General features: G+C 43.1%; 2 long non-coding RNA genes and 1 other non-coding gene across 3 annotated transcripts; 1 reads left to right on the top strand and 2 right to left on the bottom strand.

Moving 5' to 3' along the window:
- Positions 1-21,286: 21,286 nt before the first annotated feature.
- LOC140706359 (uncharacterized) lies at positions 21,287-27,703 on the bottom strand. The gene is made up of 3 exons (XR_013544684.1): positions 27,612-27,703; positions 26,169-26,320; positions 21,287-25,187 (listed from the first exon to the last, which is right to left on the bottom strand). It is a non-coding gene; the product is annotated as an uncharacterized LOC140706359 (long non-coding RNA).
- Positions 27,704-31,617: 3,914 nt separating this feature from the next.
- Positions 31,618-31,785, bottom strand: LOC140707097 (U1 spliceosomal RNA). The gene has a single exon (XR_012087089.2). It is a non-coding gene; the product is annotated as a U1 spliceosomal RNA (small nuclear RNA).
- An 18,752-nt stretch (positions 31,786-50,537) lies between these two features.
- Positions 50,538-52,930, top strand: LOC144589132 (uncharacterized). The gene is made up of 2 exons (XR_013545037.1): positions 50,538-50,734; positions 51,722-52,930. It is a non-coding gene; the product is annotated as an uncharacterized LOC144589132 (long non-coding RNA).
- Positions 52,931-67,431: the final 14,501 nt, after the last annotated feature.

Genomic DNA, 67,431 nt, shown 5'->3' with positions numbered 1-67,431 from the left:
TGGTGTCTGCTTGGCTCTGATCCTTCTTGGAGAACCATCCCCAGAGAGTACAGTCTGGGAGAGGGTTTCGGCCCCGTGGAGCCTCAATTGTGGGGTTCCGCAGGGCTTGATTATCTCACCAATGCTGTTTAATATCTATATGAGGCTGCTGGGTGGGGTCATCAGGGGGTGTGAGGCATCGTGCCACCAGTATGCTGATGACAGCTCTACATCTCCTTTTCTCCAACCACAGTGGATGCCATTCTGTCCCTTCAGTGCTGTTTGGAGACTGTACTGCAATGGATGCAGGAAAATGGGCTGAGGCTAAACCCGGACAAGATGGAGGTCCTGATGATGGGTGGCCCCACCATCAGTGGGTTGGGAAACTCCCTCTCATTTTTGGGGGGTGACTCTCACCATGAAGAGTGAGTTTCGCAGCTTGGGGTTCCATCTGGATCTGGTGCTCACCATGGAAACCCACGTGACATCAGTGATCCATTCCACCTATTACCATCTATGGTGGATTGCCCAGCTGCGTCCCTATCTTGATGTTGGGGTGATCACCACTTTGGTACATGTGCTTGTAATCTTAAGATTAGACCACTGTAATGAACTCTACATGGAGCTACCTTTGAGATTGATGTGGAAGCTTCAAATAGTGCAGAACGCAGCAGCCAGACTTCTTAGTGGGGTGAGAAAACATCATCATATCTCTCCCACCCTGGCCACATTGCATTGGCTGCCAGTTCATTTCTGCGTTGATTTCAAAGTCTTAATGATTACATATAAAGCCCTAAAAGGTTAGAAGACTCCCTGGAAAAGACCCTGATGTTGGGAAAGTGTAAAGGCAAGAGGAGAAGGGGACAACAGAGGACAAGATGGTTGAACAGTGTCATCAAAGTGACCAACATGAATTTGACCCAACTCCGGGAGGCAGTCAAAGACAGGAGGGCCTGGCGTGCTGTGGTCCATGAGGTCACAAAGAGTCGGACATGACTTAACAACTGAACAACAGGACCTCTATATCCTCAGGGGATCTGTTCCATGATCTACCGTGCATGCCTGAAACTGCAGATATAAGGGAACCCTACATGCAACATACAAGGTGGCAAGACAAAGGCCACAAGGGGGCACCCTTTTATGTTTCATACAGAGCTGTGGCAAACTGTGAATAAGTGAAACTGTGGATATCGATCCCATAGATACGAGGCTCCTACTTTGCATATGCCTCTGCTCAGTAATCAGATGGTAATATAAAATACAGTGGTGCCTCGCTTAACGAGTGCCTCATTTAGCGATGAATTCGCATAACGATGTGGTTTTTTAGAAAATAATATACACCGTATAACGATGTTTCCTATGGGCGATTTTCGCTTAGCGAAGTTTGGGACCATGCTTCACATAACGAATGCAATTTTAGGTCCCCTGCTTCACTTAACGATGTTTCTTTTTTCAATTTAAAAAGTGTCTTAGAAGGGTCAAAAACGGTTCTAAATGCTTGGATTCGTTAGAGGACCCCCTAAGTCGTGTGCAAACCTGATTTGGCTTTGATCTGACTTTTCGTTAATTTATGGTGAATTTTTTTTTCGGCCCATAGGAACCAATGGAGCTGTCAAAATCTGACAGCTCCATTGGTTCCTATGGGCTGAAAAAAAATTCACCATAAATTAACGAAAAGTTGGATCAAAGCCAAATCAGGTTTGCACACGACCTAGGGGGTCCTCTAACAAATCCAAGCATTTAGAACAGTTGCTGAGTCTTCGTTAATTTTTTGTGAATTTTTTCTTCCCCCATAGGAAACAATGGAGCTGTCAGATTTTGACAGCTGTCAAAAGTTGGGGGGAAAAAATTCACCATAAATTAACGAAAAGTCAGATCAAAGCCAAATTAACTTTTGCATCGGTTTTAGAGGGTGCAGAAGCTAATCCAAGCATTTAAAACCATTTTTGACCCTTTTATGACACACTTAATTTTGCAAAAATTGACTTCGCAAAGCCATTGAAATGCATTGAGTCAGCTTCAATACATTCCAATGGAGGAAACATTGTATCGTTTAACGATGTTTCCTATGGGTTTTTTTGCTTAAGGACGGCAATCCGTGCCTATTGGAACAGATTAACCGGTTTCCAATGCATTCCTATGGGAAATGGTGTTTCACATAACAATGTTTCACATAACTTTTTTTTTTTTTTGGAACCAATTAAAATCGTTATGTGAGGCACCATTGTAATAGGATGGCCTCCAAGACAGTCTAACCCAATAACTGATTTATAAATGTCTTGAGTTATTCTTGTTTGCAGTATTTCTAGAGTTATTTGAATCATACAGTGAATTAAAATTTGAATGTGTGTGTGTTTAGTGGTTGAATTCCTTGCTATACTATACAAGGACATGAGTGCTCCTATTTTAATTAATTAGTTCACTAATTTCTATTCACCTTTCTCCCTTAGAGTGGACTCAAGGCAACTTACAAATTTTTTAAAAAATCTACGAAGCATTAAAACATACTACAGTGGTACCTCGCAAGACAAATGCCTCACAGGACAAAAAACTCGCAAGACAGATGGTTTTGGCAATGAGGTTGATGACTTGCAAGACAAATGTTCCTATGGCCGTGCTTCGCAAGACGAATGTTTTCCATTTTGTGTTCCTGCCTCATGTTTGCTGGTTTTTAAATGTTTTTTTATGATGTTTAAAAAGTTAAAGTTTTTTGATAGAATTTTTAAAAATCATTTGCACAATACGTATGGCTTTAAAGAGCACTTAATAAACCCTTTGTAAACCAAATTTTACTTTGTTCTAACTTTTTTTGCCCATAGGAACATATTAAGTAGATTTCAATGCATTCCTATGGGAAAACGTGTTTCACAAGATGAATTTTTCGCAAGACATTAGCCAGGGAATGAATTAAAGTTGTCTTGTGAGGCACCAGTGTAATTTAAAATTTGAAAATATATTTTTAAAAAAACATTGTAAGCAAACTACAGAACAGATTTTAAAAGACATCCACATCTCAATTGCCTTCTGACTCCCCAAATGTCTCTTGAAAGAGGCAGGTTTTCAATTGCCCGTAATCCATTCTGGGGGGGGGGGTGTGAGAGGAAGTAGCAAACATATGGAAGGCAATCTTCCTTTACCAAAGGCAACTTTTAGACTTAGTGTGCAACTACATTGGAAAATACCTTGCCATTTCCTCTAGAATTGGCACGGGTGAATTCAAAGTATTTTTCAATGATCACATGTCATAAAGGTCAATACAAATCAATCCATCCTTTTTTCTTTCCAATCCAGACATTCCCCCACTCCTGCTGGGGGTTTCTACTTTTTTTCCCTGACATAGTATGTTGGGTCATTATGTTTTGAAACAGCAGAACAGCCCCCCTCAATGAGGTGCTGCTAGCCACCTCAAAGTATTCTTGTTGATTTATTAAAATTATTGAATCTAGCACAAGATCACTACATTTTTGCATTGCTGCATTAGTTCAGTGCTATATCACCTCTGCACAGACAAGAGAGAGAGAGAGAGAGAGAGAGAGAGAGAGAGAGAGAGAAATCAATGTAAAACAGGCCTGGTGTCTTCACAGTAAATCATAAAAGGAGAGCCAGGGATTGTCAGGAGGGTGATATCAAAGGAAGCAGGGCTGTGGGAGCAGATTGAATCATATTGGATTGAGGTGCCCATATGGACACTGGCATTGAAACAACCCAGGGTCTTAATGTTGTCTCCTAAACCAACGTTGTCACAAAAGAGACTGTGAATCAAACCCATGCAGAGTTGAACTGCTTCGATTTGGCTTATCAATCTGGTAATAAAATGAGTAGACAAGTCACCTCACCCCCAGCTTTTTTGGGTGAGTACTGCTGCTCCGATTGTGAGCTTTCTATGTCCTATACATGGCTTGCTACCATTTATGTTTTTTGAAATTTTATTTGAAGACCATGCATTTCCACTGCTTTGATGACAGAGCACGAACCCACTCAGAGCAGAGAGCAAAGTCCAGCTTCAAAGGGTGGGGCACGCTGTAGATGCACCAACCTTCCCTCTGTCTTCACACCACTAGAACTGAGCCAGGGCCGGGGAAAGGCAGATGCATTGTGGAGGTGGCACACTTAAATGCCCTTCCATTGCAACCAACAGAAGGAATATTAAACAATTAAAATTAAGAACCCATACACGCAAAAGTCCAGAAAGAGAGATACATTGCTCCTTCTTCCCTTTTACCTTGTCACTGGGACTCCAGTGTGGCTTCGAATGAGGTCGATTATGGCAAAGAAAATTAAAGTAGTGCATTTTTCAGTTATAATAAAATATTCCACCTGAAATGACATCTTGTCTTTTTTTTTCTTCTGATTTCTGCCGTTTGTCACCACTTTCCCCTGCAAATCAGATGACAGGGTGTCACTTGTGGGGGGGGGGGAGGTTGTCCCCTTGGAATTCTCATGGATTTACAGTATGTGTTTCAGACGTTTGTCATCAATAAAATCTGATGGGTAAAAAATGACAGCCCCTATGCATGCCAAAATGCCATTATTTCTTTAATTACCTGTGCCACTGAGGAACTTGACTACTTGACATGGTTCCTCTGCCCTCATTTCATCCCCAAGACAGCCCTATGATTTAGATGAGGCAGAGAGGGGCTGATTGACCCAAGGACAGAAAATAAGCCTTGTGGCTAAGCAGAGAGGTGACCTCAGGTGTCCTGCTTCCAAGTCAAACACTCTACCATCACACTGTACTGTCTGTATTAGATCAGTGGTTACAACAACTGATACCAGGGCTGAAACATCTGGGTAGGAAAAAAATACAACAGTTAGTATGCATAGAGTTCAAATTAGGCTACTCAGATTTGGAGAACTGGAATGTGGCAGCCCTACATTATAATTGTTTCAACACATCAGATCGAAGCAAAGGCAATACATCTAGGCTACTCTGTGCTCCTTTGTTAGGCCAAAAAGGTGGTGGGGGAATGGGTGCTTTGGAGATTGCTAAGGATAGTGAATTGAATGGTTAAACTGGGAGCTAGGAGGACTTCCAAGACATTCCCTGGCATTACTTTGTTTAGTTCTGGCAGGCACCTGATAATCTGTGCAGTCACACAGGGCAACTTAAGCATTCAGATCATGCTCAATGCGCTTGTGAGTTAGCAGCGTCGTAGTGCTTGGTCAGCTGATACCATCAGGGAAGGTGTTGCTGAGGAACACCCCTCTTCAAAATGGGAAAAACGGAGACTGTCATCCACAGGCTGCAGACAATTTCTTGTCTCAGCTAGACCAAGCAGAATACCACTGATGGAGACCATTTGTCTTGTGGGTAATTAGGTGGGCTACACGGTATCACAGCCTTCATGAAGCCCTGCCTTGCACAATGTTACACACCATTTCCGCACGATAACAGCTTGTCTGTCTGCCGTGCACACTGTGTGACAGACCCAGGCCTCCTGGAAGCATATGCTGTGTCAGCAGGAGGTCACGTGCACATCTATGGGAACCTGAATGGGATGTGCTTGAGGGGAATCAGGTGTGAGTCCTGTGCCCTTCAAAGAGGCTGCAGAGGGCGCAAATTTGCCTTCTTTTTTTCTGTGAAGCTGGCATTTAGACGTAGCAGTAGTGCTCACAAAATGGCAAAGACTGAGCACAGAACGGATACGTTCAGTTGCAGAAATGTCTGCTAACGGGCAACAGGGAACAAACCATTAGATGTGATAGACTGGAAAGGTGTGTGTGAGATACAGAGTATAGTAAAAGGAGCTGTAGTGAATTTGTACACTTCGCGGATAATCCAAGTGTTTCTCCATCTGTGTTGGTGCCCCTTCACCCTGCCAGCCTGTCCCTGGTACACCCCTCCAAAATTTTCTCGGGGGGGGGCCAGGAAAGGTTGCACTGATGATCCAGCAAGTTGTCAGGAAGTGGGATCCAGCTTTGAAGCAGGTCATAGTAGCCCACTGCACTGTTTATCACCCAACAAATATCAATTTTTCTAAGCAAGAAATGGACTGAAGTTCATGCCTCACTTCTTTTTCCAGGCTTTTTGGGCATTTGGGGGTGCTCTGGGCAGTCCCTGGAGGATTCTGGGCATAACATCATCCCTGGCACATCACCAAGACTCTGTCGAGGAGGTTGTGGGTGAAACAAGGCTGTCTGAGCTTGAAAGACAAAGTATTTGGTAAAGGGGCAGAGCATTGACCCCTGAAGAACTGAAAAATGAAGGGGGAGAAATAGGGTGATGCCACTGCTGACTGCCCCCTTCCCCTTTCGAGGACTCTTCCTCACAGTTTTTGGGGTGGTGGCGAATAACTGAAAATTCTCAATAAACCTAGAAAACTTTTTGTCCTTGTTTTCTTTCATGCAGTGACAAATGAAATCCATTCATAAAAGAGGCGTATTTCAATAACATTGTAAACAGCCATTTGCACTGCTGGAAGATTGCTAGATCTAAGATGTTTTCTGTGAATACTGGGGAGGGATGCTTCTTACATTCCCATTCCAGCACCAAGGACAATTTACCACCTAAGCCTTCTACCACTTATCCCATCAAACATTGCTAAGCTGGCTGGATAGCTCAGCAAGCTAGTGTCCGGCTGCAGAGCCAGAGGAGGTGTTCAATTCCCTCCTCAGTTTCTGTGCAGAACAGCCAGCCGGTGTAGCCTTGAGCAAGTTGCACAGCCCAAGTACACCCCAGAAGAAGGAAAGAGTAAACTGCTTCTAAACATTGTATACTCAGAAAACCCTGGCAAGAATCAGAATCAACTTGATGGCACATAAAAGTTAACTAAAGGCTGATGTAGCTGCTTGATCTGCAAGAGATCTTTCTGGCCTGGGGTGACTGTCAATCTATGCAAACAGTAACCAATCATTCTCTCCAGCCTTTTAGAATCAAGGGCCTATTGCTCTTTTGGCTAGGTGTATCTCAACAATGTAGTTCTCCCGCCATATTGTCTCAGTTAGCTTTGGCTGGCATGTACAATGATACACTGCCTACTGTCTTTGGGTCCACATATAAGCAACCAGGTGGGCATTCTCTCTAGGGGGCCTAGAGGCCACACCTGCGCACCTCTGGAATTTTAAGGGCCACGCCATAGTCCTGTGAACCCTGACTCCAATTTGTTTTCTTTAAACAATGCAGGTATTTTTAAACTGAAATTAAGTCCCCTTGTAACTTCTAATGGTTAAATGCAGAGAACAAGAAGGAAAGGGAAAACCAGAGACAAATGAATTGATATCTTATATATGATCAGAAGGCTATATGTATAGCCATGAATTCATTTAGGAAGATGTCTACCACCAAATATCCTTACCAAAAATCAATAACAATAAACTCCTGAAATTTTTTTGGAAATAATCGCAATTACTAATGTTCACCTAAAGTTTTATGTCCAAATCAATGGACAGTGAGGCAAAATGTTTAAAGATCAATCAAAATGTTTTCCAAAAGGGAAACAGATAAGAGAATTAATTCAAGTTAATAAATTGATGGTAATTTTGATCAGCATCTCTGTTACAGAAATAAGATGAAAAATGACCATTGCTAATGCATTAGAAAAACAATAAAGGAAACAGAAATATAATATAAACAAATGACATTCCCATACTAATACCGGCGTAAATCCAGCTAAACTCAACGGGATTGGCTTCTGAGCAGACATGTACAAGATTATGCTGGGAATCAGAACTATCTTTTTTCTCTCTCTGGACACCTGCCTTTCCTACTGGAACAATTTTTTATTATCTACTGGCCTAATCTTTTTTTTTTTTTTTTTTTTTTTTTTTTTGGTCTCCTTTGCTAGCAGCAGCTAAGGCTGAAGTCAGTGATGGACAGACAAATCCAGAGCCAAAACCAAGTAACCCCTCCTCCTCCTCCTGTTTCTCTCCATGTTTCTTACTCTGACTCTCTCTTTCTCTTGTTTTCTTCCATGTCCTTTTCCTCCCTCCTTCTCTTCCTCTCCACCCATTATGATGGGACATGAATGGATTGCTTAGAGAAAGTCTTTGATCAGAGTCAGTTTGGGCACCCAGGTCAAGCAGCACCAACTCCCATCCACTTTGCCCTGAGACATGGGCATGAACATGCCCACCAAGAAAAAGACGGAAGAACATGTGCCTCCCACCAAAGAAAAGAAAAGTCCTTGGTTTCCCCCAAAATGAAAGGGTACTCTGGTACTGGGTACATCCTTTGCACTGTCAAACAATTATAAGGAGTGGTGTGGCTATGATGTGCACACATGCCCTGCATTCAAGTACAACAGGACTCCTGTATCTGCAGGATCAGTATCTGCAGATTTACTCATCCAGCGTCTAAAAATATTAACACTATTAAAAGAAAAATCCCATTTCTGTATTTCTAAAGGTGACATTACCAGAACTGGCCACTAGAGGGAGCAAGAGACCATGCTGTGCATAGCATTAGGTATAAAAATAGCATTTGCTATAACCCACATTTTTCAGCATCTGTGGGGGGCTTGGAACTGATCCCCCATGGATAGGGGGGGTCCTGCTGTACAGTGCTTGCTTCTGCACCAATAAGTTTCCTCTTTTTACATAAAGCAGCTCTACAGAGAAAGGCTTGCTCGTTCCCTCTGATTTGTATCCAGAAAAATCTTCCTCAATAAACAAGCAAGCAAGCAAGCAAGCAAGCAAGCAAGCAAGCAAGCAAGCAAGCAAGCAAGCAAGCAAGCAAGCAAGCAAGCAAGCAAGCAAGCAAGCAAGCAAGCAAGCAGTTTTTTCCCATCCATTTTCCTGCTTCCTCCTCTCCATGAGACCAGCCATCTTCTCCTACTCTCAACTTCACCCAACTGCTTATTCTGGTCTAAGTGCACCCAGTATCCTGGGCAGCTTTCTCCTACTGGCTCTTCTTTGTAGCTGGCCCTGGTTGACCATCATCAGTGGGATAGAGAAACGCAACCTCTCCCAGAGCACTGCACTGGGCAGAGAGGTCCTCTCACCATGGCTTCTACGCTCTTCCTAAAGGCACACTGAGGATCCTTAGAGCGAGGCATTGTGGGAACAGAGTTGCCAGTGGTGGTGGTGGTGGTGGTCAGCAAGCTGTTTTCCTCCTCCTTCTTGGAGAAACAGAGCTGACCCTGCTGCTTCAATCTCCTCCTCCTTCTGTGTGATGGGTAAAGGGCTTCTCCACAACAGCCAAGCTGGTCCTTACCGTTATGTAGACATGGGATGTCAAACACACACATTGCAATTTTTGACAAAGCAAGGTTTGAGCAAGCCATGTGGTTGGTATTTCAGAGGAGTGTCCAGTAGTATGATCTGCATTTAAAATAAAATAAAAATTAAATGGGGTGTGCATTCTGCACACAAGCTGTGTGTTGCCTGCCTCTGTTCTAGCAGCTTTCTGCTTGAGGAAATGTCTTCCACTCCATTTTCTGGGATCTTCTGCTCTATCTCATCCCTTCCCCCAAGTTCACCCCTTTCTGCAAGGTCCCTTGACCTATCGTGTAGCCTTTCAAAGAGATGCCACAGGAGAGAAGACACATCAAAGTGCCTTTTCTCTGCTTGGTTCTGCTATGAATCCGTCCCTGTCAATGCACAACCTAAGCTGTAGAACAGGAATAGAAACAAGGGAGTTGATAGATGCATCATGGCTACTGTTGTCCCCTTGCTCTGCTTGCTCTACTCTTGCCCTTTCCCTTCATATTATACTTGCCGTCATCACACCACTCTGCCCCTTTCCACTCCATTTCATTGTGCATCTGGAAGAAGAGGAAAGGAAGTGACCAACGGTGATGACCAAAGGTAGGCAAAGGTGGGGGCATAATGTGGCATCGTGTTTTCCTTCATCCCATCTTCCATACCCAAAATCTACTGCTGAGGGATCTAAAGCACTGATCTTGGCCCCAAATGGGAACAGGTGTTATATAATGTCCTTTTAAAAAAAAAACAAAACGGAGATGGAGTTGCTGTCTTACCTAAGCCAGGATAAGAGGTACTGCTCATATGAAAAGTTTGAGTGTCTAAAACCAGCATATATTTGAAATTTAACCATTGCCTGGCTTTGATGCTGAGTCCCAAAGCATCCAATGCCTGGACCCCACTAATACAAGGGGACCTCTTCACCATGGTTTGAAATGAGCTAGAAAGCACACCTATGCCTCGACAAAGTGGAGGTGGAGTGCAATCTGGCTCATTTTCTGCAATTATGTGTGTTACATCTAGGGCTGATGCGGAGGGGGGGGGAGGGAGGAGGGAGCCACTCTGTCTCCAGTGCAGAGATAGTTTTTGGCTCATTTTGCACAGCACAGCTTCCCTGCTGCCAGGGCTGCCAGTGTCAGGCTCTGGGAACAGATGGGCTGCGACACAGACACCCGGCTTCATTACCCACCAATATGGAAACTGTCACTTACAGGGAAAAACACAGCCAGAAACATGTGTTGGCTTCTTGGTAAACAGGTGATTTCATGCTTATGCTGAAGGCCTTGCCTGCTCAGCATGTGGGGAGGGCATGGCAGGAAAGAGCGCATTGGCTTCCTGGCGACCCCCAGACAGATATGTGCCTGCCTACATATACAAAAATGGTTTCGATGAGGTTTCTTTCTCTCTTTTTTTTAATGTTCTGGCTTTACAACGCAATCTTATACATGTTTCTGAGAAGATGCAGCAAAATATGACATCAAAGATAGCCCATAATTAGAGCTGAAAGTGTGGTAGTTGTGGAGAGCCTCTAACAATGCAAGGTAATTTGTCAATTCTGGGAGGTGAGAGAACCTCCTGCTGTGACACTAGCATCCAATTAGCCCTTAAGGATATCCCACTTCCACTCACAGACTATCTATAAGGTCTGTTTCTCCTCACAGTCTCCTTATGATGGCAATGGTTAAGTGTTTAGCTTTGCAGCCTCAGTTTTTATGCTACACCAAGGTCCCAGGAATTGACTTTCAATTCTGTACACACAGCCAACCCCTACCTTGACTGTGTAGTTTTGGAGACATCGGCAGCTTATCTACTTTTGCTGGCATGCATAAATGAAACTCTCACCATGAGGGAAGAGGCCTGTCACTTCAAGGTAAGTATGCATTGTTGAGAAGCTATAGCCTTGGCCTTATTTGCAAGCTGCTTTCTCAAAAAAGGCTTGAGTCAGGGCGGGCTGTGAAGCACAGAAAGTGTGCAGCTTGTATTCTGGGCATGGGAGGAAGGCACCCCATTTGGTCAAGTCTTCACTCATTGCCCCACCAGGCAAAGGATCTTCTCTCATTTTTACACAGTCAGTAATGGAGCACATTCATGCAAGCCTATGGGTAGCATTAGCAAATCTCCATCCATTAGCTCCACTGATTGTGCCCTGTACTCATCATGTTAAAGTCTGATCCAACCTACAAGTCAAAGTGATTTACAATATTTTCTGCATCAGGGTGAGAGGCTGGGAAGCCACATGCACATGGACATAGGTGCAGACGTGTAAGGTAGCGGGATGTTAGAATGTCATTCCATCTCTGTGTTAGTGAGCAAAACCATAGGTGGGCCAGGGGAGGAGCTGCTTTGGGATCACTGAATGAAAAGGTAGGATGTGAAGAAGTGCCACCCAGTGTCTCATTTTTGTTTGAGACAAGCTGTCCTGACATGTTGAGACAGCATGTAGAAGATTGCCTAACCACCAGAGATCTTGGCTGAATTTCATGAACAAGACAAAAAGTGGTGTTTTCTCATTTCTGCTGGGCAATTTGTGCTGTCATTTATTTTCTATGTGGATGCACAGCCAGTACAGGTTAATAGCTCAGAAAGATGCAAATAATCCATCCAATGCTTGTACTTAAACCATGCAATAAGGCAGCAGCTGTGAGAGTTTTGCAAAAATTAGGCCTGCAAATGTGCAGGTTTCTCCGAAGCGGATAACAATTTAGGAGGTGTTGGGGGTTGGATCTTATGGCAAGGATAATTTTTTTTCACCTTCTCATTCAGTGTACAGGAAGTGAAGCCCCCACCTGACCTGATGGGCTTTGCTGCTTCTGCTTTTGATGGAAGCTCTTGGATGGATGAGCTGTTGGCTGTTGGAGGCTTTTGGCATTCTCTCCATCCCAGCATCTGGCTTCATTGATTGAGACCACTATTGGCAGAACTGTCACTGAGTCTAGCCCATGTCAAAGAGGCACAGGAAGGGACTGAACTCCCAAATTCTGGTTCCACAACCATAGAACCTAAACCACTGAGCTATCCAGTGCTTTCTTTGGTCTTGAAGCAGTGATCCTGGCCAGTTCAGGGCTGCTGAAAGTAGCAGAGGTTTCAGCCCTTCTCTTCAGCCTCTGTACTGCAAACAGCTACGTTCATGCCAGCATCCAAGGTCTAAAGGCACTGCTTCTCAAAGGCATGGTGGCAATATTCTGGCAGGAGGAAGCATAAGGATGTTTTGACACAAAGCGGCTTTTATGGTGGCTCCTGGGGCAAAAGGAAAAGCATTCCATCCAAAATACAAGTACAGGCCATAGATCAAAATGTACATCATGAATTGTGTAGCAGGAGTCAACACCTCCATCATACTGTTTTGCATTGCTACTGAAAGAACAGTAACTTGCCTTTACATTTTGTTTCAGAATCTATAATAATCAAGCAATGGGAACTGCCTTTCTTTCTCTTGGCACTCAGTGACCCAAAGGAACCCCAGCATCCTCTGGCATCAGGCAAACTAAGGCTAATTCAAGCTTCCAACACCAGCCATCTGCACATTGAAAACATATTTCTGTGCCAGGGCATTCCAGTAACTAAGGAGAGAGGGAATCAAGCACCATTCCTTTTGGAGGTACAGCCTTACATTGCATTGCATCCAATCTGTTCTGTTGCCTCAACAAAATTGCAGAAAATGATAAAGACACCCAACCGGCATTTACAGGGTCCTGAAAGATCATCAGAAAGTGAGCCTCAGCTAAAGGCAATGCAGAAAAACCTGAAGCAAGTTTAATTAGGAGAAAATATTATTAATGGTTGAGCATTTCCTCCTGAGAGGGCACAGCTAGCCAGAGTATTTTTTTAAAAAAATGGGCACACTTTCCTCACAAACAGACGCGTGTCCTGGCAGCTTGCACATGTCTTCTGTATAACACGTGAACAGCCTGTGAACACCCTCTTGTCTGGCAGAGAAGAAGGGCCAGTATCGGTGGTATTATTTCCCCACCCCTATTTATACCACCATGCATATTCATAATCAGCTCCTCCTCCCATCCCATGCCCTTCTGTCATATCCACTTTCATTTGAGTTTCCTTTCATAAACCCTTGGGAACAAATGATCTCTGTGGTCTTGTGATTATCCCAATCAGCTGGTGCTTTAAACAAATTTCCTGCAGGCGACTCCTGCTAGAAACTGTAAGGCAGAGTGAAACAAATGCTGAACAAGGAAGGCTGGAGTTCATGGATGATGTTGCCAATTAAATGAGGAGGGGTCTCAGAGCTGACACAAGCTTAACCAACATTGAGACACAGCCTCAGCCCCCCCCCCCCTCCAGCCTCTTTACAGGTGCAAAAAAACCTTGCTCCTCCAAGGCTTTGCTATTGCATAGCTTCTGAAACTGATAAATGATCCTGCATTCCTGCATTCCTGTGTGGTTCTGCATTCCTTTGCAGTCTGTACACCACCACTTTCTAACCTAATGAGAATCCTATGGTTATGTTAAGAAGAGACATAAAAGAACCTTTTTTCCAAATGTTCCCCACTCTATATTCAGGTTGTTCACTGATGCCATTGACATCTAGGGTTGCCAGGTCAGCAGTATCTCAGTTCCTAATATTTCAGGGCTAAACCCTGAGGCCCAAGGCTGTGTCCGTGGGACAGGCTGGAAGGCTGGAAGAAAAAGCAAGCAATGAACGCATATCAGCAGAGTTATAACAGTGAGCCCTGCTGCCATCTGGGAGTGGGTTGAAAGGGGTGACCAGGCTTTCAAGCAACCTCACATATCAAACCTGCACCTTTTCCTTCTTCAGGGTTGCTTGCCTTGATGTCTCCCCATTTAGAGGCTCAGAGAAACATAGAGATTTTTTCAGACTTTAACCAGCGCCCTGAGACCTGGCACCTCCTCTGTTCCCTCAAGGGCAGGAATGTCAGCTTTGTAGATAAAGCACAGCAAGCTTTTTACTGTGGGTTATCTGCAGTGGATGCTTTTGAAACACATGCCCTGTTTTAATTTGTCGGTTTCACGTAACTGGATGGCAGTGGTGGAATTGAGGAGCAGATGGGAGGCAACTGCAGTGATGGAGGTCTCCCAGGCCACCAAAAATGCCACCACCACTGCTGCTGCCACTGCACTCCCAGCTGCTGTCATCCAGCCCCCACCCCCACCCCACAGAGAAGACTTCTAGCCTGACTGGCCCCAGAGGAAGCCCTAAAGGTAAAGGTAAAGGTTCCCCTTGACAATTTTTGTCCAGTTGTGTTCGACTCTAGGGGGCGGTGCTCATCCCCGTTTCCAAGCCATAGAGCCAGCGTTTTGTCCGAAGACAATCTTCCATGGTCACATGGCCAGTGCGACTTAGACACGGAACACTGTTACCTTCCCACCAAGGTGGTCCCTATTTATCTGCTTGTATTTGCATGCTTTCGAACCACTAGGATGGCGGGAGCTGGGACAAGCGACGGGAGCTCACTCCGTCGCGTGGATTCGATCTTACGACTGCTTGGTCTTCTGACCCTGAAGCACAGGCTTCTGTGGTTTAGCCCGCAGCGCCACCATGTCCCCTACAGCAGTTTAAATCAGAGCTCCTTGGGGGGCATTTTAAAGCACAAAACGGCTTGTGTCATGTGAAGTGATGAAAGTCACTTCACATTCCAACTGGTTTTTGCCAGGCTTGTAGTAGTGGCTACAATCGGACAGATTAAAAAACCCTACCTTGTTTCTTCAGCAGGGAGTGGGGGTGTCTTAGAAGTCTTGGACTCCTTTCCTTTCTGTCTTCTTTACACAACAGCCCCAGAGTTTACTGGCAGTTCTTGGCTACTTTGACCCTGTACTGTATACCCATGATTTGGGAGGATATTTGAAATGGTTAACTCAGTTGAAAACAAAAGAGAGAGAAAGAAATCAAGGGTAGCCAACTCTGGCAGAGCTGGGGTCTGCGTTCTCACCCCCAATAACCAGCAATGGCCAGACCAAGCTGGGAAATGACCCAAGATGAGCCCAGTTGGCAAGGATGAGGAAGTGACTTGAAACTTCACTTCTGGTTTTCATTTGTTGGGTATTTTGCCTGAGCTTTTCTTGTGACTTCCCAATATACCTGTTGCTCCTGGATTCTTCTAGGAAGAATAAAACTCATTCTTCCATTTTGTTTTGTCAGTGGGTTCGTGGGGTGCCCGTGTGAGTTTGGGGCCCCTTAAAAACTACCTTGGGGGTTGCATGTAGCCCAAAGGCTGAATGTTCTCTATCCATAGATTAGATATTTATTCTAGAGCAGAATTAAGCTGCATGTATTTCTGGGAGAGACTGACCCACACTGGCCTGGGTGCTCCCCTTTCCCCAGTGCAGACATGTTCTTTGCTGAAGCAGCTGTATTTCCTTTTACATGCTAAGCCGATAAACATAATTATATTGACCAGCAAAAGATAGCGGACACCAGCTCAGGTGGCAAATGGACTGAGGATGGGATTTGCCAGTCACTGGCAAACTCATATGTAACACACATTTCTCATACTACATAAAATTTTCCAGTTTTGCCACTTGGCCCCTTTATTGCTGGTTTATCAGTGCTCGCTATTACTTGAAATGGCCTTGACATTCCAGGTAATCACAAAGCTAACATTGTTGTAGCAGCTACCACTTAAAATTTGAAATATATTCACGGCATTAAACTGTCTTCGACATGTGCTGTAAATGTTACAGAAATCCCTAGCATCTTCAAAATTTTATTACCTGTACTTGCATTGGGAGCCACTGGTCTGGCAGTCCCAGGACTCCCATATGAGTGTGATAGCTCTAATGTATTGATATACTGAGAGTGTCTGATTGGAAATGCACTGGGGGGGAATGTTAGATGTGGCATGGAAAATCCATGATTCAGTTTCTTGCCTTTCCTTAAATTAAAACAAGAGGGGAGGGGAGGGGAAGGCTCTGTCAAGTTGCAGAGGGAAATTAGAAACTACCAGTTTTCTTCCTCTCTCCCTCCCCATTTCAGCACCTAAATAGCAGCAGTGTGTATATAATTCAGACCAATCTCAATTTGTCAATGTCAATTTTATTTAGATACCAACTCTCCGTATCTAATGCCAAAGGCAGCTGTGAATCAGGGAAATGGCATTGTGTGTGTACGTAGATGGGGATCACAGGTCTCTCTTGTGAAAGACACTTTATTCCTAACTAGGAAAAGGCTCTTGGGGTCATAGTGGATCAGTAAGTTAAAATGAAAGTGGAGTGCAGGAGAAGTAGAGAGAGAGAGATAAACAGAAAGACTAATTTCATGCTAGTATTTAGCAGAAAAAATGATTTGAAAGTAAATGGCTATGATTGTAACGCTTTTGTATGGATGTGTAGCATGACCAAATTTTGATTAACTGTGTATAGTTTGTTGCAGAGCTGAGCTTTGAATTTTTGTTTAAATTCTTGTAGCTGTGCAGCAGAAGTGCAGGGATTCACAGAGCAGAATACCTTCAAATCCCCCAAAGTAGCCCAGCCCTTTTTTCATCAACTGGCACTTATATAAATAATAATGCACTCTGAGACATTAGTTGAAAAAGGTATATATTTTTTCTTTACTTACAGTTGTGAATAGAGATGGAGACAAATAAAAAAAATGGCAATTCATTTTGATGCGTGATTCGTGATTGTTTTAATACAAAGAAAAAAATAAAAATGAGCAAGTATTCATCCCTTCATATTCAAAGGGTCTCTGGAACCCCCGAATATGAAGGGATTCATATTTAATGATTAATTTTTAATATTTATTTTTATACTTGTCCCCTTCTCTAGTTGTGAACAGATCAAACAGCAAACTGATAAATATGACTGCTTGCAACAACAGACTTCAACAGATTCAAGAGGGGGAAAGAGACAGAGAGCAGAGAAGTGGAGGTCTCTTTGAATTCAGAAGCAGGAGGGAACAATTGGTTAGTGCTGGATAGATTAACAGTCACACCAGTCCAGAAAGGTCTCTTCCAGCCAAACCTACTAAAAACAGCATGTGAGGCTGCAAAAAACTCCAACATAGTCTCAGTCTAAATCCCAAATACATAGTATGGTTTACCCACATACTAAAGGGCAGTCTGTGTAGCCTGAAAGCTCTGAAACAGGCCCATCCATTTCCACATACAGGCCAGTTAATCAATCCTCAGCTGGGCAGGGGAGAAAATATCACTGTTCTGGCACTGCTACTAGTAGTATTGGAACAATGATCTTCAGTGAGATTGCTGTGGGTGGGTGGGGAGGGCACAGACTATAGTTTTACCCATCTCCACTTCATGAGGCAGACCAGATTACTAGAGGCCAGGAGAAGATGGGGGGGGCACTAGGTGGCCAAATTATCCCCACCTTGATTGTGGTGGACTGCACTAAGCAGGGTCACTTTGCGTTACAATATGTCATTTAGGATGATCTTTGCATCCTCATGCAAGAATTGACCATACCATACCTCAAGTTGACCCTGTTTGGTCCTTCTTTCTTTTTAAACAGCCATGTGGTTAGTTTTGGGATTACTGTTTGCAAAGAAGATTTAAAGGCCCTCTTACTTACAAGTGATGTAGTCCAATATTACAAGTGGCTGGAAAGCAGTAATTTCCATAGTGTTGGAACTGCTAGGCAGCAGTTAGAGGTGTAATTACATGGATATTTGTCCTGCAGTTTAGTTTGTTCTGGGGATAGGCTGGTCTTCTCCTTTTCATGGCAATTACGGTACATGACAGGCCATCACAAACCAGCCCACCCCTGATCAATGCCTACTCATTTTGTTTTTGTTAAAATGACAACAAGAACAATTGTCCCTCCTTGTTCTCTCCTATCTCCTCCTCCATGCTTTATTTAAGTGTTCCTGGTTTGGCTTCACATAAGGTCTCTCCGGCATGATATAGTAAGCAGAAACTTGCAACAGCACATTGCAGTGTAACATGTCCTCTCCAACATGAGACCTTACAGCCAACCTGGAAAAGAAAGCTTAGGGTGATATAGTACAACAGTCATGGAGAAAAGCGTGGCAAGATGTGCCCAGCCTCAACCCCTCCCTTGGAAAAGGACAAATGATTCATCTAGGTTCATCTTGGTTAAAGGAAATGAAACTTTTATATACTGTAGATGCAAAAAACAAACAAAAAAAACCAGCCATGTTAGTCTGTCTCGGCAAGTCGGCGAAGGGCAAGGAAAGGAAAAAGGGAAAATCCTGTAGAAATTTGAAGACCAACAGTTTTATTTCAGTGTGAGCTTTGATAGGTCAAAATCCACTTCTTCAGATAGAGGAGTGCAAATATGTGTCCTCTATATTTATTTTATGGTGGTGGTCTAGCAGAAGATAAAGGTAAAGCAGCAATGGTCTGTTAACACAGGAATAGGATTACTAAACTGTTAATTACCAGATTTTAGCCTGGGTGATATGCTAGGTAGACTTGGCTGTTACAGGAATGAACTTGTTTATGGGACAGAGGTCAACGTCAATCAAAGGAGTGCTAATTTACACTCATAAGATATATAAAACTGGGTTGTCAATATGCTAATTGTCAAACATGCTAAGAAGACTTGATCTCTACTGAAGCTTTTAAAGATGCTCTGGAATTTATTTATGCAGCCAATATCTGCTGACTCCCTCTTGAGTCTCCCTTTGTAGTTTCTTTTTTTCTACGAAAGCTACTTAGAGATTCATAACAGCCTGTCCCCAAAGGCGGAAGTGTTCTGAAACTGGTTTCTCTGTGTTGCTGGGCCTGATACCAGATTTGTGCCCATTCGTCCTTTTGTGCAGAGATTGTCTTGTTTGTCCGATGCAGAAAGAAGAGGGCACTGCTGGCAGAAGATGGCATAACCACATGAGAAGAGGAACAAAATGAGTCCCTAATGTAATGGCTGACATTATTGGGACCCTCAGTGGTGCTGCTAGTATAGACATGGGGGCATAAGTGCCGCCTGTGTTTGTGACAGAGTCTTATTCCGGTCCCTGTCTTTATGTTGTGTTGCCTTACGGTAACTGTGTGTGTGTCCTTCCCTTTTCTATAGAGTGAAGCTACATCTTTACATGTCTATCTTTGGAGACAAAAAAGGTGGTTAATAAAGGAATATGAGGGGAAAAAAAATCCTGTGACTGTGAGGCAGGAGAAAAATGGTATAAAGCGATTCACATATAGTACTGTACCTGGGAACTAGAAACAAAGAGGGCATGCTCCCCATTGACCACCATTACCCAAAGGAGAAGCATCCAATATTTTGTTATTTTTCTAACGAAAGTATTGCCCCCCCCTCTTTCTTCCTCTCAAGATGTTTCCTAGCCATACTGCTTAGTATGAATTTTTTTACTGTTTGGCAATGGATGCCACAGTAACAATTCTGGATAGTAAACTATTGAATATCAAGCGTTGCAGCAGAAACGATTAAGGAGTGGGGGATTGGCCTTTCCCCTTCCCTCAGGCATCACAAAGAGGGTGCATAGCAGGAAAAAAGGCAAAAGGGTGGCCTGACCTTCTTTTGGTTCTCACCCACTCACAGGTGGCATTAGCTCTGCCCACTGCTGCCATGCAGCTTCTGCCCTACAGATCACCCCTGGAAGGGAAAGAACTGTCAGTAGAAAGAACGCCCTTCACCCCAGTGTTAAAATTATTACTTTAATTTTGGGTGGCTGCATTTGCTTCCAATGTGAGCAGCATTTGACTATATTAAAAGGAACAATATATATTGTATTTTTTTTTAAAAAGCAATGAAAATTGTAACAGGAGCAAATATGAAAAAGAAAAGAAAAAATTATATTAGCAGTATCAGCATGAAGAGCCCTGAAAAACATGTGCACATAAAAATGGCTTTTGGAAGGGGGAAAAAACCCAGAGAAATGACTTAGATTTTTTTTTTCTAGGAATGAGAAACTAAATAATAATCTTAGAAATGCAGAGCCGGAAGGGCCCCTATGAATTATCAATTCCAGCCCCTGTAAGGAGGCACAGTGGGGAATCAAACTCCCAACCCCTGGCTCTGCAGCCAGAAATCTAAACCCTCTGGGTTATCCAGCAGTTGAATGCTGGTAAAATCAGAATGGCCCTGCCCTGTCTCCCAATCAATCTTACACGACAGAGGGGAGGTTTCTGTTTTGACAGGAAGAATATCAAAGATATGGGTATTTCCTAAAGTATTAAAAGTCCAGGCCAAGCACTGCTTTAAAAGCTGTGGCTGCTTGTCAAAATGGAAAAAAAAAAAAGAAAAAAAAGAAAAAGGAAAAGCCTTCTTTTCCTGGAGGATGTGGGAATGGGGAAGCAAAGAAAGGTGGCCAAGCCAGTCACCATCACTCCCAATCCTCAACTCCAGAGCCCCACCAAAAGTGAGTTCAAGGGTCAAGCTTAGGGCTTTCTGGTCTTAGGGTGCCAGCTAAAGTCTCAAAGGTTAGTTACACTTCCTAGGGTTTCCAAAACTCAGAGAAACTAGCGCTGCAAGAAGGAAACATTTACATTTTATGCAGCCAACCCTGTATGGTGCCAGGAATCACTGGCTCAACAGAAAGATGTCTGTATGCGTCTTATGCTTGGGAGATTTTGATTGTCAAAAATCACCACCCAATCGCCACAGCCATGATTGGGATGACCATCAGTAATCTGGCAATTTTTGGTGATTAAAGGCTTCCTCCATTATGGAGGAGAGCCCTGGGAAGCTTCGACACCTAAAATAGGGCGATGGGAGAGAGACAGACAGGAAGCATTTAATTAATTTAAAATAAATGTTAGTGGAAAAAGTTCAGGAACCTACAGAGTAGAATTTGCTTTAAGCCTCCCCACAGTAGACCAGCCCTTATTGGTAAGTTCTCCTCAACTGGCACTTACTGTCTCAATAATTCATTCAGAGACACTGGTAAGAGAAAAAAATAAAAAGTTCCATTTACTCACAGTTCTGAATAGATTAAAAAACAAACAGCATTCTGTAGAAAAATAATAATTGGTTACGTGAATAAAGCTTAACTGACTAACTAGCTTCAGGACTTGACTCACTACATGGCTGACTGACTAAAAAGCACAGGAAAATAATTCTTCAGTAAAGAGGTGTGAAACTTTTCAAAATCTGAGGCAAAGTGAGAAGAACTGGTTGCTGCTGGATTGATTGACAGTCATCTCAGTCCAAAAAAGTCTCTCTCAGCCAAAACCTCTTAAAGGGCATCATACAAAAGTTTTAAATTCCAACAATGACATCATCAGCATTTTCTGCATACAGTTACATATACAGAATTTGGGCCAGTGTGTACAAATGACACTAGTATACCACAATGTATTTTTGCTGCTATGTCCAAAAAGTTCCTGCAGACACCCTTGTGTGGTGCAACACATATTCTACAGCATAAAAATAGGGAAGGTTTTTCCTCTAGAAAAAGCTGGCAAAGCATTCTTTTCTTCCAGAGTAAAAGAAAGAAGGCCAGGATATAATGTCCTGGTACTATATCTCCTTCACCACAGGTAGCCTTTGACTGCCAGATGAACCCATTTAGCTTGGAATTCGGTTAATACACAAAACTGCTTAATTGGAATGTGATTATTCCTCTCTCCCTCCTCCATTTTTGATTTTATTCCAACTCTCAGGAAAATCAGCTAATAGAAAAAAAAAGTCCAAAGCAGACCAGAACCACCTGGTGGAAAGGGGGAGGGCAACTGAATTTATTTAAATTTACATAGAACTAAGCCAACTGGCACAATTGAGTGATGGTAGCTGGTAAGAAGACGGCTTCCTCTTCTGCCTGCAGAAATTTTCTGTGGGGGCCCAGATGGTGGTGTGTCTGCCAGATTGCCGGTTTCAGGGACTGGCCAGCTGCCAGCCCTGACGCCTCCAGTCTAAAACTGCAAGGCAGAACTCCATCCTCAGCATGACCAAATGCTTCGGTACAACTCTTTTACCAGTGACTGACTTCTTGCCAGCTCTGAAGGTATATGCTTTAATTTGGATGTGAGAAATGTCATGATCTTGACAAAGTTTCAATGTCCTGAAGCTAGGGATATAGGCAAAGGTTTTGTTTCTGTTGACATCTCTTTTTATAAATGTGAGGACTAGTTAGCGAATGGAATACGTGATTATCAAAAGAGATACAGTGTTTTACACTAATACTTAAACAAATAAACTGGGCTTCTGCTGAGTGGATAATCCCCCCAGTGTTACAGTTGCATACATTTGCTCTTAAGGATGATGCCCATCCTGTTTCTACACGCAGAGATTTGCACATTGGTGGAATGATTAAAAATATACTGTGTTTGTTGTTATGTGCCAGAAGGATGTTATGTCATTGTTAATATGGTACTGCGTAACTTTTTATTTAGGTTGATCCTATAAATTAAAGGCTTTCACACAATGCTGTCATTAAGAGCCCTGTTTCGGACTTAGAGACTAAAGACCGTGGCTTCTGTTATTGAGTGAACTCATCTCCTGTTAGGTCTTCCTCTTTTCCTCTTCTCACAGCATGCCTAATAACCTGAGTTTTTTTGTCCTTCTAGTGAGAGTCAGGCTTGATTTGTTGTAACAGACATATATTTGTGTCTGTGGTGATCCATGGTATCCATAAAGCTCTCTTCCAGCACCACATTTCAAATGAATCAATGCTGAAATCCAGTAGTAAGTCCCAACTAGTAGGCCCTTTGAATCAATGGAACTTACGCAGGTGTTGACTCACCAAATCCCCAGTGATTCATTTCAATAGACCTAATCTAGTTGTGTTAGAAGGAAGCTCTTTTCCCTCTCGTGCAATACCAGAATCAGGGAATATCCACTCCAATTGAGTGTTGTGAGAGTGAAAACAGACAAAAGAAAATATTTCTTTACCCAGCATGTTGTTAGTGTATGGAACTCCTTGCCACAGGATGTGGTGATGGCATCTGGCCTAGATGCTTTTAAAAGTGGGTTGGACAGATTCCTGGAGCAAAGTTCTGCAGGTAACAAGCCATGAGGGGGTGTCTAATCTCCAGGCTTAAAAGGAAGCTGCTTCAAAATACCAGATGCCAGGGGAGTGTTACCAGGAGATAGGTATCTAATTGTCTCGTGTGCTCCCTGAGGCATCTGGTAGGGCCACTGTAGGATACAGGAAGCTGGACTAGATGGGCCCTTGGCCTGATCCAGCAGGGCTCTTCTTATGTTCTTCTGTTAACATTGACAATGAAGACAATGAAGGTGTATATTTTATGTATATATTTTTAAACATTTAAACTTCAGTTAAAATGGAATGTATGAAAGCTATGCATGAATTAGAAAAACACCCTTAAGTATAAGGATGTGTTACTGGAGTTAAGGCCATGAATTTTCATTCTGTGTTTTTTCTGATTTCTGTGTAATGGATGTGTAAACTGGACAAAGGTAGAAAGCTGACAGGGAAAACATTGGCCAAAATCCAGTAGTAAACATTATCCCTGCCCTGCATGATTTTATATGTCTCAATCATGTCCCCCTTCAGGCACATTTTCTCTAGACTAAAGAGCCCCAGACATTGTAGCCTTTCCTTATAAGGGAGATGTCCCAGCCTCGTCATCATTTTAGTCTCTCTCTTCTACACCGTTTCCAGTTCCACTGAGGTGCGATTACCAGAATTGTGCGCAGTACTCCAGATGTGGTCTTACCAGCATTTTGCACAATGGCATTATAATGTTGACTGTTTTATTTTCAATCCCCTTTTTAATAAGACCTAGCATGGAATTGGCCTTCTTCACTGTCGCTGCACACTGGGCTGACACGTTCATCGAGCTGTCCACCAGGATACCAAGATCTCTTTCCTGATCCATCACGGACAGCTCAGAACCCATCAGCTGATAAATAAAGGTTGAATTTTTTTGCCCCAGTGTGCATTACGGTATACATTTTCTTTATTGAAACACTTTTGCATTTTGCTGCCCATTCTCCGTTCTGGTCTTCACCACCTGGAAATGTTTTGTGTCACCTGCAAACTTGGCCACCTCACTGCTTATCCCTGTCTCCAGGTCATATATGAACAGATTGAAAAGCACCGGTCGCAGGACAGATCCCTAGGGCACACTGCTCTTCACCTCTCTCCAATTGCCCATTGACATCTACTCTCTGTTTCCTGGTTCTCAACCAATTCTCAGTTCATAAGAGGACCTGCCCTCTTATTGCCTGACTGGAGTTTTTTCAGCAGCCTTTGGTGAGGGACCACATCAAACACCTTCTGAAAACCCAGATAGAAAATATCCACTGGTTCACCTGCATCCACATGCCTGTTGAACTTTTCAAACAATTCTAAAAGGTTTGTGAGGCAAGACTTACTGTTACCTAAGCCATGCTGATTTTCCCTCAGCAAAGCTTGATATTCTATGTGTTTTAAGATTTTATCTTGGATTAGGCTTTCCACCAACTTCCCATCGGCGTGATATGTGCTATCCTCCAGTCCTCTGGCACTGTGGCTGTTTTAATGGACAAGTTGTATATTTTAGTTCTTTTATCTAAAGAACTAAAACATACAACTTTTATCAGAGATCTTTTATCAGCAACTTCATTCCTCAGTTCCTTGATAACTCTTGGGTGGATGCCTTCTTAAAGTCATGTACCATATTTTTCAGTGTATAAGACGCCCCCATTTTTCTAATCCAAGATTAAGAAATCTAAGTGGGGAAAGCAAGTGCTGGGGTAAAGGGCTCAAAGTGCTGCAGGATCGCTTTGATCCCTGCTTTCCCCTCCACTTGTCTTTGTTCTCTCCACAGCTTATTTCTGTGTATAAGACGACCCTCAATTTTTAGTCTAAAGATTTTAGACAAAAGTATAGTCTTATACATGAAAAAATATGGTAATTCTTTTGTTGCACAACCAGCGTGGTGTAGTGGATAGAGTGACGGACTAGAACTCTGGAAGCCTAGGTTTGAATCCCTACTGAGCCATGGAAATTCACTGGGCTTGTATAATGTCACTTCTGGCTTGATGGCACATAACGATTATTCTGTGGTAATTATTTTTTATTTCATTCAGCTACAACCCTGTTTTTGTACTTTCTTATTTCTCCTTCTTCAGTGGTCATTTCAAGCCATTCCTGTCTTCTGCCAGCGATATAGTGCTGCATAGTGCTGCCTGCATATCTTATATGTTATATTTCCCCCCCCTTTTCTTCACTCCTCCTCCACTTGACTGCAAGCCATCTTTCTGTATATGTTCTGCATACAAATTGAACAGATGGGGAGTCAAAATACACAATTGTCTTGAGCCTTTGCCAGTTGAAAACCATTCTATTTCTCCACATTTTGTCCTAACAGGAGCCTCCTGCGCCCACACATTTCACATGTAGTGGGACACCCACTTATTGTAGCATTAACCATAGATTTTCATAATTCACACTTTACTACACTTTATTAAGTACAAACTGATTTTCTTCTGAAATTCTTTGGTACACTCTGGTAGCTAGACTTAATCTAGGGTAGAGTAGTATAAGAGTTATTCTGTGCCTGTTCATCTTGCTCTTATCATCTGCACTCTCCAGTAGCTAGACTTAATCTAGGGTAGAGTAGTATAAGAGTTATTCTGTGCCTGTTCATCTTGCTCTTATCATCTGCACTCTTGCCAATAGTGCACAATGTTTAATTTTAGGCCCTGTATTTAATAACAGTCTTACAAATACATCCATTTAGATTGTCACATATTTAACTTTCATGTGGAGGCACCCAGTTAGAACTCCCATGTTTTACAACTGTTTGTATATTCCTGATAATTAAAAGCAACAGACACACCCTGTTTGTCAACTCATTGAAAGGAAAAGAAAGATTCTGAGCACACACAGTTTACATTTTAAACTCAGTTAAATAATTGAGAAATGATTATTAGAGAAATAAAATGAACTTTGCATCTCTTGTCCTGATGTTAAACACATTTACTTGAGAATTAATGCCACTTTGTTGCAGGAAAAATAATAAATGTTTTAGAAAAGTAAATATCTTAAAATGAATATCTATAAAGTAACTACTTACATGCCAAGCCATCTAACTATAAAATACATTATTGGCTTGCTTTTTTTTTGGCAATAAGAAGAAATAAAGAATGCAGTGGTGATCAGCACGTTTTTTGGCAGGACCTGGAACCCCCCCCCCGATGTTCTAGCTTTAGATGCAGCAATGCCTCTTTTGCCACATAAGAGGACTTACCTTGCTTTTCTAGGCATACATTTAAAGGACTGAATTTGAACAACTCCTTCCTCTAGCTTTTCACTTGCGCAGTTTCTTCTCTTCACCTCTGTAGCTATGATTCATCCATCCCACACTACCAGAAGCACCGTTTGCTTTGTGTGTGTCTCATCCTGGGGGGCAATCATCAAAGCCTCATCAGATTTTCTAGCTGAAAGCTAAGGTGGATGCCTCCCTGAGCACACTTAGATGCACATTTCAGACCAGGTTTTCCTATTGCACTGCTATACTGACCTGAATCAGTCAGCACAAACAGATCACAAATCAGACAATAATACTGTAAAAAGGTCAGTGTCCTCTTTTTACAAATCAGCACAATATCTAAACTTTGTTGTACGGAACTGTAATTAAATAAGCAAGGAGCGAAAATATTTGGCCTGTACCTTTGGGATTATTTTGGTGGTGGGCATAGGACAAAAAGTTTACTCATTATTCTACATCTCTGTGTGTAGAAATCCATCAATTTTCAAGCTGCCAGCAGGCTTGCCATTTTGATTTATGCGAGAAAAGCATAAGAATATTCCAGTTTCTTTCTGTTATTTAACAATTAAAAGGTTTTTTTCAGCAAGAGCAAGCAGCAGTGGTGCTTCTGCATTTAGCATATTATTAGCACTCCAATAATTTGGAGCAAGAGTAAGCAACTCCAGTGGTGGGGGACACTGTTCTCTCTCCCCCCCCCCACAATTTTGGCAATACAGCAGTGCTGGCCAGCCCACACAAATTCACTTTAATACAAGATGTACAAAAAGCACAGTTCTTGTTTCAAGCCAGATCAGACATCTGGAAGACTACCAAGAACTTGATCTGTCTTAAAAACAAAATATATACAGTACTCTACCACATCTTGTGTCACAGTGAAATAGCAGAAATAGTGGTGCCACAGCATGTGAAATTCAGCAGCATGGTGGCAATAGAGGGCAGTCAGCTGTGTGTTGCCACTCTTTGCTTAGAGAATGTCCCAATAGGATACCATCTCTTGTGGCATAGCAGCATTTATTTCTAGGGGCAGTGCTGTGAAAAAAAGATCACTAGCCAGTCCCCAGTCTGGATGATGTCTTGCTGGAACCTGGTATTGAGCAGAATCACTCTACAATTCCTTGAATCATCTCTCTGCTATCTAGGGATGCTTATGAAATTCTTCCCAACCAAATCTCTCCCCTGGTGATCAGATTGTTTTTTAAGTGATTTTAGCAGTAGTGAATTAGTTTTGTACATACACAGATCTTGTTCAGGCCATGGTGCATTAAATACAGCAACACAAGTTAAACTGCAAGATCTACAAAGACCCACAAAATGCAACAAAAGAGAGCTACAGCACCTTGAGCTCTTTAGAGGGAAGACGGGACATAAATTTAACAAATGAACACATAAATATAAATATTCTCAGCCTTGGTTATTTCTTACCTATTTCTGTAAGATGGCAGCTTTGCGGTGGCTCACTCTCCATGGCTATAAATTACTACAATTCTCTCTCTTTCTCTCTCTCTCTCTAGAATGTACAGAAAGAGGTATCAGATGAGAAATCCAAACACAATTTTGCAAATCCTAAACAAATGATATAACATTCTAAAACAGAACACGGTGACATTGCATTTCTGTACTGGCACAAACTATTTCCTCGACAGGGAAAACTACTTTTTTGGATGATAACACCCAGAATGCTGGGTGTGGTATGGGAATTGTAGTTTAAAACAGCAATGCTTCCCATTTCCTAGAAGTTAAATTTCACCGTCCAGTTCTATATTATTACTCCTAGAGTGCAGGTACATGGTCAAATACCACAAGATTTGCTCTGCTTATAATGCGGGTGAATTCAAAGTCATTCTTACTGACCGCATGATGCACAGGCTGATTAGAATTGGTCCAGCCCTTTTTCGCCCCCAAAGTGATTTTTTTCCCTCTGACACTGGGGGACTTCTACTTTTGCAAGCTGGAATGGTTTTAACGGCTTTCCCCTCTGTGGGTAATTGTTATCTTCTAAAGATGGAGACATGCCTGTAGGTGGTGTTTTGGTGATATAAGCAGTTTGGGGCATGATGTTTAGGCCTGGTGGAATATGCAAAAGCAAAGCACCATGACTTTAATGTGGAATATCAGATGCTAGCTTTGAAGCCTGTCAAATACAGTAAGTTTTAGAGCATGTGTGAAGGTCCTTTTGTTGTGAAGGAAAAGCTTAGTGCTCTAAATTACTTAGTTGACAGGTCCGAAAGTGGACTTTAAAAGTTTTATCATGGCAATAGTTTAAAACCATATGTGACCAGAGATGAGATAATTCCTGCATGTGTTATTTGAAAGTAAGGGAAAAGAGTTTCCAGAAGTCATTTGATGTGGTCCCTCACCAAAGGCTGCTGAGAAAACTCCACAGTCAGGGGATAAAATGGCAGGTACCTTATGAGGACAGGCTACAGTGTTCGGGGCTCTTTAGTCTAGAGAAAGGTTCCTGAGAGGCGACATGATTGAGACATATGAAATTATGCAGGGGATGGATAAAGTGGATAGAGGGAAGCCCTTTTCCCTCTCACGCAATACCAGAACCAGTGGACATCCACTCCAATGGAGGGTTGGGTGAGTGGGAACAGACAAAAATAATTCTTTACCCAGCATGTTGTTAGTGTGTGGGACTCCTTGTCACAGGATGGCATTTGGCCTAGACGCCTTTAAAAGGAGCTTGGACAGATTCCTGGAGCAAAGTCCATCACAGGTTACAAGCCATGATGGGGATGTCTAATCTCCAAGCTTAAAAATAAGTTACTTCAAAATACCAGATGCCAGGGGAGTGGTATCAGGAGACAAGTATCTAGTCTCTTGTGCTCCCAGAGGCATCTGGTGGGGCCGCTGTGATATACATGAAGCTGGACTAGATGGGCCCTTGGCCTGATCCTGCAGGGCTCTTCTTAGAGTCTTATGAGTAACTAATTGAAATGAGGAAGATGATGATCCCTATTATGGAATCATTCTGAAGTGTGAATTATGATGTATTTTGAAAAATTACTGTTGAAACGTTTAATGTACTGTATTCTTACAAACTGTTAAGTATCTTTCTATGTTATTTAGCTATAGAAAAGATTTGGAGAAATTAGAGTCCGAAGTTTTGAATGAGAAATTGGCTTCACAACAACCATAAAAGGATCAGCAGAAGTGGGACCAGAGGAAGGAAGAAAAGAAACAGGGACATGAGTTGGGATGTGAATATCACGTCCAGTATGAAGGGTGAACTCCTGAATCAATCTGCAGCCCATATATGAACATTGATTGTGCTTTCAAATATAATACAGGTTGAGAATTAATTCCAGTGTGGTTGCACACAAAGTTAGATTTCTTCATACTACATTCCTTATGCATTCTGATTTAACTAGGAAAGTTTCTAAAATGAATCCCAACATCAGAATATGCAGTTTCTGCAGATTTCATTTCCTATATTTCATTTGTATTGCCCCCACCCTGTGTGTAGGTTGTGAACACATGTGTGCATGGATAGAACACTGCAGAAAAACAATCTGGATGTGGTCTGGTGTATGATCACTTCCAGCTTCTTCTTGAGCTATGTGTCATGGAACTATAGAGTTCTGCAGACATCAAATCCAGCCCCGTGCCAGTGCTGGAAATTCACAGCATGACAGATGGACATCCACTTTCTGTTTAAAAACTTCCACAGGTGCCTGCACAGAGGCCTGATGCAAACAGTCCTATATAAATGCTTAGTTATGTTCATCAGTAAAGGCTGCTGTAGTGGATAGCCCAGTCATCACCTGTCCATCACGGCAGAACCTTGACAGGGGAGCCAATGAAGAGACCGGAAGGTGGGGCCAGAGGAGAGTTGGGAGTCAGGAGAGAGTTTTGGAGAGAGTGCTGGAAAGAGGGTTAGAGAGCTGGAGGCTTGGGAATTGGACCAGGAGCCTTTGTGAGGATGAAATAAAACACAGGCCACAAGGGCGAGCGCTACAGCTGCATTGTAGACTTTAACTTTCTGGATTCTTATTATTTATCACTTCATGCTAACAAGATAAATAATTGGGGAGAGTGGATGCTCATCTATTGCCACAATGGGACTTTGCTGTTCTGTGCCATGAAGTCACATCCAACTTATCACCGCCCTAATCGAGTTCTCAAGTTATGCGAAAAATTTAAGGAGTGCTTTCAGCAGTGCCACACCCCAGTGAGTTTCTATGTGATCAGGGTTTTGAACCCTGGTTTTTTGAGTCCATCACTCTGTCTACTATACCACTATGGCTAAAAAATAAACACAGGGGCTTTGGGCACTTTGGTCTAACAAATGAATATTTAGTAAAAAATTTCATGGACTACAATCCAATTTGTCAGATGTACCTTGAAGTTTAACTACATGTCAAATAATGAGTTCCTACATGTTAGTCACTAGTACAGAGGACAATATAGACAATCAATGCCAGCAAGAAACATCTGAAGATCCATGACAGCAAATGGAAATGGCATAACCTTCCCCACTGATTATTACCAGGGAAATTGTTAATCTTATTCAAGACTTAGTGAAAGGAATTGGAGCTGGAAAGATTTAGTAGCCCCCAATGGCTCAGACTTGTCTATCTTTCATTTTTCTGCTCTTAATAGTATCCCAAAACTACTGCTTGAGGCTGCCAACTTGCATTGCCCCACAGCAGTGCTGCTGCAAATCCATGCCTCTCACACAGAAGGAAAATGACCTAAGAAAAAGAATCTATTACCATAAATCACCACATTCTGCTAGGGCTTCTAATACAAAGAGTTCATTACAAAACATATAGGAACTATGTAATCATCTAGAAAGATTTCTCTTCTTTAATCACAGTAATAGCACACCCTGAAAGAAAGAAATTAAAAGTGGAAGAACTATTTTCAAAAGACAAAAAGTGTAACTTGCAAAATAGCAGTAATGCTGTATATGAAAACTGCTTAAACCTAGAACACATACAGTATTTAGTATGTTGAACATCCAAAGTTATTGCTGCTGCTGTTGGTGCTACATGATGCCTGGCGCTCCCTGGTATCAGTGTTGCTAGTATCCAATGTGTGTATGGCATGATGTGTTGCATTGCGTAGTATGTACCATATTTTTCTCTCCATAAGACACACTTTTCCTCCCCCAAATAGTGGGGGAGAAAGTATGTGCGTCTTATGGAGCGAATACAGTAAAAAAGGGTTCAGCCACCACCACCCAGAAGTCTCCCACTGCCATGCTGGGAGGCCTCTGAACTGGCACCAGAGGCTGCTTGCTCTGGCAGCCACACTGGACCTCACCATTCTGCCATCTGCACTGCTGGCTTTCCAGGATCTGCTTCCTGGAGCCCAGCTGGAAAACCAGCAGGGCCAACAGGCCTATAGCAGCAAATTTAAACAGCAGAATGCAATGAAAATAGCCAAGGAACAAAGGGAAAATAATGATTCGAAAAAGATCCGGGGAAACCATAAACACAGCCCCACCCCCCATTACCACAAACTAGGCAGTTAATTTTCCCACATTTGGGGAAATCACAGGCATCAGCACATCCAAAGTGCAATAGATGAGCCTTACCCTGGGAAAACCACTTTTATGATCATGTTATCTGCCCTGCCAGGTATGAGTTGGAATGGCCCCTGCAACTCCTGCCCCTTTCTGTGCCCTGTCCCCCAAAAGGCATGGTGACCCCCCCTGGCTGCACCTCCTGATCAGAACAGGGCTGCACAGCCCCAGTCCCGCCAGAGGCTAAGAGAGCTCCTTAGTGTTTTGGGCTGCCCCACAGGACCCCCATCAGGGGCTGGAATGTTCCTCCCACAATCCTCCAGTGCACAGATATTAGCATACCTAATATGCGGGGAAGGCAGGGAAAGCGGGAAATTCAAACTTTCAGTTAGTAAAGAGGCTGCTTGTCTGCTTCCTTGCTAATCCAAGCAGTTAGAGAGCTGGGAGAGATACCTGGGACTGCCTGGTATTGTCATTTTAAAATGTAAAATTTAGTTTAAAAGCTGTTTGTTTGGGGTTAGTGCTTGGGTGAAAAGGTGCTCTGTTGAGTTGAAACCTGCTTGTGTAGAAAATGTGCTAGTTTTGCTTTAAAAGCTGCTTGTTTTGGGTTAAACCGTGCTTGGGTGAAAAGGTGCTCCGTTTGAGTTGAAACCTGCTTGCGTAGAAACGTGCATACTTGCTTTAAAATGTGCTAGTTTTGCTTTAAAACCTGCTTGTTTTGGGTTAAACTGTGCTTGGGTGAAAAGGTGCTCCGTTTGAGTTGAAACCTGCTTTCCTGGGAAGCCTTTTACACCAGTGCTGATCAGCTGTTAGGTAGGGAGAGGGGGGGGCAGGAGCAGAGAAGAGCACAAAATGGCTGCTGTCTGCCAGCTTTTAGCTGTTTGGTGCTGTTTTCGGCTGTTTGGGGGGCTACCAAGGCACTGTGAAGAGCCAGACTCAGTCTACAATACCTGGTAAGTGACTTTCTTTTAATTTGTTAAAAGTTTCTGACCTCCCCCCCCCATAAAAATGCATTAATTAATTTTCAATGCATTTATATAGGAAATTTGGATTCGACTTGCAAACTTTTCAACTAGTTCTGGGCATCTAATAGAGAATGTATTTTCAAAGGGTGTTGCAGCAAGGAAACTAACTGTGTTAACAGCTGTTAAATAGTTTAATTCCATTATTTATCCTCCACACAACTAAAAGGGACCTCTCAATGCAGTGCCAAATCAGACAAACCATTTCGAACTTAATATAGGCTTGAGCTGTAGATGGGCAGATTTGCACAACAATCTCATCTGTCATTGAGACATTTCTGTAAACATGGGGAGGAGGTGGATGAAAGGAAATGTAAAATATAGGTAGAGTGGTATAGGTCTTATCACTGGCTGATAATGGTCTATATGTATTTGACTAAAATTTATGGTACACAAATTTATGGTACATAAACTAGAGTACACAAACCTTTAAGTCTCTCCATTTGTTAATGACAGTGGTAATGGTTCTTAATGCCACTGTTGACTGCTGCTCACTTTACATGGTTCAAATGTTATTCTGTTATAGTTTATTAAATATTTTATTACACTATTTGGTTCAGAAAATATATTCCCTGTTTTCCTCCTCTAAAAATTAGGTGTGTCTTAAGGTCAGGTGCATCTTATGGAGCAAAAAATACGGTAAATGTCTCTTGCGTCCCTATATTTATATTTCTCTCAGACATTTACATTTCCCTTCAAGTGTAAACAACTGACGTTTGTCAGAACAGAAAGTTGCAGGGGGCTTGATCCAGATTGAAAAAAAAATTATAATAGAAAAGTCTGCCGTCTTTTTGGTCTTCTTGCCAAATGTGGACAAGGTAGTGTTATAAACAGCATTCTTGAAATGTTCCCATTGTTCAGTTCCATTTGCATCACCTGGGCCTTGAAGGTTTTTTTCAAGCGCTTGGGCAAATTCCTCCACTTTTCTTTGGTCGTGAGTCTTGCTGATGTTAATATATGGTCTTCGTTCCTTTTTTGTGATACAATCTCTTTGTTCACAGTTTTACTCTACTACACACCAGGGAATGATCAGTATCGCAATCTGCATTCTGGTAACTGCATATGATCATAATACTAGGAAGGGTAGAACGCCTAGTGAAGATCAAATCGAACTGATGCCAATTCTTGGATGTCTCCAGAAAACTCTCTGTTGAAGCTTCATAGTAAAGAACGTGTTGCTGACACAGAGACCATGATAACAGCAAAACCCCAGCAAGCGTTGGCTATTTTCATTCATCTTCCCAATGCCAAAATGGTCTAGACAAGTGGGCCAAGAACTGTGATCAGCACCAACTCTAGCCTTAAAGTCTCTGAGAATGAACAGTGGTAGTAGCTGACAGATTGACATAGAATTTGTCTTTGATGTCTGTTGTGGACAACAGTGTTGGTGCATATGCACTAATGGTGAATGGTCCCGGTGATAAGTGGAGCTATAGAGACAGGATTCTTTCACTCCCCACAGTAGGTGGAACAGTGGATCTCAGCAGAGTATTTCTGACTACAAATCCAAAACCATATTTCCTGGTCTCAGTGGTTTTCCCTGCCAGAAGAATGAGAAGTTTTTTTTCTTTGACAGATCCAGAGTCTGGAAATCGCATCTTTTGCAGGGCAACAATGTCTATCTGCAGTCTACTCAGTTCTATGCTGATGACAGCTGTCCTGTACATGTCGTTTATTTCCTGCAGGTTGTCAGAAAAGCCGTCATCAGAAAAGCTAGGGGTCATTGTCCGCACATTCCAGGTGCCCATCTTTAGGGCAGAAGTTTTCTTATGATTGTTGCATGATGCAGGTTTATCAATCTGCTTGTCGGCTTTCACCCTAAACCTCACACACCCCATGAGGTTTACAGACCGTGGTGAGGCAGCACTTTACTGGCTGGGGACTGCCCAGCTTAAGGTGGACAGTAACTACCTATTTATTTATTTATTTATTTATTTATTTATTTATTTATTTATTTATTTATTTATTTATTTATTTATTTATTTATTTATTTATTTATTTATTTATTTTATTTCTATCCCGCCTATCTGGACATATTAGCCCACTCTAGGCGGCTTACAATAAAAGAAACAATATAATTTTAAAACATTGCACCTAGACTAAGATAGAAATCAAAGAAAGATATAAGAAAGGAAAAATCGTCAGGAGTTTTCTGTTGGGAAAGCCTGCCTATACATCAATGTTTTTAGTTGTTTCTTAAAAATGTCCAGCGAGGGAGCCGCGCGAATCTCAGGAGGTAAGTTGTTCCAGAGATGAGGAGCCACCGCCGAGAAGGCCCGATTTCTGGTCTTCTCCTTCCGGGCCTCTCTCGGCGTTAGGCTCCTCAGCCTCACCTCCTGGCTCGCACGAGTGACACGGGTAGATCTTGGTGGGAGAAGGCGTTCCACCAAGTATCGAGGTCCTAAACCGTTTAGGGCTTTATAGGTAAGCATCAACACTTTGAAGTCGATGCGGAATCGGATGGGCAGCCAATGCAGTGCGGCCAGAGTGGGGGAGATATGTTGGAATCTTCTCACTCCACTAAGTAATCTGGCCGCAGCATTCTGCACCACCTGTAGTTTCCGCAGCAACCTCAAAGGTAGCCCCACGTAGAGCGCATTAATGGTCTAATCTTGAGATTACGAGCGCATGCACCAAGGTAGTAAGCGCCCCCACATCAAGGTAGGGTCACAGCTGGGCTATCCGCCTAAGATGGAAAAAAGCGGTACGGACCACAGACGCCACCTGAGATTCCATAGTGAGCGCCGGGTCCAGATGGATCCCCAAGCTGCGGACCCCATCCCTGGCGGGCAGAGTCACACCCCCAAAAGTGAGGGAGTTTCCCAAGTCCCCAACTGTGGGAGCGCCCACCCTTAGTACCTCCGTCTTGTCCGGGTTCAGCCTCAGCCCGTTCTCCTGCATCCATTCCAATACGGTCCCCAGGCAACGCTGAAGGGACAGAACGGCATCTCCTGCAGTTGGAAAAAAGGAGATGTAGAGCTGCGTGTCATCCGCATATTGATGGCACATCGCTCCACACCCCCTGATGACCCACCCCAGCGGCCTCATATAGATGTTAAACAGCATTGGGGAGATGATCGACCCCTGTGGGACCCCACAATTGAGGCTCCACGGGGCCGAGACATTCTCCCCAAGCTGTACTCTCTGGGGGCGGTCCTCCAAGAAGGAACGGAGCCAGGCAAAAGCCTGGCCACCTATTCCCAACTCGGTGAGCCTCCCCAGGAGGATACCGTGGTCAATGGTATCAAAGGCCGCTGAGATATCGAGGAGGACCAGCAGAGACATTTTGCCCCTGTCGGCCTCCCTCAATAGGTCATCACACAGGGCGACCAATGCCGTTTCTGTTCCGTGGCGCGGCCTGAAGCCCGACTGGAATGGATCCAGGGCATCTGTTTCATCCAGGAACGCCTGAAGCTGATCGGCCACCACCCTCTCGACTACCTTGCTTAAGAAAGAAACATTGGCGACGGGCCTATAATTGCCAATTTCGTCCGCCGCCAAACTAGGTTTCTTTCATTGTACCTCACCTAGTGAGGTACAATGACCTCTCCCACCATCAGAAGTAGCCCCTGGCATCATGCTCTGCGTCAATCATGCAAAGACTTTGCTCGGGCACAAAATATAGGACATAATATTGATATTGATCAATGGTTGCAAATATGGAAAAATAAGATAAAGCTCACAAAATGGATAAATTTCAAGGAGAACATATATAAGATGTTTTATAGGTGGCATATCATTCCGGAAAAATTGTCAAAGATTTATACAGATGTGTAAAATGTTTGTTGGAAGTGTGAAGCACAAGAGGGAAGCTTTTACCATATGTGGTGGACTTGTAGAGTAGAGAAACAGTATTGGATGGCAGTACATACTCTGTTACAAAAAATACTGCTTTGTAATGTTTCACTAACCCAAGACATGTTTTTACTGAGCATTATACCAGATAATATAGATAAGACAAAGAACTACCTAGTATAGTCACTTATATAGTCACTGCAGCCAGAATTCTTTATGCTAGGAACAGGAAGAAATCAGAGATACCAAAACAAGAGAACTCATTGAGAAGATATGGGAAGCGGCAGAAATGGATATTCTGTCAGAAGTGTTGAAAGACTGTCCAATACAAAAGGCAACTGAACGATGGGGTTTATTATATAAATGGCTTGAGTCACCAGATAGTGCTTGAATAACTTAGAATTAAACTAAGATGCAACTGTAAGTTGAAACCTGGAGGACAATCAAATTGTAGAAAATCAACTTGATATCACAACATGAACAAACAGATTGGATGACAGTACATTTTGTGTTCTCCTTCCCCCCTTTTTCCCACCATATCCCCCTCTACCTTTTGTACTCCTTACCTTGTCCCTAGTTTTTAAAAATAAAAAAGAAATTTAAAAAGAAAGAAATTAGAAGAAGAATGAGACTTAGAAGAGAATGAAGTTATTAGGCAAAATCATTACATATAAGGATGTGTTTTTGGATATTGAGGCTAAAATCACTTGTACTATGGTATTCCTTTTTTTTTGTTATGTACAGATGGTAAAGCTGAATAATGAAGGAACCTGACAAATATTTACGTGCAAATAATTAAAGGTTTTGTTGTTGTTGTTTGCCTGTTTGTTCAGGACACTAGCTTCATTTTTTGGCAGAACATTAAGATATTGTTTCACCCTCAGGAAGTGAAGGCTTCAACCGTTCAGGCATAGAGGATTGTACAAGGGCAGCCATTGTTTTGGATATACCATAAAGGGAATTGTTTTCTTCTATTATCCTGTAAGTACTTTTCTGTGAACCTGGGCATACATTGTACAAGTATCCACAGATGAGAAAACTACACAATTTCAGATAGATGTGGCAGGTCAGATTATTCAATCTCAGGATACCAGATGGAGTTTCAAGGAACTGGTATGCATCTCCAGATCTCTAGGCAAGGAGGCAAATCTCAGCTGTGTACATTTGATTTTTCTTTAATGTGGTAGGTTTACAATCCTAGGCTCCACCCTCTACTCATTCCCACTTGGCCCCAGAGCTCACTGGCTCTGTATAAAGGAATTTGTAAATATTCTGTGCCTGTAGTGCACGGGTACCCCACAGAGCTAAGAGCAAGGGTTGAGTGCTGGTAAGTGCACACATTTGGGCTTAGCATGCCTTTTTGAGCTAGGCTACAGGTTTCTGGCTTATTCTCTCTGTCCCCACCCCCCACCGCATGGTTAAATTGGGACTTCCCAGGAGAGCTCCCTCCATTTCCTCAGGAAGTTTTGTCTAGGAAGGAAGCAGAGGTACTGGCTTTATGGGCTTTTCTGGCTTATTCTCTCTGTCCCCACCCCCCACCGCATGGTTAAATTGGGACTTCCCAGGAGAGCTCCCTCCATTTCCTCAGGAAGTTTTGTCTAGGAAGGAAGCAGAGGTACTGGCTTTATGGGCTTTTCTGGCTTATTCTCTCTGTCCCCACCCCCCACCGCATGGTTAAATTGGGACTTCCCAGGAGAGCTCCCTCCATTTCCTCAGGAAGTTTTGTCTAGGAAGGAAGCAGAGGTACTGGCTTTATGGGCTTTTCTGGCTTATTCTCTCTGTCCCCACCCCCCACCGCATGGTTAAATTGGGACTTCCCAGGAGAGCTCCCTCCATTTCCTCAGGAAGTTTTGTCTAGGAAGGAAGCAGAGGTACTGGCTTTATGGGCTTTTCTGGCTTATTCTCTCTGTCCCCACCCCCCACCGCATGGTTAAATTGGGACTTCCCAGGAGAGCTCCCTCCATTTCCTCAGGAAGTTTTGTCTAGGAAGGAAGCAGAGGTACTGGCTTTATGGGCTTTTCTGGCTTATTCTCTCTGTCCCCACCCCCCACCGCATGGTTAAATTGGGACTTCCCAGGAGAGCTCCCTCCATTTCCTCAGGAAGTTTTGTCTAGGAAGGAAGCAGAGGTACTGGCTTTATGGGCTTTTCTGGCTTATTCTCTCTGTCCCCACCCCCCACCGCATGGTTAAATTGGGACTTCCCAGGAGAGCTCCCTCCATTTCCTCAGGAAGTTTTGTCTAGGAAGGAAGCAGAGGTACTGGCTTTATGGGCTTTTCTGGCTTATTCTCTCTGTCCCCACCCCCCACCGCATGGTTAAATTGGGACTTCCCAGGAGAGCTCCCTCCATTTCCTCAGGAAGTTTTGTCTAGGAAGGAAGCAGAGGTACTGGCTTTATGGGCTTTTCTGGCTTATTCTCTCTGTCCCCACCCCCCACCGCATGGTTAAATTGGGACTTCCCAGGAGAGCTCCCTCCATTTCCTCAGGAAGTTTTGTCTAGGAAGGAAGCAGAGGTACTGGCTTTATGGGCTTTTCTGGCTTATTCTCTCTGTCCCCACCCCCCACCGCATGGTTAAATTGGGACTTCCCAGGAGAGCTCCCTCCATTTCCTCAGGAAGTTTTGTCTAGGAAGGAAGCAGAGGTACTGGCTTTATGGGCTTTTCTGGCTTATTCTCTCTGTCCCCACCCCCCACCGCATGGTTAAATTGGGACTTCCCAGGAGAGCTCCCTCCATTTCCTCAGGAAGTTTTGTCTAGGAAGGAAGCAGAGGTACTGGCTTTATGGGCTTTTCTGGCTTATTCTCTCTGTCCCCACCCCCCACCGCATGGTTAAATTGGGACTTCCCAGGAGAGCTCCCTCCATTTCCTCAGGAAGTTTTGTCTAGGAAGGAAGCAGAGGTACTGGCTTTATGGGCTTTTCTGGCTTATTCTCTCTGTCCCCACCCCCCACCGCATGGTTAAATTGGGACTTCCCAGGAGAGCTCCCTCCATTTCCTCAGGAAGTTTTGTCTAGGAAGGAAGCAGAGGTACTGGCTTTATGGGCTTTTCTGGCTTATTCTCTCTGTCCCCACCCCCCACCGCATGGTTAAATTGGGACTTCCCAGGAGAGCTCCCTCCATTTCCTCAGGAAGTTTTGTCTAGGAAGGAAGCAGAGGTACTGGCTTTATGGGCTTTTCTGGCTCAAATACTCCTATTCTATCTACGATCCCATCTCCGTCCTTAACATGGTAGATATGCATGGCCTGTGGGAAGGTGGAGTTTTAGCTTTGAAGGAGGCTGAGCAGGAGAGCGTGTCAAATGGCGTGCTAAATCTTCAAATCCTATCTTTACCGAAATTTGATACATTGGAATGACAACAAACATAGAACACTTCCACACTATTAGAGAGGAGGCCGGGTAGGTGGGGCTCGTCAGCCCTGGAAGGCAGCCCATCTAGGAGAAGGAAAACTCCGACTTCAAACCTCCACTGCCTTGTGGCTATATCCACTTATGGAAAGGGCTTCAGGAGATAACCTCGAGGCAAAATCCGGAGCCGGAGTCCCGGAGGCAGTTTATATCATTCCGCCAACTCCTGCGACGTCACTGGAACCAATTGTACTGGCTCTTGCCTTTCCACTGGACAATTTCAGTGACGTGGAGAGGGGGGATTTGCTGCTTGGGTAACAGCCTATCCTCCATACTATTTTACCCAGGCTTCGTGCTCTGGAGAGGACACTCCAGCTTCGCATACAGCGTCGAAACAACACGGGAAGTAGCAGTTACCGGTTATAAGTCCTTGCTCAATTGGCGTAGAGCATGACGCGAGGGGCTACTTCTGACGGTGGGAGAGGTCATTACACCTCACCAGGTAGATACCGCCCGCCTTAAGCTGGGCAGCCCCCAGCCAGTAAGGTGCTACCTCGCCACGGTCTGTTAACTTCACGGGGTGCGTGGGGTTTAGGGTCAAACCCGACAAGCAGATCGATAACTGTGCACCATGCAACAATCGTAAGAAAACGCCTGCCCTAAAGCTGGGCACCTGGAATGTACGGACAATGACCCCTGGCTTTCCTGACTACGGCTTTCCTAATGACCTGCAAGAAATAGACGATGTGCGCAAGACAGCTGTCATTGACATGGAACTGAGTAGACTGCAGATGGACATTGTTGCCCTGCAAGAGACAAGATTGCCAGACTCGGGATCTGTCAAGGAAAAAAACTTCTCATTCTTCTGGCAGGGAAAACCATCGAATGAGACCAGGGAATATGGTGTTGGCTTTGCAGTCAGAAATACTCTCCTGAGATGCATTGTTCCACCTACTGTGGGGAGTGAAAGAATCCTGTCTCTGCAGCTCCACTCATCAGCAGGACCAGTAACCCTCATTAGTGCATATGCACCAACACTGTCATCCACTCCAGAAGTGAAAGACAAATTCTATGACGATCTGGCAGCTGCTATCAAAAAAGTCCCTGAAAGAGAGGCACTGTTCATTCTTGGAGACTTTAACGCTAGAGTTGGTGCTGATCATAATTCTTGGCCCACTTGTCTAGGCCGTTTTGGCATTGGAAAGATGAATGAAAATGGCCAGCGCTTGCTGGAGCTTTGCTGCCATTATGGTCTTTGCGTCAGCAACACATTCTTTAACACGAAGCTGCAACACAGAGTTTCCTGGAGACATCCAAGATCCAAGCATTGGCATCAGCTCGATCTAATCCTCACTAGACGTTCCAGCCTTCCTAGTATTACGATCACACGCAGTTACCAGAGTGCTGATTGTGATACTGATCACTCCCTGGTGTGTAGTAGAGTAAAACTGCGAACAAAGAGAGTATATCACACGAAAAAGGAAGGAAGACGACGTATTGACATCAGCAAGACTCGCGATCAAAGAAAAGTGAAAGAATTTGCCCAAGCACTTGAGGAAGCCCTTCCAGGTCCGGCTACTGCAAATGCACCTGAACGATGGGAACACTTCAAGAACACTGTCTATAACACCGCCTTGTCCACCTTTGGCAAGAAGACCCAAAAGGTGGCTGACTGGTTCGAAGCCCATTCAGAGGAGTTAATGCCAGCCATCGAGGTTAAGAGAAGAGCACTAGCAGCATACAAAGCCTGTCCTAGCGAGTACAACTTGCAAGCTCTTCGAGCTGCTCGCAGCCAAGTCCAACAGGCTGCCAGGAGATGCTCCAACGACTATTGGCTCCAGCTCAGCTCTCATATACAGTTAGCAGCGGACACAGGTAACATCAAAGGAATGTATGACGGTATTAAGCAGGCCTTAGGTCCAATACAGAAGAAATCTGCTCCCTTGAAGTCTGCTACAGGTGTGCTCATCCAGGACCGAGCACAGCAGATGGAACGCTGGGTACAGCACTACTCTGAGCTATATTCCAGAGAGAATGTAGTAACCGAAGAAGCATTAAATAACATTGAGTGCCTACCTGTCTTGGAAGAGCTGGACAGCGAACCAACCCTAGCAGAAATAAAAGTGGCCTTGGACTCCCTCGCCTCTGGCAAGGCACCTGGAAAGGATAACATCCCTGCTGAAGTGCTGAAATGCTGTAAGGAGATCATCACCACTGAACTGTACGAAATCTTTTGTCTCTGCTGGAGGGAAGGTGGAGTACCACAGGACATGAAGGATGCAAACATTGTCACATTGTACAAGAACAAAGGAGACAGGGGTGACTGCAATAACTACCGTGGCATCTCTCTTCTTAGCGTTGTAGGGAAGCTGCTTGCCCGTGTTGTTCTGAAGAGGCTCCAGGTGCTTGCAGACAGAGTCTATCCAGAATCACAGTGCGGATTTCGAGCTAATAGATCCACCACTGACATGGTATTCTCCCTCCGACAGCTGCAGGAGAAATGCAGGGAACAACAACAGCCGCTCTTAGTGGCCTTCATAGACCTTACAAAAGCATTTGATCTGGTTAGCAGGGATGGCCTTTTTAAAATACTTCCCAAGATTGGATGTCCACCTCGTCTCCTTAACATCATCAGATCTTTCCATGAGGGAATGAAAGGCACTGTAGTTTTTGACGGCTCAACATCAGACCCCTTTGACATCCGAAGCGGAGTGAAACAGGGCTGTGTCCTCGCACCAACACTTTTTGGGATCTTTTTTGCTGTCATGCTGAAGCATGCCTTTGGAACTGCAACCGAGGGTGTCTATCTCCGGACTAGATCAGACGGAAAGCTCTTTAATCTCTCCAGATTGAGAGCGAAGACCAAAGTCCAACTGAAATGCATGCGGGACTTCCTCTTCGCAGATGATGCAGCCATCGTTGCCCACTCTGCTGAAGACCTCCAACAACTCATGAATCGTTTCAGCAAGGCCTGCCAAGACTTTGGACTAACAATCAGCCTGAAGAAAACACAAGTCATGGGCCAGGGCATGGACTCACCTCCTTCCATTACCATCTCTACACAAGAATTGGAGGTTGTTCATGACTTTGTGTACCTTGGCTCAACCATCTCTGACACCCTCTCTCTGGATGTCGAGCTGGATAAACACATTGGCAAAGCAGCCACCATGTTCTCTAGACTCACAAAGAGAGTATGGCTCAATAAGAAGCTGACGACACATACAAAGATCCAAGTCTATAGAGCCTGTGTCCTAAGCACACTCCTGTACTGCAGCGAGTCCTGGACCCTTTGTGCACGGCAGGAGAGGAAGCTGAACACGTTCCATATGCGTTGCCTCCGACGGATTTTCGGCATCACCTGGCAGGACAAAGTCCCAAACAGAGTAGTCCTAGAACGAGCTGGAATTTTCAGCATGAATACATTGCTGAAACAGCGACGTCTACGTTGGCTTGGGCACGTCGTGAGAATGGCTGATGGTCGGATTCCAAAGGACCTCCTGTATGGAGAATTAGTGCAGGGAAATCGCCCCAGAGGGAGACCACAGCTGCGATACAAGGACGTCTGCAAGCGAGATCTGAAGGCCTTAGGAATAGACCTCAACAGATGGGAAACCCTGACATCTGAGCGTTCAGCCTGGAGGCAGGCACTGCATCGTGGCCTCTCCCAATTTGAAGCGACCCTTGCCCAGCAGGCCGAGGCAAAGAGGAAATCACAAAAGCAGCAAAACCAGGGAGCTGGACAGGGGACAGATTGGATTTGTCTTCAGTGTGGAAGGGATTGTCACTCTCGAATTGGCCTCCTCAGCCACACTAGACGCTGTTCCAAGTCCTCCACACAGAGCACGCTACCATAGTCTTTCGAGACTGAAGGATGCCTAACTAAACAGGTGAAGCAGAAGTATTGCAATTCATGATACTTTATACAAAGATCCCAAGACACTTTGACTTCAAAATTCTCTCAGATTTTGAGCCTGAAACTATGTTTCCTGAATAATTGACACCAAATGATAAATCTCTTCTAGGTCTTTACCAAAAACACTGTAGATTGGATCTACGATCTACTAATACAATGGCTCTGGTTTCAGAAGCGCCATCTGCTCAGTTTTTTTTTTTTTTTTTTTTTTTGAGGATCATCCCTTCATAGATCACACCATTTAGTTGGATCCCCTGATCTTCTCTAGCATTCTGAGGTGGCTAGAAGGGCTGTGGACTTCCAGCAGCTCAGTTTCTTGTATCTAAACCTAAGCCTAACACTATGACAGCAAATAAAAAGGATAGGCCTAGCAAATTTACTCACTGGTTGGAGCCTAAGAGCAATATTACTTTTCCCCTGGCTTTGACAATTCCCATGGAGAATTTGTATGAAAGGTGACCTTTTTGACTTGTCTTCCCAACCCTGTATTTTCATTTCTCCTAAGAACAGCCAACCTCAACTTGGACAAATCTAATTTCACTTTCGACAAATCCAGTTTAATTTTGTACAGATCCCTGGATTGCTTTGGAGCGGCTCACTCTGGTTGTGGGTTTGGCCATTTTTAAGTTGTGTTGTATCTCGGTTGAGGGGGTTGCGCTGGCTTTGTCCTGCATCTGCCTGCCCGCCCTGCCCTCATGCTGGCCACTCACTCCTGCTGCTGTGGTGAGGGAGAGGTTCTGCTGCCAAAGATGCTTGTCCTTTTAGAAAGCCTGGGTGCTTCTATCCCTTTAAGAATGTTGAAGCAGCTATCAACTGCCCAGTATCCCAAGCAGCCTTGCTGGTTTCTCCTGGGTTTTCTTTGCCTATTTTTAATTTTGTACCATGAAAGGCTGCCAGGGGAGAAAAGGTGGGGAGAAATAAGGCAAGGAAAGAAAGTTTTCATTTCCTCCCCTTCTTTCTGCCTCCCAGGGAATAGCTGGAGCATTCTAAAGAGACATAAGCAGCCAAGCTTCCTAAAGGGACAAGCAGCTTTGAGAGCAGACCCTGCCTCTTTTCTGCCCCTCTGTCCCTCCTTCTTTCCCCTGGCCTTCCACTGTCTCTACTGGTTACCCAAAGGGGCAATTTGCAGCAACAGAGGGGTGTACATATGCAGAAACAATATAAATAAATTGAGTTTCACATGGATGCTAAATTAAACGACCCTCTGGCAGAACAGTATTTTAGCTCACTTTCCAATCAGAAAACACACTTCCCTGGCAAAATAATCTATTCTTCCTTTTATGTCGGGGAGATACCTTATTTTCAACTGCTTTTTAAATAGCAGAATGCTATTCTTTTTGTCAGTAAGATCAAGCCATTGCTTCATTGCTAGTATTGTAAGGCTTCTATTATGGGCCCAGTGTTGAAAGTGAAACAGATGAATTACACTCTGACCAGAATTGGAGAGGAGGAAATACTACAGGAGTAAGTGCAATGATTTACACTCAGGCAAAGATTTAAGCATATCAGTTTGAAACTTGCTGGTTTAAAAGAGATGTGTTTGGGGGTGTTTCAACCAGTTGTGTAGTACAAAAAAGAAGGAAATGATTGATTTATAAGATTTTAAAGTTTGGAAAATGATTTTTTTTTTCAGTTTAAAAGGTATCTCTAGCCCTCTCTGCCTTGACTTTGCTGGGCTTCAGCTTTTGACCTGTCTGTTCCACCTACACTGGGAAATAGTTTCTTATGTTATTTTGTCAAAATGTCACTATCTACCATCCACTGTGCCTAACAGTAGTAGCAGCATGCTTGCAGTTGTTTTTAAATCAATTATCAAGTCGATTTTAGCCTCTGTTGGTAAAAAAAATATGCCATTGCACATGCTTAGTATGAAGCTGCATGCAGCTAACAACAGTCTACAAGCTAGCAGGGGACCAGTCACTGGTATAGTTTCTGTAAGAAACAGAAAAATGTTGTAAAATTTGTGGTACTTCCACTCTTACTGATGAAGGAGAAATATTGTGAAAATTAAGGCACTTAGAATTCATTCTTGAGAACAACTGAGCTATCAGACCCTGTGGATCTGGGGAAGTTACCTCCTTCCAGAATACATCACAATCTATTGTCTGTAGCCAAGCTCTCGGATGCAACCACAAGACAGAGGCTCAATACAATACCAACTCAATAGAAAAAAAAATGGGCTTGGCACAAACAGGCACTGAGGAACAAAAAGCTACTACATGGCAGAGGCAAAGGAGAAAATGTCCCCCATTAATTGATTGATTGATTGATTAAGCTTTTGCTAAAGAGCACTTTCCTGGGGAGACCTGCTTTGGGGAGGCTATAACTCAGAAGTCCCAAATTCAGTCTTCACAAAACTTGGAGGGGTCAAGACAAGAGTCAGCTGAAGAACCACTCCAAGTTTAGCATCCCTAACTCACATAGGGTCAATTCTACTGCTCCCAGAAGTCTCAAACTGCACAAATTACAAAATAGTTCATTTTGTGGGAAAGTTTGTGGTTCATGATTCATGAATAGCCACGAACCTAGAACAAGCATGCCCATTTTCAGACACCACACATCAGAAGTGATTTGATAGCATATAACATCTTTGGAGTTAAAAAAAAAAGCAACTGTATAGTGGTAAAACAGGTAGAATTGTTGGCACCCAACTAGCAGGATATAGCATGAAAGCTCTGCTAACATCGAGACCATGCTCAGACACAAAGCAAGAATCAGTGATTTCACAGCTTAAACAAGTGAGTTTCTGAATTTCTTCTCTATTCTTTTTATGCCTATTTCAGTATTTTTACAACCTGACACATTATCCCATTGCAAATATGTATCCCAAGCAGCCTGTTTGGCCAGGAAGGAGTTAAAAATTTCTCCTTCTGAGATTCAGCTAATTGGGTCCTGATTGACAGGTTCAAAAGTTCAGATTGCACCATATGTGAAAATTAGCTGCAATGGAGACTTTGCCAGAACCATACTTCCAGGCATGACTGTAGCTCAGTACTGCATGAAATTAGTGTTTTTCCTATTCGAAAGGTCTTTTTCAAGGACCAATATTTCAGTCCCTGCAGCCTACATACCTTCCAAATAAAGAAAAGGGAGTGGGATGAACGATTCCTTTTCAATATAAGAAAGAATAGTATTTTCAATTTATGTGAGCTATTTTAAATCTGGGGTCACTTAGAGTCTCCTATTTCTGAATTGTGGGTAAAACAGTTTTATGTTTTAAAAAATCATAACCTGAAAACCCTTTGTTCAAGTGTCCTCAAATTTGGCACAGAGCAAGTGCACACTGTCTGCTACAAGTGTGTCAGATTTGCTGATCTGAAGTCTAGTGTAATCATGTTTTATTTGAAATGCCCCCATTTTTAGAATTGCCTTGTAGAATATTTATTTGTTCTGCTACACAAAAGTGTTGCTGCACTGTTTGTGCAGGTATAATACTGTGTATGCTCAATATTGTGCTCCATGTCAATGAAGAAGTGAATTGTAATCCATGAGAACTCACACTGAAATCTTTTAAGTCTCAAAGATGAGACAAGTCTTTAAAAACATATACGTTACTGTGAGAGCCCCCTGAGCCCCCCTCCATTATGACGCAGAGAGTGTTTGCAGAAACAGGCTCTTTTTAAAAAACAACACAATGATAACCAAGCAAATTTGATTCAACCACAAAACGTAAGTATTTCTATGTGCACCAGGGAGTTAACTTCACTCCCAAACAGTTCAGGTCAACATGACCAGTCCACAACAGTCCATTATTGGGAGTAGCAGAGCCCATCTCCTCTACCAGCTCCAGCACACCCCTCAGACAGGCCAAACACAGGGTGCCACAACAAGGGTGGTGGATGCATGCATGTAACTGTCCCTGGAGTAGTGTAGGCTGGGCGCCTTCCCCAGCTACTCCTCTGTAGTCACCACTGGTGGCAGCTGCCCCCATTCTTTGGGGCACAGCCAAAGTCTATATGGCCATGGCTGGGCTTACCTTAGCAACGAGGTGTGGAAAGAGGTGGAATAGGAGGAGAACCAGCTGTCTGGTGCTGGATATGCTGCCCGTGGGAACCTTGTTGTGGCGCTCTCTGCCCTTGCTGCTTCCTCTGCTGTTGTCACATCCTGAGCTGGTTCTGCCACCACTTCACCTCTTGCCATCTCACTTTGTCCTGGTGTACTTGGGCTGCTTCCTCTGGAGACATGAAGAACTCCTCCCAATACCAGGGTCCCAGTGATGGGTTGTCTCCTAGCCATTGAGCACTCCAGCAACACCAGGACCTCCTGGGACTCAAACGCCTCCCAGTCAACAGCGTCTGCCCAACAGTCCTCCTTCTTCACTCCCCTCCTTAAATCCCCAGCCTTCCATGGCCACATGTGTAGCCACCAACACCCCAGCCCACAGTTGAACTGAGGGTCAGAAATCTTGCCTTTACTCTCAGGAAAGTGGAAAGCCCACTCTGACCAGCAGGGGGAGTGGTCCTGGTCCCCCTCTTACATATGCTGAAACTGACTAACATGGCGAACCTTTTGAACACCTCCTCCAATCTATTGAAAATTAAGGCAAACTTTTTCACCCAAGGGGTTCAGCTCTTGGCTCTAAATGAGGCTGGACTGTTCTCAGAGTAGGCCTTGGATCCTTGGCAGTACTAGTGACAGTCTTCCCTCTACTTTCATTTTGCTTTTTTATATCGAAACAGCTAGATTTCAGTGCCGTTGTTTCAATTGTAACGCTCGCCAGCCTTGTAACTCACAGAGGGGCTAGTGGATACCTTATAAATGGGCACAGATAACTATGCTCTTAATTAGGAGTATGACAGGCAGATATTCAATAGGTGCAACTTAGCCAAGCATAAAAGTAGCACCTGTATTTTCCCAGTATGCCAGCTTTATGGCCTATGGAGGGAGATGGCTGGTCTTGTTTTTATTTAGGAGCTCCTCTTTCTCAGTCATCTGGGGACCACCATTAGATCTCAGTCCATTTTCTGGCAGGCCTGAAGGCTGCAGCCCACTCAGTTTCTCTAATGGGACAGTGAGATGAAATAAACCCTCAGTGTGTGGGGAGGGAATAGGTTGCAAGCTGCGTGAAAGGAGAAGGAGAGAAGAAATGTCAGAAGATGAGTAAGACTACTTTGAGAGGCATATGTGTGGAGGAAGGAGACTGTATCAAATAAGAAGTCGCTCACAGCCTCTGGATCAGCATATCCTGCTTGAAGTGGGAAGGCTGAATCATTAAACCCCCAGAGCCAGTGTCTACACTTCAGTTGAGGAAAGCTAAATCATGGAACTTCCTACTACAGAGAAATTACTGCGGCAAAGAAGTATAGCAATCTCCAAAGAGGGATTAAGTAAAAATATAAAATGATTGCCAACTCATAACGTCCAACTGTGCCAACATCTACTGCTATTTTGTGACGTTTTCTGCAGTCCTTCTACTGCCATTTTATGACTAGTGGGCTTCAGCCATTCTATCAACAGGACCTGCGGGTAGAAGGTTTGAGAACTTTTGGTTTACAATGCAGTGCTAGTAATGCCATGTTTGTCAGCCTTTTTGACTTCGCCTTTTCTGATTTACTTCAGTTTTGAAATATTTAGAAAGAAAGTACATATAGTTGCTTTGTAACTCCCAGATGGGAGCTGCACCTATGCAACTTCCATGTGGTAAAGAAGCTGGAGCAAATGATAGGATAAGATATCATACCAGACTAATGCTGCCTAAATAACATGTCTGTTAAAAGTGTGGTTGATTAATGTTTGTTAATTAACTTTTGATTGCTTTTGTGGTCTGAAGTCTTTCAAATAACAAAAAGTAAGCTGTTGAAGGTGGCTGTGTGCCAGGCGCTTCAAGAAATGAGTTAGGGACTATAATTGCCCAAAAGGAAGATTACATTGAGTGCATGTTTACATGAAGATGGGTGAAGTTACTTCTTTGGATTGCCATTCCCTGAATGCCACAATCAGCATAGCTACTGCCATACTGGTCATGGCGTTCTGGGATTTGTAGTCCAAGCAAGGAACACTTAGGATTGCCATATCAGCAGCATCCTGTTCCCTGAGATTTCAGGGCCAAAAACCTAAGATTGGGGGCATGCTGTCATCATGGTCACAAAGGAAGATACACAAAAGATGGGACATGCTCTTGGACCTGATTCTGTTCCAGCTGATTGTGTGAAGGGACTTGAGGAGAATCTAGATAAATGGGCACAGGATCTGGGTAAAAGCCAACTAACCAGATAATATGAACCCAAAGCTGATGGGGATGTATGAGGTTGAGTGGCTAAGTAATCCATAAAAGGGATCCAAATCTACTGATTTAACCACCATTCCCACTGGTTCTTGCATTCCATGCAACCTCACTTGCAACACAAATGATATGTGGAGAACTTACACTGAGAGTGGAAATATATGGCCTTTCTGATGTTATTGGACTAAAGTTTTGCTCAGCCTTAGCCAGCAAAGTCAGCTGTAGAAGACATGAGGAGATAGAATTTAGCAACATCTGGAGGTTCATGCACTGCCTACCCATGTTCTAAACTTCTTTTAAAGCTTGTGAAAGGCTCACTATCTGCCCAAGGAAAGTTTCCCCCCACAGGACTGGTGCCACAGCTACTAAAGCTTGAAAAATAAGGAGGCTCATCAGTTGTGGTGCTGGAGTACTACTCCCTGCCTTGTTCCAAATGGCATGATATACCATTGCATTTGTTTGTTTGACTCCAAATTCTAGAATTCTCAAAGAATTCCTCAGGCAGAATTCTGGGCGTTCCAAACCACAAACACACACATGTACCTGCAGATGCCTTCATTTCATTCACCTGGAGAAAGGCTGTGGCCTCTTCTTGGCCTTATATCTTACCCAATGCTTCTTGGGAGGGGTACTTCAGGAGGTACCCTTCTATTGAACGCAAAAGACGACAAGACTTACAACAACTGGAAGCATTGCTGCAGTTTTTTTTTCCAGGAGGCACTGGGCAGGAAATAAGGACTAGAAAAGGGCCTAGAAGAGGACTCGCCCATTCTCCAGGTAAGTGAAATAAACATGTCTGCAGGTGTGTGTTTGTGGAGTGGAACTCCCAGAATTCTGCCTGAGGAATTCTTGGATAATTCTGGAATTTGGAGTCAGAAAAAGAAAAGAATGGCACATCTCTATTCCTGGTGTTGGGTGTGGACATCATACATACAAAGACCTTTGTGCTGAGCCAGTGAGCCCTGGTGCTAGCCAGGGATGGGTGGAATTGTGTGCTTATGCTTTAAGTTACACACACGAAATATCAAACTTTTCCTTTATCCAGAGCTGCTTGTCTTGATATTTGTTTCCCTGCTTGGAGATCTGAAGAAGTGTAGCAATTCCCTGCAGCTTTAGTTGGTGCTTTGAGAGCTGACAACTGTAATAACTTTTTCCATCTCTGGTTTTACATTGCTTTCTCTGTGCTGCCTCTTAAGGTCCAGTTTGTTGAAAGGTAAGTAGGGGTTTTTTTTGGCAAGTGACATTTGCCATGGAAAGACTGTGAAGAAACCAGGGTGAAACCTCCTGTTGGGCTGTGGACTTGATTCAAATTGTCCCCCTCCAAAGGTGTTGTATTTTGTGAAACGAAATGACTGCACAGATTTAAATAGTGTGGTTAATGCTGCCAAATATATTGTCTGAGGCTGATATCTGTCTGTGCCCAGGCCTTAGAGACTCATGGTCAAACTGAGGATGAAGAGGAATGCATATTTCCTCCAATTAATATCTCTTCTCTCCAGCAACAGGAGTGTGTCAGAGATGAATGCTTCAGCAGTCAAGACTTGCAAAGGAAACTCATGTTTTTCTTCCAGTGAACAATCATAAAACAAACCACAGATGAATGCAAAATGGGAAGCTAAGGAAAAGCATTTGCTATGGCAGATGTCTTCAATCACCAGTGGGACCACCACTCCAAAATACTGTCTAATGCATTCTCTAGTGTTTTTTCTTGTTTGACCTTTAAGAATCATTCTCTAGTGTTTTTTTTTCTTGTTTGACCTTCAGGAATAACACCACAGAAAATTGCAGCGGGGTGTGTCCAGTAACAGCCTCTTTGAGTGCAAAGGAATATAAAGTATTTGGCTTTGCTGGTCCTAGTACATAACTGGATCCTGGCTCATTGCCTTTGGCTGGTCAACAGATAGAGCCCTTCTGCTTGCTGCATCCCTACTCCCACCCCTACCCCTACGCCTCTTTTCTACTCACTGAGCTGAAGAGCACCCCTTCCAGGTTGGAACTGAGGTTTGGCATGGTCTTGGTACCGTGAATCATTGACAAAAGTTCTGCAGGTCTCTGAAACCTTAAACTTTAGCATGGATCATTGAAGTGACTTATGTTTTTGACTGATATGTGAAGATGGGCTCACTTATTCTGTGGGGAGCACATCAAAATCAAATTAATTCCACAGTTTCCCTTGCTATGTTCCCTGAGACAAACACTCTATTTTTCCAGCCCACCTTGAGGTACTGTAACATACTTCAGGATCACTAGCCTATCTACCCTGGGGAAAATTGCATCTTGAGCATGAGTAGAATGCCCCTGAGAAAGCAACGACTGAGATATTCTTAGTAATGTTGCAAGGTAACAGGCTGGAAAGTAACCCACACTGTTTTTGAAGATGAGCAGGACTACTTACCACTATTGGGAATGGTTTCAGTAAAGCTGGGTTCTTAAATGGTTAGTACAGTGATGAAAGTTAATGCTTCCCCCTCACCAGAACAGAAGGTATGAAAAAAATGCAGCTTGGTGTGATCGGAGCATTCCCAGGTCCCATCCCTCATAATGCCATTTGTTAAAGATAAGTCTTTTTCTAAACTCACTCTTGGATTTCTGGCTAGTTTTGCAACCTCTTACGGTGTGGGATTCATGACACATTATCATGTAGTTTTTTCACATGTATCTGCTAAAGGGCATCCATCGAATCCTGATTCTTTGAATGCTAAACAAGATCTATAAGTGGAAACATAAAAGAGGGCGTGGAAAGCCTCATCTGTTCCACAGTTGCTAATCCTGGCATTTTTAAGGAGAGGAGCTAACACCTGCCGATATTTATTGTGAATCATTGATGTTTTTCATTGGGTACCTGTAATGCTTTATTTGGGGGAGGTAGCAAGGGAGTAAAAACAATGTTTTCCAGAAACAACATAGTAAATTATAACAGTGTTGCTGTTTTAATGTAATGAATAACAATTAAAGTATTTCTGAGGTGTGTGTCATTTTGGAGTATTTGTAGCTATTTTGTGGTTGTAATGTGAGTTTTTTTTAAAAAAAAATTAAAAACAATGAGGTATCACCATTCTTTAAATAACTAGCAAACAGTGATAATGCTACCTTATTAGAAAAAAGTAAAGAAGAGTAAGAAGTAATGAATTATTTTAAAAAAAGAATGTTTTAAATTCCTCTGCTTGGAAAAGCCAGACAATTTTTCTCTTTATTGCGACCCATTCCCAGCCCATCCAGAGAGTTACTGAGTGCCAGCGTCATATAACTGATCATTAAAGGCAATGATCACATTAATGTTCTTGAGCAGCCATTTTTAAGAGGGGTCATATGGCCCCCTGGGGGTCCTGGTACATTTGAGGGAGGCCACAGACTGGAAAAAAATTCTTCACACACCGCTTTATAAGGTTTGTTACGTGACTTTATACAACTCTGATTCAGCCTATAAAAATGGTCAAGGATGGCTGTTCTAGAGACATGAACGAGGCAGATTTTCATGCCTTTAAAATCAAGCTTGCAAAAGGAATGTGTGCTTCTGTCCAGAAGACTGATCACATACAACTTAAGAAAACAAGCTAATTTTAAAACAATAGGAGATGACAAAATCACAAACAATTCACTCTTAAAGAATGATCTTTTCTAATGACAATTTATCTGTAATGTGCAGTTTGGCCCCAAAGAGTCCTTTTTACTCTTTGGTTTGAATTTGTTTAGCTTTACTGGAATTTTATTTTTCAGCAAGTCTTTCCTTTTTGTGAGTATCCAACATGAACATGGGTTTTTACATCTAAGAATAAACTGGGATTCTGATTCACTTGAAGGATTGTTTCCATCCTTATGATCTTCTTCCTAGTACAGTTTTTTCCTCCACTCCAGTATTTACCCCAAAGCTTCCTGGGGCTGAATCTTGAATGATTTTGTTGACTTATTGATGAGAGAAACTGTCTGCCTTATTCACTCCAGAGAAAGTGTTAACACTAGTCAAGCATCTGTTGAGTGAAAAGTCAGATTCTAGAAGTTGCATGAAGTGGCTTATCCTATGAAGTCACATGGCATCTTGCAACCTCCCTATGAATTGTTCTGAGTTCAAGATTACTGGTCTAGCAGGTTGCTGAGGGCATTAGAAAGGTGCTACCAGGGGTCTGGAGCTTAGCATAACCATTTTAAGTCTCACTAGAAGTTCAAAAAGCATCATTTTTCAAAGCTCTCTATTCAGTATATTTGGTATATTTGGTCTAGATGGGCAGGGTATAAATCTAATAAAATAAATTATGGTTTAAAAAAAACACACACACACACAGTTTGCAATAGCTCTGGGATCACAGTCTTATGTCCCAGTCTTGAATTGGTATATAAAAGCTAATATATTCGAGGATAGCCAGTGCCCACATTTCCATAACTCATTGGAACTGACCAGAGCAAGGAAGGTTTGTTTGGCTTATCTTTATTGATGCAAGAAAGCCTGTTTGTTTTCCTTTTATTCCCCTCTTAAATCTATTTATTTCTATCCCTCTATTGCCCTGTAATCCATGATTTTCCTCATCAATAAGCCTCCCAATGTATTGAATTGCTCTTTATATAGAGCAGGGGGTCTCAAACATGCAGCCCAGGGGCCATTTGCGGCCCGCCGGACGATAGTTTGTGGCCTTGCCTACCCCCCGAAGCACCCACGTGTCCTCTGCTGTAAAGAGTCAAAAAAAAAAAAAAGCCTTGCCTTGCCCGCTGGCTGTCTCCCAGATAGTGCCTCTTGCACCCTTCATCTGGAACTGCAGCGTGCCAGCTAGTCTGTCTGTCTGCCTGCTGGCAGGCTGCAGTTCCGGCTGGAGGGTGCAAGAGGCAGTGGCTTGGGGAAGAGCCGGTGAGCAAGGCGCACTGCCGGCCCCTTTCCCCAAGCGCCCAAGCTGCTGCCGAGCAGTGCCTGACAGCGGAGCTTGTTCCCGGCCCATCCTTGAAGAGCACCTCCAAGCCGCCAACAGCAGCTGGCAGTGCTTCCTCCTCCTCCTCTTCGTCCTGCTTCAGCTGCCTCAGCTCTGGAGGCTGCCTGGGCTCACCTCGCAAAGTTTGCTCCTCTTTCGTGGTGGTGGGGTAGCTGCTGCTGCTGAGTGCACTTTTTTTGAGGGGGCCCTCAGAGGAAGGTTGCCGGACCTCCGTGTGTGTGTTTGTGTGTGTGCATGTGTGTGCGCACCTGTGGGGGGACGCCCCATTCTGTTTAATTTCGCAGTTACCAATGGGGGCTTTTCTCCTTTGGCAAGGCGAATTCTGTGAGGGTTTTAAAAATTTTTATCTTGTGCCCTCCTCCCCCTGGCTAGGCAGTCACAGGCGCTCCCTCCCTTCTCTGCTTCTTCATCCTCCTGCTGTTGATGGTGGTGGTAGTAGTGAAGAAGGAGCCGGAGGAGGTCGTGGTTGGCAAAGAGGGTTCACACACCCCTGTTCCTCCTCCTCAGAGCCCCAGCCAAGCTAAGGAAACTCCTGGGCAGCTTCCTCGGACTCTTGCTCCACTTGGCAGAAAATCTGATGCGGCCCACCCTCACCCAGACTCTGCCTCCAGCAGCTCCCAGGTAAATTGAGTTTGAGACCCCTGATATAGAGTTAACCCTTCTTTCCTCACTTGGCAAAGGTTCATTCTTCAAATCTCAATTTTTATGTTAGGCCTACTGGAACCAGTAGGGTTGGGCAGATAACTCAGTGAGTGAGGTATAATTGGGAGTTTGATTCCCAGCTGTATGTCCCTGGAGAAGAGCCACATTGTGTAGCCTTGAGAATGTTCTGTAGTCCCTGAGCACCCCCAGAAGGAGGGAGTGGTAAACCACTTCTGAATACTCTATACCTGGAAAACAGTGAAAAGGGTTGTTATAAGCCAGAATTGACTTGACAGGACTTTGTTGTTGTTGTTGTAACCATACAAGTTATCTAGATACAGATATAGTGGGAATAGAGAAAGATATGTATAAAATCTATCACTTTTTAAACTTCAATTAGTGTTTGAGCCAATTTCCTCTTTTTAAAAAGTAGACGTTCCCCACTTTCCTGGGAAGCTGTGCATAAATCTGCTATGCGAGCACCAAGCCATCTGGTGAAGGTCCTCTTAATTTATCATTCATCATCATGCATAAATACACACACGTTTACTGGTATCTGGGAACCAGGATCTGCAGCAGCGCTATAGCTGAATATTGTTATTACTAATTTATAAATAATCCAGAAATTGTTAAAATAAGGCAGCCCTTGCCCAGAGGCTTATGGCCTGATAAACAGACACAACAGAGTTAGAGATCCTAGTAGGATGGTTGAGATGAGCCATTGGACAGTAAGGCTAGACTGCAAGAGACATGCCTCATTGGTAGCCTAATCTATGGTGATGTGCTGGAGGGTCACTTTGGTGGATACCATATGAAACCATTCCAAAGCAAGGGACAGATCTAACTGGAGCAGCGGTTGGCCTTACCTTTTGCTCCTTTGCTTAAAACTTCATACATATAGAGCGTGTACCTGGGCACTTTAAAACAAGCTGCACATTCCCTGCACACTTTCTTTGAAAGGAGAAATTGAGCAGAAACTGCTTTTTTTTTTTTGCTGACAGCTCCACAGCTATTGAGCTATAGGTAAGACAAGAATACTGCTGCCTACCCTAGCCTCTTGATTTTGTGACAAATTTAATAACACAGTAGGAATCTCTGTGTTATGATCTGGAAGACACGGATTTCAGAACATACTCGAGTATTTCCAAGGCTGATTTATACTAAAGGCCAAATTGCTGGTTGTAGAATTTGAGTAACTATTATTGTAAACAGTTAAATGGAACCATGTCCCAGGTGCTCATGTGTAAAAGTCTGCCAGGAACCACCCACAGAATACACGCAGAGCAGCTGGCTTGTAGATTGTACTGGAAATTCATTAGAATTCATTACAATGAAGAGGATAGGAGAGTCAGGCCAGAGGGGAAGAGATGGGGACCCTAGGCCAAGCTAGCTACAGCTGGTTTTTCCTCACAGCAAGCCGACCTGGGGAGCAACAGATTCAACCAGCTTCAGTAATTACTCAGACACTACTTTTAAGATAAAAGGAAATAGATCTTTACACAATGATCTTGCAAATTGCAGGCTTGAACTTGGTTACAGAAGTCTAAATAAGGAACAACAGGCTCTCAGAGATCAGAAGAAGGAATGAAGAAAAAAGGTTACAAATATTAAAAACAGACGTGGTTTGTCTCAGGATGCATGGCTGAGAGAAAAAGCAGCGAACATGAGGGGTTGCTGAAAAGGAGTTCCTCTTACGTAGATGTCCCAGAAACTTATGGTGCCTAAATAAGGGCAGTAAAACAATTGAAAATAGAGAAGTCCTCTTTGGTCACCAAAGAAAAGGCCTTAGTTAATTGGTCACGAAGAGGAGGGGGAGCCATGCAAGCTATCCAGCATGTTAATTAACAAGCACTTCCTTCTTCTGTCTAGAGGGGCGGGGTATAAATAAATAAATAAATAAATAAATAAATAAATAAATAAATAAATAAAATTGATTTGCATGTTGATTTGCTAACAAGTCCAACAGATACCATTGCCATAGGCAAAAACTCTCTGAATTGATTGCTAGCAACTAGTTATTTGTAATTAACGTCTTCCAAGTTTTGGGGAACGCCCCTTTATGCAGGTTCTAAGCAAGATGAATGGCAATGATTCCAGAGGGCTGCTAGTGCCAGAAAATGAGCCACTTGGGCAAATTCTACAAGCAGAGAAAACTCCTAAATGTTCTGGCCTGTGACAGCTTGACTTCAATCCTGTCAAAACTACCACCAGGTTTAAAGGAGAGATGCAAGCATGCGAATGTGTCAGGAAAGCAGAAGGAGAAATGAAACGTCTGAACTTTAGAAAGCCTTTATTACGTTGCCTCAAATCAAATTATTATTGTTCAAATTGCAGAGTTTATTCTGGGAACAGATGTTCCAGATTGAAGGCAAAAGCAGCACAAGGAAACTGGCAGGTGCAATGTGACCTCAAACACAACCATTTATCTATAGATTCCACCACAGCAGCTGAAAAGGTATAATCAGGGATTCCAACACTAGGGGTGTAATACATCATGTCAGATGCATGTGTCTATGTGTCAGTGAGTGTGGCAGAGTTCCATAGGCAATTAGGCAAAAAGGTGCATGTAAGCCACATTGGATGAGCTTGAAAAAGTTCTCTGCATGAGCTATTTGCATAGAGGAGTTCTGAGAGGCTTCCTCCTCATGCTTGTGTAACATGTAATTGCTGGAAGTAGTCTCCTCTGAGTCAATGTGAGCCACCATAGTTTGAACCTGGAAGAGAGTTAAACAAGCCCTGCTCCATAGGTCAGGTGGACCACGGGGGCAACTTGCAGTACAGATTTTCAAAGAGGTAGCTGTTTCAGCACATATAGCAAAGCCAAAAACACATAAGACATCCAACCAGGGTGAGCTTTCACTAATCACAACCCACTTCTTCAAACATGCTTCTGAAGAAGTGATTATAATCCATGAAAGCTCATACTAAAATACAAGTTAGTTTTACAGCCCATACACAGTGAACATTTTACTTCTCACTGTCCACACAACACAGGACTGAGACTACTGTTAAGTGTGTCAAAATAAGACTATTTCCAACTTTCCTAGCCTATATTTTTGTTCTAATTTGCATCAGTTCAAGATCTGTTTATGTGGAGCCTAGCACTGTGTTGTTCTGTGCTGATCCATATGCTTTGTGGGTGGGTGCCACTAGATAGTATTTTGCGATGGGTGTTTTTCTTCTGGTCAGTCATCACTTCTCTGCATCCCACAGATGGGTAAAACAAGGAGGGAAGGGAGGAGAAGAGCCCTTTCTGGATCATGGTGCCATTTGGCAAGCATGTGGAACCTGCAACAAAATGTTGCAGTAGTATTTTCTGCAAACTATAACAGGACAGATGAATTCAGGGTTCCAAGCAAGCACCCATGTCTTCTTCCACCCTAGCACAAGTCATCAAGGGACCCAAGTAGGCCAATCTGTGCTTCCCATTTCACATCTTCATTTTAGTCATTCAACGTTCTCTGGCTTTTGGAGAGCATTGGCCGTGCTCTGTCCTCACAGGCCTACTTTTCATATTTTGGCAGTCACCTGGTATTTTTTTCCCCATCAGTTGCCACATTTTGGCTTAATCCAGCAGGCACCCTAAGCATCTGTGCTTCCTGTTATAGAGAATACATCAGATCACACGTTTTATACGGTATCCCACCTAAAGACAGCCATGCTTTCCTCTGTGACATGAAGCTATTTTGGGCTGAGGCAGACTAATTCTTTCTCCTCCCTCCCATTCCAGTTCTCTGTTGCAGCCAACATCGTCTGCTTTCTTTTTGCTTTTGCCTCTCAGAATGTCTTAAGAAAAGGGCAAACTTGTCCCTGTGGAGAGTATCTGCTTTTTTTCTCGGTTCCTGTGCCTGCAACTCCCTTGACAGCACACACTCCTCTTATATGCTCAAATGGCAAAACACCAATATGCCAGTGAGTTAGAGCTCTTCACAAGTAGTTCATTGCCACTAAATCAGAGGAAAGGGAATGCAAGAATATGGTTTATTCTGGTCTAAGTACCATCCAGTGCCAACACTGACTGGAAGTGGCTTGGTTTTCTATCAGGACTCGTTCTTAGCTCTGCTCAGAATCTGGGAACCTTCCTGCATGCAAAGCGGATGTTTTACCAAATGATGCCCTAGGTTTCCAGATTGTCTCAGGAAAAGAGAGTTGTTGAGCATCCATTGCAGTGGGTACTGCTGCTCAGTGCTATATTTTCCTCAGAGGACTGCCTCCATCTGAACATTCTGATGTACAGTATATTCATAAGGCATGTGAGAGGCCCCACTAAATTCCTATCAGTTCAGTTTATTTAATCACCTCAAGGGGTTTTACTTGTGTTTGCCATTACCTTCGTCTTCTACCCTCCTGTTTCTGCTTTGTGACTGTATCTGTGTACAACCTTTTTGGTTTTTGTAGTTTTTTTCTTCAGGGTTTTAGTTTAGAAAATCATACTTCTGCAAACCTTGAAGGTCCATGAACCACACAGAGACAAAAAGCTTAAAGAAATAGGTGGCTTTCTTTATTTTCCAGTCCTGTTGATATTCAACCACCTGGGCTCATTTTCAAAAGAATTTCCACTGGGCATCAACATGACTTGATTGCACTGGAATAGCAAAGAGCTGAGTGGCACCTTTGAGACTACCAATTAATGATTAGATTAAGCATTCTTCAGTCTCAAGAGACTATGGTAACATGCTCTGAGTAGAGGACTTGGAACAGTGTATAGTGTGGCTGAGAAGGCCAATTTGAGAGTGACAATCCCTTCCACACTGAAGAAAAATACAATCTGTCCCCTGTCCATCTCCCTGATTTTGCTGCTTTTGGGACTGCCTCTTTGCCCCTCGGCCTGTTGGACAAGGGTCTCTTCAAAACGGGACAGGCCATGCTGCACTGCATCCAGGCTGAACAGTCAGATGTCAAGGTTTCCCATCTGTTGAGATCCATTCCAGAGTCCTTCAGATCCTGCTTGCAGATATCCTTGTATCACAGCTGTGGTCTCCCTCTGGGGTGATTTCCTTGCACTAGTTCTCCATACAGGAGATCTTTTGGAATTCAACCATCAGCCATTCTCACGACATCCGCTAGCCAATGTAGATGTTGCTGTTTCATAAATGTATAGATGCTAAAAATTCCAGCTCATTCTAGGACTACTCTATTTGGAACTTTGTCCTGCCAGGTGATACCAAAAATGTGTCTGAGACAACGCATATGGAATGTGTTCAGCTTCCTCTCCTGCTGTGCACAAAGGGTCCAGGACTCACTGCAGTACAGGAGTGTACTGGCTCTACACAGGCTCTATAGATCTGGATCTTGGTATATGCCGTCAGCTTATTATTAAGCAATACTCTCTTTGAGTCTAGAGAACATGGTAGTTGCTTTGCCAATGCGTTTATTCAGCTCAACATCTAGGGAGAGAGCGTCAGAGATCGTTGAGCCAAAGTACACAAAGTCACAAAAAACCTCAAATTCTTGTGTGGAGATGGTAATAGAGGGAGGTGAGTCCATGCCCTGGCCCATGACTTGTGTTTTCTTCAGGCTGATTGTTAATCCAAAGTCTTGGCAGGCCTTGCTTAAAAAATCCGTGAGTTGTTGGAGGTCTTCAGCAGAATGGGCAACTACGGCTGCATCATCAGTGAAGAGGAAGTCCCATGTGCATTTCAGTTGGACTTTGGTCTTCACTCTCAATCTAGAGAGATTAAAGAGCTTTCCATCTGAACTAGTCCAGAGATAGACATCTTCTGTTGCAGTTCCAAAAACGTGCTTCAGCATGACAGCAAAAAAGAGATCCCAAACATGGTCAGTTAGAGGACACAGCCTGGTTTCACTCCACTTTGGATGTCAAAGGGATCTGATGTTGAGCCATCAAAAACTACAGTGCCCTTCATTTCTTCATGAAAGGACCTGAGATGTTAAGGAATCGAGGGGGACATTCAATTTTGGGATTTTAAAAAGGCCATCCCTGCTAACCACATCAAAGGCTTTTGTAAGATTTATGAAGGCCACAAAGAGTGGCTGTTGTTGTTCTATACATCGTTGGCACAGCACTGGTGGAAATTACCAGAGTCTTGTCCAGTCCAGGTAGTCCAAATAACTCACACACACACAGGCAGCTTCTCCCAACACCAGAGTATATTTACAGTATGTACAGCAGCATCAACTGACAGCATGACAGGATAACATTCAAGTAAGAGATCCGGATACATGTTCAGTACATCTTCACATATATATACACTTATGCATATTGGCATATAGCCAATCACTGCAGATGTTGCATCATCCATGACTCAGCATGACTCAGCATTCTTGCACACCTGTACAAACATGGCTGCTCATTAACACAAACCTTGTTCTGACTCATGTTTGGGAATTATCCTTGACACCCCTCCTAATTTACACCTGAGCAGAAGGTATTCCTAACTCCTCAGTTAGCTCCTTGTATTTCTGTGTGCTCAGTGGTTTTGTTAGAATATCAGCTGCATTCTTTTCGGTTTCACAATATTGTAGCTTAATTAACTTTTCTCTTATTGCTTCTCTCACATTGTGATATTTTACGTCAATGTGTTTGCCCCTACTTTTCAGTGGTCGCCATTTGTATGCACGTAGTGTTATCCTCAAACACTGTTATGGCCTGATCCACTCCAACTCTCAAATCTGTAAGAAACTGTTTGTACCATACTATTTCAGAACATAACTCTGAAAGTGCAGCAATCTCTGCTTCAGCAGTGGATGTGACTATGGAACTTTGTTTCCTTGACTTCTACGCCACCAAAATTTCTGCAAACATTATTGTGAACCCAGCAACTGATTTTCTGTCAGTTATATCATTGGCCCAATCACTGTCCACATAAGCTTTTAATTTTAATTCATTGGAAGGCTGTGTAATCAAACATTTGTCAAGGGTTCCTTTTAGATATCTAAACACCCTTTTTACTCCTAACCAATGTCTTTGTGTTGGTTTTGCTACATGTCTGCTTAGAATATTAACCACTGCAGCAATGTCTGGTCTTGTCCAATTAGCAAGATACTACAGACTCCCTATTGCTGACTGAAACACCTCTTGCTTTTCGAAATCTTTGCTCTCATTTTCTGACTTTTGAAAGTCCGCTGTCATGGGCGTTTGTACAATTTTGCAATCCTGCATGTTATATTTCACTAACATTTCTTCTATTTTTACTTTTTAACTTAAAACATAACCACTGTCTTTTTTCTGAAATTGAACCCCCAAATAATTTTCTATTTGGCCTAGGTTCTTTAATTTGAACCCCTTTTTAATTGTTTCTCAAACAGATCAATTTGACCCTGTTCCTTTGACATAAAATATATGTCATCCACATAAGCTAGCAAAATATTTAGCTCTTTTCCATTTTCTTGCATGTATAGACATGGATCTGCCAAGCTACTTTTAAATTTTAACCTCTTCAGTGCTGAATCCAAACAATGGTTCCAGTGACTTCCCGATTGCCTAAGCCCATAAATTGCTTTGTTCTTTTTTCTTTGTATTATTTATTTATTTTCAAAACTATTAAGGGTGGGTTAAGGGATACAGAAGGTAAAGGGCAGTGGCAAGGGTGGAAAAAGGGTTTTGAGGATAAGAGAACATCAAATATATAATCACTCTATCTTTTCATATTAAATATACATATTCATATTCCAATAAAAGCTCATCTTTCTAGTTCTTCTTCTTCTTTTTTAACTATCTATTTACCCCTCTAGCTTTCAACTTGCAATTATATTATAGCTTGGATCTAAGTTATTCCAACACCATCCGAACACCAAGACCAGTTATAAGATACATCCCCTCTTTCACCCTCCTTTTGTCTTAAAAATACACTTGGCAGGTCTGACATAATATGCATTTCGTTCACTTCTCCCCTTTTCTCCTTATACCTCTTTTGTTTCTGTGACTTTTCTTCCGTCTTTTGAAAGGGGAAACAGCATCTAAAACAGTGGTTCGATTTTTAACCTCAGGTTTTCTAGCTGCTGTGGCTACATAGCTTACTGGGTGGCACATCCTCCCCTTTGTATTATCTGGTATTGCCCTCAGTATACATAGTTCTGGCATTTCTTTTAACTGTGATTTAACCTCTGCTATTTTCTCTTCCTTAAAGTCTTTGATTGAATCTTCAATCTGATCAAGATTCTGATTTACCTGCTCAAATCCTGTCGACACTGTCACTTGAAAAGTAACTCGCCATTCTGACCATTGATCTCTAGTTTTCCCAGGGGGCAGTTCCATCTTTCCCGTATATCTAATCTGTATATATAACACTCTTTAGTTTCCACTGTTTTATCAACAAACCAGTCCCTCACCTGGAACGTCCTCTCCCCCTTGCCCAAATATATATAATGGCTAATAAATAAATCAACCTCTGGTCCGATGCATTAAATTATGGCTATGGCAATATTGTCAAAATACAGCAGGCAAAACTCAAACCAGAAATTGCTTTGTTCAATCTATACACTATTCCTGGTTTAGAGCTTTCAAATCCAGATGCTTGTGTCATGTACAGCTCTTCTTGCAAATATACATTTAGGTAATTAGTAGTTATATAAAAATGACTCACTATGTAATTTCTAGAAGCAGCTAGAGTTAACGCTAATCTCAAAGATTCTGCTTTTACTGTTGGTGAAAAGACTTCATCATAATGCACATTTTTCTTTTGTGTGTATCCCTGAGCCACAAGTCTTGCTTTGTACCTATAATCCCCATTTATTTGCATTTTTCTTTTGTAGACTCACTTGCTACCAATTACTTTATGTTCTGGTGGCAAAACTGTCTCTGTAAATACTCCATGGTCATCCATGGGCTTTAACTCTTCCTTCATGGCTTGTTCCCATTTCCTTTTCTCTGCCTCAGGTAGAGAAAAGGAACACTTCCTCATAATTCTTGGGTTCTTAGTACACGTGACATACTTTTATTTCCCCTATACCAAACCTTGATGGTGGTATTCCTTTATTAGACCTTTCTGACCTTCTGGGGAGCTCTTGTTCTTCTTTAATGGCAGGCTAAGTCTCTGCCTCACTACATTCCCCATCCTCCCCCTTTGCTGGGGCTTGAGCTTTCTTCAGCCTCTCACTTTGGTACCATCTCAGTTCCCTGATTTTTCTCTCTATTGCTTACGGGTATGAATATTTGTGAATTTGCATGTATTTTATCCCAGTTTTTGTATTCACAAAAGTTAGCTGATTGGGAGATAAGTACATTTCTATTTCCATCTAGGAATCAATATGTCTTAGATCCTCTTTCATACCCCCAAAACTTCATTTTCTTAGCCTTTGGTCTCCCTTTTCTTCTTTTTTCTTTTGGAAAATGCACCCAGACACTACACCCAAACACTCTCATGTGTTGCAGGGAAGGCTCTTTTCCATATAATATAAAATATGGGGTTTGCTCTATGGCAGAAGACCATAATCTGTTAACTATGTAATTCGCAGTTTGAAACACCTGTCCTCAGTACAAATTACTCATATTAGCATCTGCTAACAGGGCATCTTTCATTGTTTGCAGGACTCCATTCCTGCATTCTGCCACTCCATTTTGGAAGGGAGAATAGGAACTTGTTTTTCTATGTAATATCACTGTGTTCATTAGCCATGTCTGGAACTTTCCAGATATGAACTCGGACCCTCGATCCGTCTGTAACTGGGCCACTTTCTGGTCATAACATCTATGTACAAAGTTCACCCAAGCCTTGAAATGGTTAAACACTTCTGCTTTGCTTTTCATTAGGAAGCAGAATGAATAATGTGTGTAGTCATCTACTATGATTAGGACATATTTAGCTCCCCCCATAGATGGCTCTAGAGGCCCAATTATGTCTGCATGTACCAACTGCAATGGCCTTTGTGTTCGTCTAGTACCTTCCTTTCTTATCTTTTGTACTTTTGACTTTGCAACTTTACATACATTACGATCTAAATAATTCTTACAAGGTTTCATTCTCAAACCTTTAGCCATGTTCTCTATTTTTTTTTTTTTGCACTACTCTGAAATTAGCATGACCTAGTCTCCTATGCATCAAATGGGTGCACTGGTCATGTGGTGGTGTGTTTTAAACGATGATATATGTTACATTGTTTTGAATTTTTCCATTTAGCACATAGAAATATTTTCAAGCTTTGCTGTAGCACAGACTCTGTTCTCTTTCTTAATTACACAAGTACTTTCAGTCACTGTTTATCCTTCTTTCTCTAGGCAAGACACACTCAGGATAGTACAGTCCAATTTGGGACAAGTAACACACCATGATGTTCCCTTTTCAAACCTGGAACTTAAATAGTCCTTTCTCCTATCACTGCAGACTTCTCTCCATTTGCCAGGCTCACAAAGCTATGTTCCGAAGCACCTAGTGAGGAAAACAAATCTGGCTTGTTAGTTAAATGGCAAACAGCTCCATTGTCCAGAATCCAAGTGGCGACCTTGGCGTTATCAGAAGCCTGCACAAGAGAAATCCTCCCTTGCTTCTTGCTTTCACTTCTGCGGCCAGCTTCTCTGCAGTTCTTTTGTAATTGTTTTTCTGATCGGCATTTAAAATAGCATCTCACAGTCACTGCCTTGCCCGTCTGCTCTCCGTATTTCCTGGAAGCAACTCTGCTCTGCTGTGGGATGTCATCTCTCATTCTGTCTTTGGACCATTCATGTCTTCTTTCCCTTTCCTCCAGTAGTCTGCCTGTCAGATACTCAAGGATTAAGTTCCTCTCTGGCATGGACTCAAGGCTTGTCACCAGTACATCATAGTCCTCTGGAAGACTGCTCAGAATCACATATACTTTGTGACTTTCTGTGAAGTGCATGCCTCTCTGCTTGAGCTCCACAGTGTATTCATCTGCTGCATGTACTATGACATGCTGCTGTCACAGTCAAGCCTCGATCTGTACAGCTTTCATGTTAAAGCAACTTTGCTTCCAGCTGTATCTCTAACATAAACACGTTGCAAAGACAACCAGCATTCCCTAGCCGAGGTCAGTCCATGCATGTGTATTAACTGGCTGTCCTCTATGCACAGAATTATCATCGTTAAAGCCCTCTCATTTTGCTTTTCTTCATCTTCATCCAGATTAGTGGGGGGATTGGAAACTATCTGCCACAAGTCCTCCCTTTTTAGCAACATCTCGGCTTTAACTGACCACGTATGATAATTTCATTCATTTAACTTTGTCAGAGGAAAACTTCCTATTTCTGCTGACCCAAATGACTGCATCCTGCTGTTTTTTATCTCAATCCTCCGTCTTTTACCCCTCCGGGGATTTGAATGGCAGGACTCTCACCTTATTGGACTTTCTCCACTTCTAGACTAGACTCTCTTGCCTCTGTGGAACCCTCTGGCGCACTCTGTGGAACTCTCTGGCACATGGCAGACGCCTCTGAGCTCATAACCCCTTGTTGGTGCAGCACTGGCAGAAATTAGCAAGGTCTTGTCCAGTCCAGGTAGTCCAAATAACTTACACACACAAAGGCAGCTTCTCCCAACACCAGAGTATATTTACAGTATGTACAACAGCATCAACTGACAGCATGACAGGATAACATTCAAGTAAGAGATCCGGATACATGTTCAGTACATCTTCACACATATATATTTATGTATATTTGCATATAGCCAATCACTGCAGATGCTGCATCATCCATGACTCAGCATGACTCAGCATTCTTGCACACCTGTACAAACATGGCTGCTCATTAACACAAACCTTGTTCTGTCTCAGTTTTGGAAATTATCCTTGACATACATTTCTCCTGCAACTGTCTGAGGGAAAATACCATATCAGTGGTGGATCTATTAGCTCAAAATCCACACTGTAATTCTGGATAGTCTCTGTCTGCAAGCACCTGGAGTCTCTTCAGCACAACACAGGCAAGCAGCTTCCCTACAATGCTGAGAAGACAGATGCCGCAGTAGTTATTGCACTTGCCCCATCTCCTTTGTTCTTATA

This window comes from Pogona vitticeps, chromosome 4, assembly GCF_051106095.1.
Source record: "Pogona vitticeps strain Pit_001003342236 chromosome 4, PviZW2.1, whole genome shotgun sequence".
Lineage (NCBI taxonomy): Eukaryota > Metazoa > Chordata > Lepidosauria > Squamata > Agamidae > Pogona > Pogona vitticeps.
This window is presented reverse-complemented; position numbering and strand designations above follow the sequence as displayed.